The sequence below is a fragment of the Silurus aristotelis genome (assembly GCF_946808225.1).
Source record: "Silurus aristotelis genome assembly, chromosome: 13".
Lineage (NCBI taxonomy): Eukaryota > Metazoa > Chordata > Actinopteri > Siluriformes > Siluridae > Silurus > Silurus aristotelis.
The window spans coordinates 26,238,092-26,310,180 of NC_139586.1; the positions used below are offsets into that span (position 1 = coordinate 26,238,092).

Below are 72,089 nucleotides of genomic sequence, written 5' to 3' on the forward strand. Positions count from 1 at the left end.
AAAAAAAAAGAATATTTTTGTGAATAACTGAAATGCACATATGGCGGAATGGTATAAACTCTATTACAGTGCATGTGAAATTCTGATTTGATCTACACTCCTTTTTTCTTCATCCATATTCCAAACTCACTGTGCTATGATGACTCGTGCTCTCTGTTTCTGTGCCTGGTATCCGAATTGATTCCTCCTCCTCTTTTGTACTCATCCATCTGGACTTTTTTTTTTTACCCCCTCATGAAGCCCCCCTATCTCCCCCCTCCAAACACCCAACTGCTCCATCTCCTCATCACTGCCATCAAACACGTTTTCTTAGCTGATCGTTTATTTGTCTGATGGCAGAGAATGGCGCATTACCTTCATGAACTTTTCACCTTGTCACATCTGATCCGTAGAGGAGGTGTTCCTCCAAATAGACACAGTCTGAGGCACAGTGTCTGTCAGTTCTAGTGAAGGATGCATGGCCTTTTTGTTTGTCAGTCCCAGTGAAAAATGTGCAGATTCGGAGTTTTAGTCCGAGTCAAGGAGGCATGGCCTATGTGTCTGTCGGTCCCAGTGATGGTTGCGTGTCCTTTCTGTAAGTCCCAGTGAAGGAGGTGTAGCTTCTGGGTTTCTGTCGGAATGCCTCTGTCAGTCCTCTGTCTTTCAGTAAAAGAGGTGTTGCGTTTGAGTTTTAGTCCCAGTGAAGGAGGTACGGTCTCTGTGTCTGTCAGTTTCAGTGAAGGAGGTGTGGCCACTGAGTCTGTCAGTCCTAGTGATGGAGGCATGTCCTTTCATGTCCAGTCAAAAAGGCATGGCTTCTGTCCATCAGTCTCAGAGAAAGAGGTGTGTGCTCTTTGTCAGGCCCAGTGAAGGACATGTAGCTTCTGGGTTTCTGTCTGAGTGCAGGAGGTGTGGCCTCTGTGTCTGTCAGTCTCAGTGAAAAGGTATGGCCTCGGCCTATTAATCTCAGTGAAGGTGTAGCTTCTGGGTTTTAGTCCCAGTGAAGGAGGCATGGCCTCTGTGTCAGTCACAGTGAAAAGCATGGTCTCAGTGAAGGAGAAATAGTTTTTTCCACAACAGAATGAGAAGAGAAGAGAAAAGAGAAGAGAAGAGAAGAGAAGAGAAGAGAAGAGAAGAGAAGAGAAGAGAAGAGAAGAGAAGAGAAAATATAACTAGCTTTGTAAGTAAAGAATGTTTAGAAAATCAAAACTTTTATTTTCTTAGCTACCACAAAAGCGAAAGAAAAATAGAGACAGATAGAGGAGTGGAGGTCAGAAGGGAGAAATGAAAAGAATAAAAGACAGACAAGAGAAAAAAAAGGCATAGATTAGGATGTTGCCTTATAGTTTGTGGAGTGTCATGTCCTAAATAACCTGTATCTTGAATCTTTCTAAGAATAGGGTGTGTATATGTGTATGTGTGTGTGTGTGTGTGTGTATGTGTGTGTGTGTGTGTGTGTGTGTGTGTGTGTGTGTGTGTGTGTGTGTGTGTGTGTGTGTGTGTGTGTGTATTCCTACCTGCAGACATCCTTTTTTAAGCCTCACCACTATTATTTTATATTATATTATATTATATTATATTATATTATATTATATTATATTATATTATATTATATTATATTATATTATATTATATAAAATCAGATACTCTGAAGCAGATGTAACAGAGAAAAGTAATATTTGACTTTGGCTTTATTAGTCACTTATTCATCGTTGGATAAACGCATTCTTTGTTCATCAAGCACTCAAAAAGAAACACACCTGCATATATCCAGTGAAGCTGATTTAAATGCGAGCTGTGTTGCTGTGCTTTTGTTCATATTGGAGTTGTGGCTTGAGGCTAATAAATATTTGCAATGATTGAAGAGTCGGCCCGAAGTTGTAAATATTTTGTGCTGTAGTCATTTTGTTTCGCCGGGGCAACATCACCGGCTCGCTCGACGTGCTCGAAGTAAATCTGCATATAAATAAGATCGAATAAAAGTGCCGTTTGGTCTGCTCGGTCCATAGCCATGCAATTCACACTGTCATGCTACAGGAGAAAGACAAAATGAACATCGAATAAAGAAGAGAAAAGGAGAAAAAGAGAAAAAAAGAGTGATGTGTACTAGAGGAAGCTGTGGGGTGGTGTGTAATAGTGATGGTCCACTGAGATAATTAATCTCTAAAAACAGGGCACGCTGAGAGGCATTAAAGAATTTGTGTGTGTGTGTGTGTGTGTGTGTGTGTGTGTGTGTGTGTGTGTGTGTGTGTGTGTGTGTGTGTGTGTGTGTGTGTGTGTGTGTGTGTGTGTGTGTGTGTGGCTGATGAATATTCGCTAAATTCAGTGAAATGGAAGAGTTGAATGAATAATATCAAATTACCCAGATGTCAAGATATTAGTACAGCTTTAAATTACATGCTGGTTTTTGCCTAATTACTTTCCTACTTGTAATAGATCCAGCAACTGGCTATATCATGGTGAATGTGCTACTAACAGATATATGGACAAAAGTTTAGAGACACCCGAACATAAGATCCAGATGTGATTTTTTAACATCCTATTAACAATTCAGTCCTATTTGTGGTTCCTTCACTTTTCTGGAAAGATGTTCCACTAGATTATTGAGTGTGCTTGTGGAGATTTGTGGAGATTCATCCCTCTGTTGCCCCGTTCCCTTCGGGGTCAGAGCTCACTCCACTCCTCTGGAGTTTCCCTCCAAGACATTTGCAAGGCTGTGGGCTGGTTCACCTTGCTGACCTTTGTCAGGTTCTACACCCTTGACCTCAGTGCCACTCCTGGTCCCTCTGTCCTTCGCCCTCATTCCCAAAGCGTTCCGACGCAGCTCGAGTTCCTGAATGGGAACGTCTCCAGTTTACGTGACCACGGTTCCCCCCGAGGGAATGAGACACGATGCCACACTGCCTGCGTCTCTGCAGCGCTTGCGCTTTTAAGCTTCCTGGTCGTGACATATAGTGATATATCATTGGTGGCAATTTTTATTTTTTTTTATTAAACTTTTTACCATTATGAAATCTGAAATGTGTGACGATGTGTGCTTCTCTAGGTTTTTTTTTCTTTACTTAACTATGTTACATAATTTAAATGCTGTTTGTATACGTAATTTTATACGCTTAATGTGTATTTATTTATACAAATATTGGTACAATGATTAAGCAGTGGGTAAAAAAAAACAGTTATGTCAGCATGTGTTCCTGTTCAAACACATCAAATATTTATTTATTACATGCACATCCATACACACGTCGCCTCGCTTCCACTACAGTCTACAAGGCTGTAGGCAAACCAGTCTGTATGGAGTGTAGCTTTGCCAGTTATTAATGAGCTTGCTTCGGTCATGGTAGCCTCCAGCTTCTTTGAGTGTGGGTAAAGATTGCTGTTTTCTCAGCACGCGCACACACACACACACACACACACACACACACACACACACACACACACACACACACACACAAACTGACAGCCAGAGGCCACGGCATCTCCATAAGCAACTGCCAAATTATGAAGTGATTTATAGTGCTACAAGGTCCGTGACCGTTCTCCAGAGTTTTAACCCACCTACTGCGGGGATTATTCTACAAACTACTACATCACTCCGACATTACACCCTCACGCTGTTCTGCTGATTCTACTCCACTAATCTAATCCCGGAAAGTACTGACATTTCAAACTACAGACATGTCACGCTCTATTTTCAGTAGCCTTGATGAGTATCTCGTTGAGGTTAAGCAGATGTGACAGAGGGAAGTAGACATTATTATGTGCAAGGTTAAGGTACATTATTCACTATTCACTATCAGTAGCTGGGCTGAAAAGTAATGTCATTATTTACACAGGGAAAGTTGGTGGTATTCAGAGTTGAGTTCTGCATCCTTTGGGCATTTCACACATTTCGTTTTCTTCAGCAGAATTCAAACTAATTTTATTTCTATAGAGCTTTAATCAATGGACGTTATCAACAAAACAGATTCACTGAAATAAGTAGATTGAGAGTTGAACATTTAAATGTTAAATAGGAACAAACTGTAAGAAAAACCAGAACTCAATGCAGAACCCATCTAGGAAGCACTGGACATTCATTCACTAGAGTTTTATAACATTATGTCATGGCAGGCTGTACATTTTACACCTTGTCCTTTGTCCTGAATCAGTCCACCTCCTAATACCATCATTATGACACCACAGCTATCAAAACAATATAATCATTAGTACAGAGAAACGCAGAATAACAGAGCGCTGCAGCACAGACAGGAATCTCATACAGTAAAAACGAATGCATTACTAAAGCAAGGAACCCGATGAACACAATTCATCATGTCTCTGGCACTACCAGCCTACATCATCTCTAGTGATATTATGCACATGAAATGACCCCGGGTTTTCTGTGCATTGTATTGGTTCTTTACAGTTTTTCTGTGGAATTAAAAAAAAAATTATACAGGAAAGAAAATGCAAAAGTAGTAATGGTTCAGGAAAAGCTAACAACCTTTTTGAACTGTTTTGGGTCGATCTTTCCTCATGATGTCCAGCTTTTTTTGAAAAATCCATCTTGTAAATGTCTTTTTAAGTGTATGTGTGACCAAATCAGTTTCTTCTCCTCTGTCAGCCGTCGCAGAATAAAAAACATGAAATGAGCTTGTGCTACAGATGCGGTTTGCGAGCTCTGACTAGTGCGCTCTCTGACCATCCAATCGAAAGACGTAAAAATGCTGACATGATTGAACATCTGATTGGTTAATGCAACAGCTTCAGGCAACATGGAGTTTATGGCATGTCACTGGTATTACAGTTGCAACCCTGTCTGTTATTGTAGTTGAAAAAAACATTACTCAATGTGATATTTTACAAAACATATTTTCTTTATTTTATGGTAATTTTGTGTAACTAAATAACTAATCAAATTCACATTGTTTGGGGGAGTGGGAGCTCCAGTGGTTAAGGCGTTGGATTACTGATCGGAAGGTCAGTGGTTCAAGCCACGGTTTCGCCAAGCTGCCACTCTTGGGCCCTTGAGCAAGGCCCTTAACCCTCTGTGCTCCAGGGGCGCCGTATCATGGCGCTTTGACCCCAGTTTCCAAGCAAGCTGGGATATGCGAAGAACAAAAATTTCACTGTGCTGTAATGTATATGTGACAAATAAAGGCTTTTCTATTCTATGCACAAATCCCAGACAAGGCATACAGATGTGTGCAATTTTTTAGTATCTCTACAATATGTATGCTTAACTTTAAATATTTCCAAAAGTCAAGTATATAAAGGAGTAATTTGTAATCTGTCATAACGTTGGATAGTTTGTTATTGGGATTGTTTCATCTCAGCTTTGACTATACATCTTGGATCAATACCCCCTAAAAAAGGCTGGAATTTAGTTTATTTGCTTCTCTAGATGCACACACATAAAAAGCAAACAGATATTTTCTCTGGCTTAGAAGGAAGGTTGAGAAGGGGGGAAAAGGAACGAAGGAGACGGGAGCATGGAGGAGTACAACTGACAGATGGAGCAGATGGATGGAGTTTGTGATGCATCTGGTGCAGTGGGCAGACGCTCTGGCACTGGGAATTTGGCGATGGACTTGAACCTTCCGCCAAATATTTCTTCATCTTCTTCAGTCAGGCTCTATAATGATATTATCAATGAGTAAAATTAAATAGTCATTTGTGACAGCCTTCATGAGATGCCCAACTCCACACTCCATCACAAGCAAGGTGTAATATGACGGCACGTGCTTTCACTTCCAAAGCGAAGGGTTATACGAAGACAGGTTACATGCACAGAACTGAAGTGAGTGAAAAATGTATGATACTGTACTTAATGTCAACAGTGTGCTACACTGACTCAGGACTACAGTTTGCATTTGATCACCATTACTGCACCCCTCAATAACGTTTAGCTGTATGGATGTTCGTTGCCACCCAGATGAGGATGGGTTCCCTCTCGAGTCTGGTTCCTCTCTAGGTTTCTTCCTTATGCCATCTCAGGGAGTTTTTCCTTGACATGGTTGCCAACGGTTGCTCGCATTAGAAACAAACTTACACACATAAAGAACAATCTTATTCATTTTTTATTACCACATTATCTGTCTAAAGCTGCTTTGAGACAATTTCCATTTTTAAAAGTGCGATACAAATAAAAATTAATTGAATTTATTCAAAATGAGATAATTTGGTAATGAGGATTTTATCCTGATAAAAACTAAATCTGGACGAGACAAAAATCCAACCACCATCTACATGTAAAACTGATCAAATGAAACTACACACACCCATATATTATCTAAATAATTAAACCACAAATTACCGTCCACCCTTTCATTTTAATCCATTAGGTGAATTCAGAGATGACGATATCATTTGGAAAGAATCTTTTTGAAGCTGTAATGACTGCAGTAGATCAATAAACGGTTTGTTTCTTCAAATGCAAATGTGCTGATTGACTTCAAAGTTTGGTCAAATTGGCCAAAATAATGCAGTCATGCACTTCATAGCAGCATAGGACAGAACAGATTTATTATTATTTATTGATTTATTATTATCTGTCTGAATCAAGGCTTATTTCACCATTCAAATGAAGAAACAATGCAAATTTGTGCAAAATGTGGGTTTGCTAGTTTAAGTGAAAAGAAAATTTGACATTACCAAATCCAAAGACATCTTGTACAATTGTATGCCTGCAACTTTGTGGTAACATTTTGGTAAGAAACCACAAATGTTTAATGTGATTTATTACTTTTTGTTTAATGAGATTGTTTTGCTTTCTAAACATATTACACCAAATTTGCTTCAAGTTTATGATGGATTTTCTAAAAAAAGGTTGTGCTTTGGTCTAACTTCTATCACTTCATAAGAAAATGCTAAATAAGTTGGTTTCAGGTTAACTTTCAGGCAGTTTCGTCCATTGTCTGGATGCAAAGTATTTCATTGGGATTTAAGCGAATATCTAGTAGCTACACTATGTAATGTACTGAAAATGGACAGGAAGTTGGTTAATCAGGCTACATATTTAATCCAGACCTAACAAATGTTCTGCTTGTAATTGTTTGTGCATTATAAATAAATAAACACTTACTCATTAAACATATATTAATGTTTACTAGCTATCCAGTAGTAGGTAGGGCGTCAGGATGAATGATGCAAGAGAGAGAGAGAGAGAGAGAGAGAGAGAGAGAGAGAGAGAGAGAGAGAGAGAGAGAGAGAGAGAAAGAGTGATGCATCTCACAAGGCAGGAGATGTGAACATCCTAAGCGTCCCTACGTATCAGACAAAAATATAAATGACACAAAAATTTAAATATTTTTTGAATAATTGATAAATGTTTTTATATCTCTATTGTCATCATCCACGACCCTGTTGCTGGTTCACCACTGTTCCTTCCTTGGAGCACTTTTGATAGATACTGACCACTGCAGACCGGGAACATCCCATAAGAGCTGCAGTTTTGGAGACGCTCAGACCCAGACGTCTAGACTTCACAATTTGTCAAACTCGCTTAAATCCTTACGTTCGCCCATTTTAACTGCTTTTAACATCAACTTTTAAGACAAAATGTTCACTTGCTGTGTCATAAATATATCCACCCACTAACAGGTATATATATATATATATATATATATATATATATATATATATATATATATATATATATATATATATAAATATATATATATATGTGTGTGTGTGTGTGTGTGTGTGTGTGTGTGTGTGTGTGTGTGTATGTATGTAAAGCTGCTGTTGCCACTGATCAGTTCATTGTTAGTTGTTAACTGGATCTCTGTAACAACTGTACCTTTCCACATTGAAAAACCCTGATCTCTTTCATGCTGGTGTCTCGATCTAATCCGCAAACACCCCACAGAGAAGAAGACATCAAGCACAGCACCTCATTTCTTCGGTCAGTAATGACCCTGAGGAGCATTTAGCCACCTACCCCCCACTCACCGCCCCCCTTCACGTTTCTTCATTTGCCTCTCTCTAGTGTATTACTTTTGCCCGTTTTCTGTCATCCTTTAGCTTGTCAGCATGGTGCAGGTGTTCTCAATGTGCTCTGGGACGGAAATCTGATTATCAAGAATTCAAATCCACAGTGTATCGCGTTTGTTTGTTCACTCCGTCTCGCTCTCGTTTTCTTGCTCTCCGTCTACATGCCATCCCAGCGGGCACCTTTATGGAATCATGCCATGTTTGCTTTTTTTTTTTGACGGAAAGCAATTCCCCCAGCAGGTTTTTCTCTCTCTCTCTCTCTCTCTCTCTCTCTCTCTCTCTCTCTCTCTCTCTCTCTCCCTATCTCTCTCTCTCTCTCTCTCTCTCTCTCTCTCTCTCTCTCCCTATCTGCACAAGTTAGCTTTGAAACCTAGTCAGTTTTCTCTTTCCTACAGTCCAGATGGCATAAAGATTGCTTTTTTTCATACAGAGGGAATACAGAGAGGTGAGCAGCAGGTGAGTGATTTACAAACATTAGACCAAAGTATTACAGAGAAATGGAGAGAGACATGAAAAGATAAAGCAAAGAGCCTGAAAAGAGTGACACACAAAACAACTACACTATAGAGACTAAAGTTTGTGGACCATAAGATTGGTAAGTGCTTTTTGAACATCCCATTCCATGTTTAGTCCCCATTTGCTCTTAGAATAACTTCCACTCTTCTGGGAAGATGTTCTTCTAGCTTTTGGAGTGTGCATGTAAAGGGTTTGCACATTCAGCCATGAGTGTGTGAGTACTGAAGTACTGACAGGAGTACTGAGTACTGAGGTGAGGTGAGGAGGCCTGGGGTTTAGTCAGCATTCAATTTCATCAAAATAGGGTTAAGGGCTGTTTTCTATAGCAGGTGATCTTCCACTCCAACAAATGTGAAGCATATCTTTATAGAGGTGGCTTTGTGTACAGAGGCATTGTCATGCTGGAACAGGTTGTTACTTCAAACGAATGAAAAGTTTCATTTAACATCATATACAATTGTGTCTCCAACTTTGTGCTACAGTTTGTTAAAGAAGCAAATATGGCTGGAAAAGTCTGCCTTCCCAATACTTTTGCGCACGTAATGTAAACCAAATGCTGCATAAAAGAAAGAATGGACCGTGGACACGTCAACGATTCTGTATAAAAACTCTACACTTTGTGACGGCATGAAATAAGGTTAGCGGGTGTATTAATGGCTGGTTCCCAATCCTAATCCCTCTTTTTTATTCCCTCCCCCCCTGTGATTAGTCATAATTGGACTCCAGTAGCACACGCTCACATTTTCCTCACTCGAAATAATTCCCTGTGAAAGAAGACAATTTATTTCATTTGAGCTAAGTGGAAGTATTAAAAAGATTCTACTGAGTTTAATAACAGTGGAGAAAACCATGTTAAAGTTTAAGTACCGGGAGAAAGCGAGTTTTCTGGATCACATCCTTTTAAAAATATATATTTTTTTTATGTATTTTGCACAAGAATAAAATATATACAGAAATAAAACAAATAAACTAAAGTACAATCCATATGTTGTGCAGAGACGGACGAGGCAGAAAACACAAAAAGGCTTATTTAAAGCCTCTATCTAAACAGTAAAGAAAACAAAAACTAATGAAATTAAGAACAAATTGTAATTAAATATATTAAAAAACTAGAAATAAAGTGTTCAAAAAACATACATAATGAACATAAAAAACAATTACAAAGCAGCACTACGATAAACCTTTATATAACTTTTAAAACGTGTTAAAGAATTTTAATGCTAGAAAGGATGACCCATTCCATCATTTAATACCCCTAAATCTTATCCATCCCTCCAAGTGAGAATTTTTAGGAAGCTAAAAATAAAAAAATAAAAATAAAAATGAAGCTTTAAGTATCTGTGAAGTTGTGAATTTGCTTCAAAATACATACAAAAAATTATCCTCACTTGAACATATCTTATACATGAAAACACAATGTTCGAATAATATTAATATATGATAAATAGTAAGAACCTGAAGTTTGTAAAATAAAGAAGCAGATGACATGTATGCATTTGATCAGGTTGCAATCCTAAAAAAGAAGAAAAAAACGCTTCTTAAGCATAGAAATTAAAAAATATATATACCGTATTTTTTTAACTATAAGCCGCTACTTTTTTCCCACTTTCTGAACCCGCGGCTTAAACAATGAAGCGGCTTATTTATGAATTTTTCCTGGGTTTTTCCTGGTTTCACAAACTTCAAGCCAAAAAACTGAACCCCATAACTAGACCAATTACATTTCCGAACGGAAAACGAAAAACGCACCTCACCTTTGTTCTGAGCTGCACGGCATTGGGAGAAAATTTTATTTTTTTTTAAACGCACGACGATGCCAAAAGATAAACTCCCGAGAGAAATAGTTGTGAAAGGAAGGAGGAAGACAGTGAACAATGACTTTCTTGGTTGGCTACTGTTTAGATACAAGCCGTTGTAACGCGTTGAGTCTGGGTGAAGGGAGAGCTCACTAACTCCAGTTGCAACAGAAATCATATAAGCACAGACAGGTTTCCAAAACTCGTGCTTTTTTATTTTTCTTGGCAACAGCGTTACGGGTTAGTCAAAGAAACTTAGAAATGAGCATCAGAAAATAATAAGGACATATTCCTCGGTCTTGCACACATGCAGTAATACCGGAAAAAATGTGGCGGCAGGCTATTCCCAAAATGCAGCTATGCTCTTAAAGGAGCCACAACATATTTCACCTGTTACACCATGTAACAGACACTGTCTTTCGTTAAAGCCTGTGTAAAGTACATTAGTTTCAGTGTAGACAGTGTAGGCTTATAGACAGGTGCGGCTTATTTATGTTCAAAATAAAAATTCAGTGGATAGAGAATAAACAATAAAGAATATTTACTTTAATGGTATGGGTTTTTCACTACATCGGCTGTCTTGTTTTGTTTTCTTGCTTTTCATTTTGTTTGATTCGTGCTCACACTTTATTAAAAAAATATCTGTATCTGCATCCGCTTTCTCTTTTTTTGCACTTTAGCTGTCGGAGCATGTTATTGTAGCGTAATAAAATCATATACCTTGTATTCTCATAAGAATATGTCAAGTGGAATATAATATATAATATATGATATACTCTATATTGCCAAACGTTTGAGGACACCCGATCATAAGTATGGTTTTTGCTCTTATGATTCATTCCACTCCTCTGGTGAGATGTTCCACTAGATTTTAGTGTGCTTGAGGACATTTGTGTTCCTCAGCCACAAGGGTGTTAGTAAAGTCAGGTACTGATGTAGGGGAGGGGAGGAGGCCTGTGGTGCGTTCAGCGTTCACATTCAGTTTAAAGGTGTTTAGTAGGGTTGAGATCAGAGCTCTATAGCAGGCCACTCACGATGTTCCTTTTCATGTAAACCATATTTTTATAGAACTCTTTCTGCACAGGGGCACTGCAATGCTGGAACGGGTTTGGGTTGTGAACGCAAAAGATTTATTATACTGACATCCTATACAATTGTGTGGAAAGTTCTGGAAAGTTCTGGTGTCCCAATACTTTTGTTCATGTAGTCTAAACTGTGATGATGTTGTATTGACCCCAGTCTAGAGATGACATTATTAGGGAAAAACAGCCTTACACTGTAAATTTTTTCACACATTAAGCAGCACCAGAGACATTCTTAGTCTCATTACACCAAATAAACCTTATTTAGGAAAATTTAATTGTGCACATTATTATATAGTGCAAGCCAATAAGAGAATCTACAACAGCGTGCCAGAAAAAAGAATGTAAAGCTCTTTGTGTATATAGCCAAAATTATTTTCTTTTTTTTCTGCCACCCAAGCAAGAGAGTTCAATGCTAACTACACTGATTAGCATTTAAAAGAGAGCCATTTTTCATCCTTTCCTGGCTTTGGCCATTCTGACTCCAATTGAACCTGAAGCCCCGACGTTGTTCAATTATGGCTATAAATACCACGGTCTCAAAAAAAAAAGGCCAGGAGAAAAACGGCTGTCTAAAGGAGAAAAAAAAATTCTGGGTAAACCAGAAAGCCTGTATTATATCACTGAATGCTCAGCAGGAAGGCTATTAGCTAATACGCTAATACGGCCGTTGTTTGTGGAATGCGCTTGATAAGAAATGAGTAATAAAACAATAATGGTCAATAATTTGTCCGGTATTAGCCTGAGTGATGAGCTGTTGTGTAGGCTAATCGTTAACGGTGCTGCTTAGCATGACTTTGCGAAATGAAATTTTGCGGCAAAGCTAAAAACACAACGTGTCAGAGGTATGAAAGGGGAAAACTGGCAGAGATTAATTACACTCTCGGAGTTTGGAAAAGGTCATGCTTTGTATCAGGCGGAAGAAAAAGCTCTGATGATATCATGAAAACTTGTCTGGAACATTTTGCGACAAGAGCAAAGAGCTGGAGATGTCTGTAGCAGCCATTGTGAGGGAAAAGAGAGAGAGAAAGAGTGAGAGAGAGAGAGATTCAGGCCTTCTTTTTGGCACAATCTTGTTAACACCTGAGATTGATTTCTCTCTCTCTCTCTCTCTCTCTCTCTCTCTCTCTCTCTCTCTCTCTCTCTCTCTCTCTTTCTAACTCTCTGATTATTCTCTCTTGTACTGATGCATTGTCTTCTTTCCCTTTCAGCGAGGGAAGAAGGCTGCTCTGAATCCATTCAGTAATCACCATTCCTTCTTTCTCTCTGTTCTAAGTGCTCAATTTTTCCGCTTTATTCTACATGGACGTTCTGGGAAAAAGTCTGGGATGAAATCCGGCATCTTTTCAAAATTGAAACCGTTTCATCAGGATCTTGAATATATATATATATATATATATATATATATATATATATATATATATATATATATATATAATCAGGAATTTTGGATTCAGGTAACTGCTAAGCACCAAAGTCTTATTTCAGGTGAAGAACCTCATTTCATATGTTCTTCCTGAAATACAGTATTTGTGATTAGAGATTCTGGTGATAATTTCTTGGTTGGTGCACTAAGGTCTTTGTTGTTTGAATTTGCACTTTGACAGTATCTCCATATGGAGCCTGGAAGGATTTACTGACCGTGTAGTTTTCCTCAGGGTTCTCTGGTTTCCTCCGAGCTTCACAAAACAGCCTAGTTGGTGGATTGCTTCCTCTAAATAGCCTTTGGATATCAATGCGTGTGCATGAACTAGCATATTAGACCCTGCACGGAACAGTTTTTCTTAATCCTGCTCCCGCTCACTTCCACAAACATTCTGTCACAGCTTATAAAGATTGTGTAAAAAATGGACAGAAATCAATAAGCTGGTCATTAAAACTAAGCAATGCTAAAGTAAACCACCACACATGACAAATACCTTGTGATTCTTCTTTTTTTTTTAGCAACTCTTATTAACAACTCTATTAGTTAAGATCTTAAACTTCAAAACAGGAAGTCCAAATCGCAGCACCAGCTAAATACCACTGATGGGTCCTTAACAAGACCATTCACCCTCAACTGCTCAAAAAAATACATATCATTGTAAATGTAAATGGCATCCATTCCCGCGTCACGTCTGCCGTTCCTAGAAAAGAGGCATCACAGCCCTGACGGAGGTGAAGTACTTCCTGAAGATCGAGGAATAAACAAACAAATTTAGCTTCAATTAAATTTAAATTGTCATCTGTGTAAGGCAGAAACCAATCTAAGCCTGGAGTTGTTAAAGCAGTGTTTCAATCAGAAACAGGTCTAAGTATGGAGAACAGAGAGACGGCTACACACATAACGTGTCAGTGCTCAAGAGTGTTACACTAATTACACTCATTACACAGCAATCAATCAGCCTCTGTGATAATACAATGCCACAAAAAAGGAACTGTAATTACAAGTCGACTGTAAGCAGGTGGGATGCATTAATTCTGTTTTTTTTCTCCTTAATTTTTAACATGGTTTTAGGTTGAAATAAGGTTTATTTTTTAGGATATGCCCCAATACACCACAGGACTGATCTTGAAACAAACAGCATACTTAATATTAAGCAATTAGGGCCATCATGGGTTTTAGCAGAAAGTGAAGCGAGTGTGTTTAGTTGCTCAGGGCTTGCTGAATTCAAGGGAGTGAGCCAGTCTCACATCATGTCAGGAAATACATTTTGTGAGTGTGTGTGCAAAGATTATCTATCTATATATCTTGACTATATGACCAAAAGTATGTGGACACCCGAACATAAGATTCAGATGTGGTTCATCCCAAAGGTGTTCAATAGGGATGAGGTCATAGCTTTATAAGTGGACCATTCAAGATCTTCCACTTCAATCCATGTAAACAATATCTTCATGTATTTTTCTTTGTGCACTATCATGCTGGAGCATGTTTGGGTTTTCTAGTTCAAGTAAAGTGAATTGTGTATCTATCAATCAATCATAGCAATATATCTGGATTTTTTTTTTTTTTTTTACAAAATACACTTTGCAGTCAGTTTAAAGACAGAAGGCGGAGCTGGAGGTAGCAGAGCTGAAGATGTTGAGGTTTTTGTTGGGAGTGACGAGGATGGACAAGATTAGAAATGAGTTTAATAGAGCGACAGCTCATGTAGGACGTTTTGGAGACAAGGTGAGGGAGGCGAGATTGAGATGGTTTGGAATTGTGCAGAGGAGGGACATGAGTTATATTGGTAGGAGAATGCTGAGGATGGAGCCGCCAGGAAGGAAGAAAAGAGGAAGGCCAAGGAGGAAGTTCATGGATGTCGTGAGGGTAGTTGGTGTGAAAGAGGCAGATGTAGAGGACAGGGTGGGTATGGAGACAGATGATCTGCTGTGATTCGGCGACCCCTAATGGGAGAAGCCGATAGAAGAAAAAGAGGACACTTTGCAGTCAGTTTGGCTGTAATTGCCATTATTAATCCAGTTTCTACTTCTTTTTTTGTGACTGTTAATTTCTATAACATACACAAGTTACTAAGAATCAGGTGACATTGAATGCTCATGTCTAAGATATACAAACTATAAGCAACTCTCAATCCCAGCATTGATAATGATGCATCCTGAACAAAGAAAAACCTGCGATATTACTTCTTGTGTGAAAATATTAGCATGGTCAGAGTATACAACTAGCCAGACATACAGTATGCACACTAGAGAGAACTCCTGGATGGGTTTAGCTTTAGAAATATGCCTATTCATGAGAGAAAATTATTCTACTAATATGTATTTAACTGTTTGAGGATTAAAGTGTGTGCTTAAAACAGAGTGAACAATTTAAACCTTGAAATGTACTTGTCCGTATGTACAGGTGCTGGAGATAAGTACATAACAAGTTACTGATCACTATTTAGGAGCTCATACATGGGAAACATTATTTGTCTTAAAATACAGAAAGATATGTATGGAATTTGGAAAACAGCTTCGAGAGGTGTACAGTAAAACTACATTTTAGAGCGGAGTTTGGTATCTGGATTCGAAACCTCCAAGACTTCTGCGCAGTTCTGATCCGATCGAAAAAAAAATAACTTCAGATATTTGTAGAAGGTAATGAGGGAATCTGGCGAGGAAAACAAAGCAATCGACGTCTAGTTTTCGACCTTGTTGAACACTGTAGCTGATTTCACCAGGCTGAAAAGCAGTTTGTAAAAGTCAGACTTTCGAATACGAAATCGATATGTCATTAACCTCACGTCCGGCTTTCAATCCCGCTCACGTGAAACTGAGCTGCTGTACTGTGTTACGCACGGGTGAAAATTGTCTCATTTGGAGAGGATCATTAAGGCGAGGACAGAACGGACGGAAGCGCCACGAGAGGAGGCGTGTCCACTTTCGTAATCCGTGACTCGATGAAAAAAAATCTGTTACACTCCATACCTTTATACAAAAACAAACAATATTGACTGTTCACCTAAATGCATGCATTTTATGAAAAACACAAACATTTTGATTTATCAACATGCTCAATTTGCCTAAACACACATCACCCGACCTACAGCAAAGCGACAACTTGCATAAACTGCACCGCTGCACGTATCAATCTCTAGAAATGTGCTGTATCAGTGCTGCTGTTGTGCTTTTTGGAAAAACCAATTATATAGAACAATAGGCATTCGGGAGGTATTAGCCTTAAGGTTGCAATGTATCTTCGTCCAGAGAACTGAACTTGTTAAATTTTTACAAATGAATGCACGTGCAGAAAGAATGCACATTTAAGGGTTTTCGCCATGTTTTAATTTTTCAAGTTTTATGATTTATTTACAGATGTTAGTGACAGTTTGTACAATGAAATTCATAAGTAAGGCTACAGGCAAACAACAGCAATATTAATAATTTATTGAATTAATTATTATAATTGATATCATTAATCACAAGTGGGTACAGAATTGTTTTTATATATATATATAATAAATGAATTATATGAATATTTACATATATGACATTAGCACGTGGTATTTTATGTTAAAATTTTGAAGACAAGAGGATAACAAGTAGAATGTATCTATTAAAGTAGGTGTGCAAAAATACACAAAGACACTTAGCGTGCAAGTGAGGTGTGATAGTACTGAGTGCGATGGTATTTCTAGAGAATTACCGTATTATTTGGACTATAAGTCGCTACTTTTCAAGCCAAAAAACTTCAAGCCAAAAAACTGAACCCCATAACATTAGACTAATTAAATTTCCGAACGGAAACGAAAAAACGCACCTCACCTGTGTTCTTAGCTGCACGGCATCGGGAGAAAAAACTTCCATCGGGTCATTTTTAAACGCACGATGATGCCAAAAGATAAACTCCCGAGAGAAATAGTTGTGAAAGGAAGGAGGAAGACATTGAACAATGACTTTCTTGGTCGGCTACTGTGTAGATACACGCCATTGTAACGCGTTGAGTCTGGGTGAAGGAAGAGCTCGCTAACTCCAGTTGCAACAGAAATCATATAAGCACAGACAGGTTTCCAAAACTCGTGCTTTTTTATTATTCTTGGCAACAGCGTTACGGGTCAGTCAAAGAAACTTAGAAATGAGCATCAGAAAATAATAAGCACATAATCCTCAGTCTTACACACGCGCAGTAATACCGGAAGAATACAGTGGCAGGCTATTCCCAAAATACCGCTATGCTCCTAAAGGAAGCGCAACATATTTTACCCGTTACACCGTGTGTAACGTGTCTTTCATTAAAGCCTGTGTAAAGTTCATTAGTGTAAACACCTACGGCTTATAGACAGGTGTGGCTTATTTATGTTAAAAATAAAAATATTTGTAAAATTCAGTGGGTGCGGCTTATCTATGGGTGCGCTTTATAGTCCGGAAATTACGGTAGTAGTTCTGAGATTTAAGAATTGTACAGTTAAACATGCAAATATGTATAAAATGTATAACAGAGTCAGTTGGCAGTTGTGGTCTGCTTCAAGACTGTAATACAGTTTGTTGATGATTCTGATAGCCTGAGGTTAAAAACTATTCTTCAGCCTATTGGTTCTGGAGTGAATACTCCAGCACGGTCTGCCTAAAAGCAGTTTGTTGAACAGGCTGTGTGCTGGGTGACTGGGATCATCTGTGATTTTGTAAACCTTCCTCAGACTTCGTGTTGGTAGATGACCTTCAAGGCTGGGAGTTTATTTCCAATAATGGATTGTGCTGCTCTGTAGGGCAATCTAGTACCATGCAGCTGCCATACCAAATGGTCAGGTATCCAATTGGGATACATCTTTAGAAGTTGGTGAGGATTTTGGGGGAGGGGGCCAAACTCTTTGAGTCTGCACAGAAAGTAGAGTCGCTGATGAATTGATTTAACAACTAACATGGTGTGCACGGACCAGGACAAGTAGTCAGAGAGGTGGGCACCAGAGACTTAATGTTCTTGACTCTTTCTACTATGGTTCCATTGATGCGTAAAAGGTTATAGTTAATCTTCTGTACCCTCCTGAAGTCCACTATCATCTCTTTGGTTTTGCTGATGTTAAGGCAGAAGTTGCTTTCAGTGCACCATCGTGATAACACCCTCACCTCATCTCTGTAGGCTGTCTCATCTCCATCAGTTATGAGGACAAAGATGGATTTGTCGTCCACAAACTTAAAGACTTGAATGTTGCATAATTTCACAAGCAAAAGTGAAATTCTTATTTTTTTTTTATCAGGACTATTCCATCCATGGCCAATATCAAAAAAATAAATATGACACTATTAAATAATCAGAAGCAGAAGCATCCATTTAAAGAATTTTCCTTCCATATTCTCAAAGACTTAAAGAATATTTTATTCAAATGTAACAATTCAATATACAAAATATTGATTAAAAAGTATTTTTCACACCTGATCATACGATTTCTATGTGATTTCTGAATATTCCATTCCACACTTAGTCCCTGTTTGCTCTTATAAAAACCTACAATATTCTGGGTATTCTGGGAAGATGTTCCACTAGATTTTGTTATAGAAATTTATTCAGCCACAAGAGTGTTAATAAAATCAGGAACTGATGTTGGTGAGGTGAGGAGGCCTGGGGTGCAGTCAGCGTTCCAATTAATCCTGTTCAAGAGTTCTGAGGTCAGAGCTCTTTAGCAGGTGATCTTCAACTCCAACCCATGTAAAACATATCTTCATGATATTTGGGTTTGGCTGATTCAGGGTTTGGCTGAATCAGCACAAATATTCACAGACACACTCTAAAATCTAGTAGAACTTCTTCCTAGAAGTGTGAAGGTTATTATTACAGTAAATAGGGACTAAATGTCAAATTGGATGTTCAAAAAGCACCAGTCTTATGGTCAGTTGTCCACATACTTTTTGTACTTAAACTGTATATAAGATGAAGGTACATCTAAATAAATTCTAAAGTTGCCTGTTTGGAAATCTAGAATAAAATTTTTTCTTCTTTTTCTTTTTTTTCTAATTGTTGTATGTATATAAATAAATTTCATAACGAGAAGTATTCGACTTTCTGCGCTAACAGGAAGTGCTTATGATAAAACATTTGATCAAGAGAACATGTGATGCCTGAATACAGTATATACTGTACCAGTTTCTATTTCATCATTCATGTTTCCACAGAAACAACTACAAAAGGGGAAGCATTACTTTGAAAGTTGACACAATATCCAGCTGATGATGGATGATGTGCAGTATAGCTCACATGACTTTACACAGTGAGATGGTGCTGTTAAGGGGACAGAGGTTATTCAAAGGACTGGCTAAATAAAAACCTATTCTCTTGCATAATAGCAGTTTATTACTAGCACTAGCATAGCCCTGCATATGTGGGTTTGTGTGTGGGTGTGTGTGTGTGTGTGTGTGTGTGTGTGTGTGTGTGTGTGTGTGTGTGTGTGTGTGTGTGTGTCTGTGTGTGTTGGTATTCAGGCGCAAAGAGCCATTCATGATGATTCATTATGATGATACATGGCAGCCACAGATGAGGACATGACAGTCTTCTCTGCCACACTGCCTCTCTTCCCCATTTAATCATATTGTCAAGCCTTTTTGTCCTTTGTGCGCATAAACAAATTTTATTTACCCCCCCCCCCCCCCCCCCCCAGACCCCAAACAGCCCCCAATCCAGGAACATAATTGAAGCTCCACAAGTGTTTCGAAACCCCCATTACACTCAAAACACAGCCAAAGCTAACAGGGCAGAGCTTCTTCCAGGACAGCTGTCACATCATATGGTGTTTTTTTTTCTGTTCTGTTTCTCCTTCCATGGCTCATTGGAAGTCAACCTAAGCGACTGGTCTTGGCTCATGTTTCCTCTGGTTTGGTGTCTTACCGAGGGCAAAGAGAAGGCAATGTGATGTACAGATAAACAAATAAGCTCTGGTCTATCTGTTAAAATCGAATCAAGAAGATGTGGATGGAGGCCATCGAGGACCTTGCTCAGGGGCCCAAGAGTAGCAGCTTGGCGATGCAGGAGTTTGGACCCCCAACTTTTTGATCACTAACCCAGATTTATGTCACGTATTAAACTAGTTCTTTATTTATTGGTAACATCACTGCATTGCAGAAAACAAATGATCATTTATTTGCTTGGTTTATTTGCTTGGTCCAGTCTGAAGTCAACAGTCAGAAATGGGCAAACTTTTGTCTCTATGTGGTGGCTGAAACCTTCCCAACTGGGAGGCCAGAATCCACATAGCACTAAGAGACTATTATAAGTTCTCAGATGGAGATAAGCCTCAGGCCTTTTATTACTGTCGGAATAGGTAATAAAGTTCTCTAGAAACTATTCAGTGACAAAAATGGGAAGTGGATACATTTCGGCAAAAAACATCAGTCTGTCAAAAAATCTAGTTTGACCTAGTTTTGACTTGTGCAACTTTGCAGTGAATTGGTTTATTAATTGAGGTTACTCTCAGCCATAGACAAGGAGGACTGCAGTGCATGTGAAGCTTTGTCGCTTATAAAACACATTTTTAGTGAACGTCTCCAGGTAGGAGGCCTAGTTCCGAAATTTTTCATCAAGCGCGAATGCTGCTGAGGAAATCTCTTCCATCAAGGTGACGTTTGCCCGCATGTGAGTGGCGCAAAGGTAGCGAGGCCCAGAGGAACCGTCGATGCTTTTTAATCTCTCTGCACTGTGCTGTAAAAACCCGCCACCATATGGGACATGTCTCTCTTGTTGGAAAAATGTTTTGCCTAACAAACTCTCTTCATTCCTCTTAGCCGCTCTCTTTCTCTTTCGCTGTCTCCATGTCATTGAGATGAGCTGGCAAAGAGGCACAAACAATAATGAGTCGCATCATTTTGAGTTGAGAGCTTTTCATTTGGCTGCAGGCTCTGTGCCGCTTGGCTGCACATTGAAGGACTACAAGCTTTCTAATTTCAAATAACACATACCTAAGCAAACATTAGACTTTGGGCCTGTAATAAATCTGAAATGTATAATAGATTTTGTTGAATATATATGGCAAGGATATGAAGATACATAGTCATGGTTATGACTCTGGACTAAAGTTCCAATCAACCTCGAATCAAATGATTTCTGCACCTAAATCTCTTTTGTTTGTGTTCATGTAACAATATGTGTTTTTTTCCCACAACAAAGCAGTTGAAGGCATACAACTGTACAGGACGTCTTTGGATGCTGTAGCATGAAATTTCCCTTCACTTGAACTAGGAGACCCAAACCTGTTCCAACATGACAATGAAGATATGATTTACATGTGTTAGAGTGGAAGATCTCCTGGGGTTCCCTGGTAGGGTTCCCTGGTTAGGATTCGGTGCTCTCACCACCACGGCCCAGGTTCGATTCCCGGTCAGGGGACCAAACCCAGCCATTAGGATTGCACAACCCAGTGCACTCTTAGTGCTGGTCCCAAGCCCGGATAAATGGGGAGGGTTGCGCTAGGAAGGGCATCCAGCGTAAAACATGTGCCAAATCAAACATGCGGATCACGAATACGGATCATCCGCTGTGGCGACCCCTAATGGGAGAAGCCGAAAGTGGAGTGGAAGAGATCTTCAACCCTATTGAACCCAATGCCTCCTCACACTATCTGATTTTACTAATGCCTTTGTGATTGAACATACTCTGAACAAGCTTCATTACATGCTCCAAAATCTATTGGAACATCTTCCCGCAAGAGTGGAGGATACACTAAGAGCATATGGGCACTAAATGTGGAATGGAATGTTTAAAAAGCACATATCAATCTTATGGTCAGGTAGGTTGGGTATAACATTATGACATTATAACATGTAAAACAACACTGATTATCTCTTCATCATGGCACCTGTTATTGGGTGGATATATTTATTAGGCAGAAAAAAAAATTTTGTCCTCAAAATGTATGTGTTAGAAGCAGGAAAAAATGGTCGAGCGGTGCACAAACTATGGAGTCTAGACCAGCGGTCCCCAACCTTGTTTGCACCACGGACCGGTTTAATGTCAGGCAATATTTTCACGGACCGGCCTTTAAAGTGTAGCGAATAAATGGTACAAAATAAAATGATACGACCGGCATATAAACTTGTATTTTCTAAATATAATAATAAACGTGAATCCACAGTGTTGTTTTTTGTTCATTTTGCTCGCTTGGGGGTTTCAATTTAGCGGTAATGTATTGTGTGTTAGCGGCCCGGAGCAGCCCCTTTAAGAAGGTAGCGGATGGAGGTAAGACATGTGACCGAGGCATCATGACATGCATCAAGAGTGAGTCATAGACAGATGTTTTGGAGAGAATCCGGTAATTTTCCAAAATAAAACATTGTTCACATTCAGATAATAAATAAAATGAAAATAATGTAAGTTATGTATTCTTTTTGTGCGTCCCAGTACCAATTGGCCCATGGACCGGTGCCGGTCCGCAGCCAGGGGGTTGGGAACCACTGCTCTAGACGATTGGGTGAGAGCATCTCCAAAACTGCAGCTCTTGTGGGATGTTGACATCGGGAGCTAAGGCTGGTCCGTGTGGTCCGATCCAACAGACGAGCTGCAGTTGCTTAAACTGCTGAAGAAGTTAATGCTCAATGGGTCACGACTGTTTTGGCAGCAAAAGGGGGACCAAAACAATCTGGGTCTATAAATTTATGGGTGGTCGGTGTATAATGTACAATATTGTATATCATCTTTCAGCTGTCCCACATACAGTATAAACCTGGATAGACATTGATGGAATCTATGATGCATTATATTCTGGAGGCGGCTGCTTTCATAACCCTATAACTTAAATATGGCAAGTTGAGGAAACCCTTTATTGCCTTAATACTTCATAACTTGTTAACAGTTTAACTTATAGCAAACTTCCGATAACAAGACAAGTGTGTTCTTAACCAACTGATGGAATTTTTTATGGAGGAATAGTTTCGTGAGCTGTGTAGAATCGATACCACTCGATGTCCTGGTGTGTGTTGCTGGCCCAACACCAGCACATATGATTAAAAAAGAGGCGATTATATAATCCGTTCTTAAAGTCAGTAATTGAAAAGCAGTTCTGTAATGACTAATTCAAGCACAAACAAGATAGTAAAAAATGCAAATGATTTGCATTGTGCATCTCATTACCGAAAAGAAAGCGACAGCTCCTATTCTAACCCCAAAACCAAAAGAATAGCAGCAGCGGAAAGCAATTTGCATGCTGGATTCTCATATTTAAATGCCTGCAGTGGTTTTAAATCGTGCATGGCATTAACAAATCTTTTAATTACCAAATGCCAACAACTGTGTTTGGAATAATGTCTGCAGCTAAATGTGAATTATTATTATTATTATAATTTTTTTCTATCTGGTTTCATCTACAAATGGCTCAAACAGTCATTAATCATAGGAGGAAGTTTTTTTTCTTTTTTACAGATGCGATAAAAAAAGAGAAAGGTTGTGAGATACAGTCCATAATGTATGAGAAACCTAAGAATCCAGCCCACCTCTGGTTTCTCGAGATCAGTCTGCATGTGCAAAAGCAGTCGATCTTCAGCATGCCAGGTATGTCAATCAGTCCTGAAGGACAAAAACAACGTTAGATTTTTTTTTTTTATGTTGTAATACACCTTGTTGAGGTCAGGAATGGATTGTATTCCTGAATGTTAGTTAGATTCCAATGAATTTGAGCAGTGGCAGGCCTTCAGTAGAAGCCTTCTCTAATGATCTAAACTCTCCAAATCAGTGAATTACATTTTTAAACATTTGTAATCTATCAAAATTTACACTGGAGTTTCAATCCATTCAGATTCTAGCAGCCAATGTTTGCTCAAAGCTAATGCTTTAACCAATTAAATTGCAATTTGGTCACTCCGAGGCCCCCTAGCTGGCATTTAATCACGTCTGCATTTTTACATCCCTTGATTGGATGGTCAGAGAGCGCACCAGTCAGAGCTCTCAACCTGTATCTGTAGCAAACTGCACAAGCTCAAATATTTTCATGTATATTTAAAAGCTGTTTTTTTTATTCCACAAATGCTGACAGAGGAGAAAAAATACTTTGAAACGCAGATATACTTACAAGGACATTTACAAGATGGATTTTGTAAGAAAAGTTGGACAGCATATGGAAAGGTCGGCCAAAACTGTTGTTAATCTTTTTCATGAGCCATTTCTACTTTTGAGTTTTCTTTCTTGTACAATTTGCCCCCAAAACACACAATTCGCCGATATTTAAAATCCTCTGGAATGGTGTGATGCACAGAAAAATGGACAAAAATACGCAGAAAACCTGGGGTCATTTTATTAGGTTAATATTGATGCTTCTGCTAGAGATGATGTATGCGGGTAAAGACTTGAAATGTGTTCATTGGGTTTCTTGCTTTAGTAATGCCATTTATTCTTGCTGTATGAGATTCCTGTCTGTGATGCAACGCTCTGTTATTCTGCGTTTCTCAATAAATATTGATGGTTTTTATGGCTGTGGTGTCATAATGACCGTATTAAGAGGTGGATTGATTCAAGTAGGACACCACTGAATTCCAAGGTTTGAAATGTACAGCCTGCCACTGGGTTGGAGTCCTTCTTTTTCCCTCTTCTTACTACTGTAATGTAATTACTTGGGTATTAAAGTCTTACTATTACCTGGGCACTATTATTTATACCACATAATTCATTGTGATTGGACAGAAGGTGTTGGTTCATACTTCACTTGTGCTAATAGACATTGCACAGGTAAAACTAAGAGCAGTAAGTCGAAGGCACGTCTGAGAAGCGTCATTAGTTCAGAATAAAATGATAACATTTATCATCCCAAATTCGCTGCTACAAAACAAGTAATGAATGTGTTTTTCTTTTTCTCAAATATGCACAGAAAGGGTTCTGCCGAATGTACTGATTTTCAGTCAGGTTGCACACATCGCTACAGACAGCAAAGCTTCATTTTCTATCTATAGGCATCTATAACTGAGACCAAGTGGAGACATAGCTGCCCTCTACGGGCCACACAACATCCATGATCCTCATATTTATAAGCCAACGAAGTGCCCCAGACCTCACATGCTTGAGATCCTTTAGTAAGGCATGAGTGAGTCTGTACAAGGTTTGGTAGGCCAAATGCATCCATCAGGGGCATAACCTGGCTGTAGCGCAGAGGGTTTTCTTTAGTGCTGAATAATTCTCCACTTGAAGCAGTTTGTCACTATCTAAAAGAACAATAGTAAAAGAAGAGAGCAGTGGAGCATTTTATCTACAGTGAACTGAAGAGACCAAACTCACCTGGTAATATCTGGAAAACAAAATATCTGGAAAATATATAGTTTACCAGGCCAGTGCTAGCTCACACAGACAATGAGAGGGTATATATATATATATATATATACAGACGCTCCCAACCTTACGAAGAGTTACGTTCCGAACGACCGTTCGTACCATAAGTTTGTTCGTAAGTTGTTACTGTGTTCATTATTGACTACGCATATCTCCTAATGTCAAGTGAAGTTGAGTCAAGTCAAGTTTATTTATTAAGCGCTTTTCACAACAGACATTGTTTCAAAGCAGCTTTACAGAAATCAACAGTCAAGGTGAATGGTGTGCATTTATCCCTGATGAGCAGCCATGGTGACTGTGGCAAGGAAAAACTCCCTTAGATGTAATATGGAAGAAACCATAAGAGGAACCAGACTCAAAAGGGGAACCCATCCTCATTTGGGTGACATTAAGAGTTTGATCATAAATCTTTCAACAATACAGAATACTGGAGAGAGAGAACTAACATAAGTACTGGAGTATAAGATTATAAGTAAATGTTCTTTCTACAGTCCTTGGCATCATGTAGGTTTACGTAGCTACGGCCGACGACTAGTTAGCGGCGAATTTTTACGATTCCACGCAAATTTCACTTCGAGGACAGGTTTGTTCGTATCTGCGAAAATTCGTTAAGTAAATGTTTGTAAAGTGGGAAGGGTCTGTATACATATACATATATATATATATATATATATATATATATATATATATATATATACTGCTATTTACTGTGTGTAAAAACAGAGCATAAATACAGCTAATGTACTTTGTTTTCCATTTTAGCCAGCTAGACCCATATGAACCTAGCTTAGCTGTGCCTCATCTTGTCATACATTAACACATTGATCTCTATTTACCACAGCTTATATTAAAACACTTTAGACTAGTAGTTAGGGTAGTAGTGCTAACATGCCTAATTCTTTCTATCTACTGACACAGCCATATGTGAAATTCCCATTGCATTATAGGTTTTCTGTCATGGCAGTAGGTAACTGATAGAATGCTGGTCTGGTCCAGTGGTTCAATCAATCATGCAACAGAGGGTCCACCCATAAAAACAGTTTTTTTATCTATAACATTTATACAATTGACGCATTTGGGTTCCACTTTCATCCAAAGTAAATTAAAACTGAGCCGGGTAGTTTCAGGATTGCTCAAAGGCCCAATGATGGCACCTTGATAGTATACTGTCTTTGAAAAGCATGAGAACAATATTACTTAATATTCCCTCATTGTACCTGCTGTTTGTTTAGTCAGTTTGGGGTCTAAGGCATTGAACTAGGCTGCTCCTAAACTTTGGAATTCTCTTCCACAATCTATTCTAAAATGTGACTGTATGAGCACTTTTAAAGCATGTCTTCAAACTCTTTCGTTTCGATTTGCCTTTTTTGATCAATTTTAACAGTTAAATAGATGTTGCTTGTTGTATGTCTTGATTTTTACACTCATTTGTATAGTGTCCTTGAGCAAAAGGCACCTTTTAAATACATTTTATTATTATTATTATTATTATTATTATTATTATTATTATTATTATTATTACCTTCACAACAATGGGATTTGAATTCATTGTCTTTTGAGCAGTAGGCCAAAGCCCAGAGCAAGTATGATGTACAAGCCAAGAAAACGTTGAGGAACTTCTTCTTTCCAAGACTGTAAGCTGCCATATATTACTGAAGATGGAGTATAATTTTACCATCCAACACAGATAGTAAATGGGTGCTTTTATCTGGCCCACATGTATCCCTGGAAAGACAGCTATACGCTTGAAGAGAGTCATTTGGGTTCCATCATGGAGGCAGCTGCCTTCATAGCGTCATCCTTTGAAGAATCCCAGCATAATGTTCAAAAACGCTTGAATGTTCTCCTTATTTTTGCCTTGAGCAGGCATTATATTGAGAAACCCTTTGGATACCTGACTTTTCCAGCCATATGTAGTTCTTCCTTGCACTGTTACCACAAAGATCGAGAAACAATTGTATAGGATGAGTGGAAGATCTTGAGTTATCTTTTGGGATAAATTGGAACATTGACTGCACCCCTGGCCTCCTCACCTCACCTACATCAGAACCTTGCTTTCACGGCTGAATGACCAAACATTTTCACAAACACACTCCAACATCTAGTAGAACATCTACCCAGAAGAGTGGAGGTTATTATAACAGAAAATGGAGACTAAATGTGGAAAGGGACATTTGAAAAGCATGAATCTTATACTCAGCTGTCCACAAACATTAGTTCACATTGGGTATTTGTTCCATTGTTGTAGTCTATCTTGTTGTAGGGGAGGTGGTAGCTTAGTATTTGAGGCATTGGACTTTGCTATAGAAGGTCATGAGTTCAAATCCCAGCCACAACAAGCTGCCACTCCTAGGTCCCTGAGCAAGGCCCTTAACTCCATAGCTGCTAAAATTGTAAGAATACAATTAGATGTAAGTCGCTCTGGACAATGGTGTCTGCAAAATGCTATAAATGTTACTGTTACCTCCTAAAGACATTCATTTTATATTTATGGCATTTTGCAGACACCCTTTTCCACAGTGACTTACAACCGTGCAGTGGAGGGTTAAGGGTTTTGCTCGAAGGGCCCAGCAGTGGCAGCTTGGTGGTGCTGGGATTTAAACTTGTGACCTTCCGATTCAGAGTCCAATGCTGTAAAAAGTGAGATACTACCTCCCATTTCCAAATGTGCTTCCATTTTATTATTTAAAGACCTCATAATATTCACTACTTACACTGCCAAACTGCCTCTGTTGGGCCTCAGAGCAAGGCCCTTAACCCTCTCTGCTAAAGGGGTGCTGTACCATGGCTGATCCCGCAGTCTGACCCACAGGTTCCTAACATTGTTGGAATATGCAAAGAAAGAATTTCACTGTTCTCTAATGTACAGATGACAAATAAATGCATCTATTCTACTTATACTTCACAATCCATTTGCAGTTACATTCAATAATGTAGAAGCTCCATCAAATATGTTTGTTCCTGTTATTACAGTTCACCTGGTAGATCCCCAACCTTCTCTATTATCTCCGTCTCAGAGTTAATCAGACAAAAAATAACCGTGGAACATCTAAGCAAAAAGTTGGTTGTCCTGAAGACTTTCCCCGCGGCGGTAAACTTAAAGGAGCGGTTTCAGCTCAAAGCACAGAAACTGACTGAAGCCTTCTTTAATAAATGTTGAATAAACGTTTAAATGCAGAAAGCCGGAACATTTGCTCAAATCTTTTCGCAGTTAAACTCAAATACTTCTGTCTAAATCGGTTCATTATCAGGTTTAGGGGATGCACTGCCTTTCCCATATATGCCTATGAGAATACGCATGACTTGTTACTAGGGAAAAGATTTTCTTGTATTATTATTATTATTATTATTAAACATGCTAATTATGTCTTCCATAATTAATAATATATAAAATATAAGGAATGTATCTGTCTTTAAAAAATGTAAAGAAAACCTGCCATGAAAAACCGACTATAGAAGATTAGAGATATTAAAAGAAAAAAGTAAAAAAGAAAAAAAAAAAGAAAAGAGGGGAGTTTGTAGTCATTTTGAAGCGTTTGAAACCAGAAGTGCTGCTCTTCTAAGCGGTAGCGTTATGGCCTGGTTGACAGGGTGCCTCTGGGGAAAGAAAAAAGAAAAGAGAAAGAGAGAGAGAGAGAGAGAGAGAGAGAGAGAGAGAGAGAGAGAGAGAGAGAGAGAGAGAGAGAGAGAGAGCAATATGTCCTTCAGTTCATTTCTACTTCAAACTCTATTAAACATTTATATTCCACCAGTGCAGCCTGTAGTTTTCTAAAATCGGTGCGTTCTTTTTTATATATTTATTTTATTTTATTTATTATTATATTATTTTTTGTTTGCCATCTTCGGCCTAATGCACTAAAACAAATCCCCCTATTTCGCAGGCAGAACAGAAATAAATAGAAGTGTATAAATACCATCAGCCTTTTTGTAGTGCATTTACAGCAGTTGTAGGACTGAAGATCAATTTCGCTTCTGTACGAGATAAGGGCGCATGAAGACTGCCCTGAATAAATCCTTAATCATCCTCGCAGCGAATCTGCATTCAGCTTGTCAGAGAGCTCTTTCACCATACACACACATATACAAACACACACACACACAGACACACACTGCTTTAGTACTTTAGCAGTGCACAAACATTAATGGGAGGACACATACCAAAGCTGGCTTTACACTCTCCATTTTTATTTTGGCTTTTCAAAATTCATAGTTGCAAAAGTATTTGGTCACAAGTTGCGATCAGGGCTTTTAGAACCCACCATGTGATGCTTACTAGTTTACTGACATTATTTTGGTTGTACATTTTGACATAACTTTCTTTCGGCTTCTCCTGTTAGGGGTCGCCACAGCGGACCATCCGCATGTTTGATTTGGCACGTTTTTACGCTGGATGCCCTTCCTAACGCAACCCTCCCCATTTATCCGGGCTTGGGATAAGGCTTGTGCAACCCTAATGGTTGGAGTTGGTTCCCTGACTGGCGATCGAACCCGGGCCGCAGCGGTGAGAGCGCCGCATCCTAACCCTAGACCACCAGGGAACCCCTGTTGTACATTTTGACATATTTCTTTAAAATCTCACCATGGTAATGGCCACCATTACCATTACATGGCAAAAAGCCACCATTATGAGGGCAGATCATGTGTAATTGCAACAGCTCACCAAATCATGCTACTGTGTAAACACATTATTTCAAGCCATGTCATCCAGCCCCAATTTATGCATCCTTTTTTTTTTAAGATCAGAATCAGAATCAGGTTTATTGGCCAAGTGTCACTTGAATTTGGTTCCAGCTGTTGGTGACTCTCAAAAGTATAGACATATAAGCTAAATATATAGTGTTTTTACTATAGGAGACAAAAACATACAATAGAAGACAATATAGACAATATGAGTATTAAATAGAACAAAATATGCAGAGTATATTGTGATGTAAGGAATTTTTTGCAGGTGTTTGAGTTTTTGTACAGTACATTTATTCAGTTGCAGTCGAATAACTGGCGCTCTTTAAACCATTGAGCAAAGATCATGATAGAAAAATGACATTGTTGGTTATTAGCAGGTCAGGAAGTGAAAGAGAGGCTGTAACTTCTCAGTGAGGCTGCGGTGAATTTTTTAATATCATATTTTAAGCACAGTGGACTCTCTAATTAAGGCAAAAAATCAGTGGTGGATGAAGTACACAAACCATGTAGTTACAATAGATAGGAGTACAAGTGCTCACTTTAAACTTTCACTTGAGAAAAAGTATAAAAGTATTTGCCTTCAAAAGTGTTATGATTTATTATGGCTATAATGTTCCTATTATCAGTTTTGTCAGAAGATTTTTTGCCTAATCAACTCTGTTTATGTGAAAAGACTAATGTTACTCTTAACACACTGATCTATTAATAAAATTATATTAATGAGTCAAACACTGATTAATTTCTATTACAATTATCATGAGCCCAAAACCTTCTTTAAAACTACTTAAAAAAAGCACTTAAATAAGACCACAATTGTTGTGGAATGTTCGAGTCAAGAGTTTCTTCCATTGTTTATTCCTCACAAAATGTTCTGCTCGGTGTTGAACTGTATGTTCGTGCTAAGTGGATACCACCAAGCAGCAATCAAAACAAGTTCAAGACAGAGCGCCAGAGATGTTAAAAATACACACAACCTTTATTTAATATACTTTTGAAAAGACATTCTAACTGAAATTAAAGTCAAGAAGTTTGGGCTCTAAAAAAAGTAGAAAAGTAAAAAGTAGTACAGTATAATTATATAGATAATTTTGTTACCTAATAAATGTATCCAGGCTGAACATCCACCATATAGAACACAAGCAGAGAAGAGATCATGGTGATTAGGAATGTCTCTTTTCTCAGTCATGTTTACATCACTGACTCCCTCTGTCTCATCCACATTACCCCCAGACTTCTTGTTGCCTTCTACCTGCTTGTTGTTAGCTTCGTAAACTAGCCTATGGTGTGTGAGAGCCAGCAAATGATACGCCAGTGGTAGATTGAAAAAGCAGCACAATGACAATAATTAGGTTGATGGGCTGAAACCGGTGCACAATGAAAAGAAAAATATTGTTCATGTCACCAAATAGATTAAAACTTAACGAGTCTGTTTTGAAAATGTTAGGAGTAGAAAGAACAGATTTTTGTGTAAAAATTTTAATGAGAGAAAGTAAATAGTTGTCCAAAAAAATAAACAGTGAAGTAATGTACTGATACCAGAAAAAAGTATTTGTACTTGGTTACTTTTTATAATTGCTGAGTTTGCGCTTTATCCCGATTGGTGGCTCTCGGCGTGTTTTACAAGTTCCCCTTCAGGAACTCGAGCTGCGTCTAAACGCTATGGGAACGCCCCTGCGTGACCGCGCTCTGAACCACGTGTGTAATCTGACCAATAGGCGTTTGGAACATGATGTCATCAGCGGGCGACGTCGCGTAAACAGGAAGCTACAAATGGCTGCGAGATGGACCAGACGCTAGCTTCTGCTCGTTCAGGTAAGTGCTGTTTCGCTGTGTTTTGTCCAATCGAGTGATGGCTGGCAGACAGGAATACCGTAAGTGTGTTCATCCGTGTCCGCATTTTATTACCGGTAAGGATTTGCATGATTGGTGTGTTGTTTGCCTGGGAGTGGAGCATGCACAGTCGGCTCTCAAGGGAGTCGCAGTGTAGCCGCATGGCTATGCGGATGCTTCGCTCCCGGAGAGCGCTCTTTGAGAAGAGCTCTCTCCCTCGCGGCTCTGGTCCCACTTTTGCTGAGGCGAAGCGGCGCCGGCGCTCTTGGGGCTCGCAGGCCGATTTAGCGGCGGGGTTGGAGTCGGATGAGTCCGCTTCAGCTTTGTCTGCTGAGTCGAGCTTCTGCTCTCTCGGAGAAGCAGGCCCGATGGCTGCTTCTTCTCCCGGTGCGAGCAGCATTACATGCCTCTCCTTCCGAGGAAGGTGAGCTGATGGATGCTAGCAAGCCCGTGGATTCCTCTCCTCGAGGTCGTGGCGCGAGCCGTTGCTAAGCTGGATCTAGCTTGGCGGGTGGAGCAGCAGAAGCAGCGCGCACCCAGTAAGCTGGATGAGCGTTTTCTGCATCCTGTGTCACTTCCTCAGTGCCGGGGTCCTGCCGTTTTTTCCCGATCTGCACGCCGAAGTGTCCAGATCCTGGGAATCCCCGTACTCAGCGCGTACTTCATCTCACCACTTCTCGCTCTACGCGAACGTGGTTGCGGCTAAGGCGTGCGGCTACAGGGCAATGCCGCGTGTTGAAGAGACCCGAGCCAGCTATCTCTCTCCCAGCGTAGCATTGTCACTGAAGGCTCCGGTGTTCCCTACTAAGCCGCTACGTGCTACATCGGCTTTAGTGGGGAAGCCTTACGAGGCAGCAGGTCAGGCTGCGGGTTGTCTCCACACCATGGGTGTGTTACAGGCATCTGTGGCTCACCTTGTCTGACCTCCCAGACAAGGATCGAGCTTTGCTCTTGAACGCACCGATGGCTCTTCCTGGCCTGTTTGGTGATGCTGTGACAGCGGCCGTGAACAGGTTTCAGGAGTCTAAAAAGATCTCGTGGGGCTGGTCGCCCCATCCTGGTCCTTCCGGGCACCGCGAAGCCCAGAAACAGAGCGTCGCCACCCGATCTCCGCGGGCGGGGCCTAAGGGTCCGAGGCATCGCTCTAGGCCCAAAAAGGAGCAGATTGACCTGAGGGTCACCCTCGCCTCCAGCAAACGGGCTGTGGTGCGTAGATCCTGACGATCTATGGTTGAGGGGGCAGTGTACACCTCACACTATGGTGCCCGTCCCTCCCCCGCACCACCAGGAGGCCGGGCCGTTGGCTCTGCCACAGGATGTGCTTTAGAGCATGGCCTTCCTCCAGCGGGCGTCTCCCTCCACTTCTGCCCAAAGTCTCGGTACGGATGGGGGAGACCCGCCTCCTCTCACGAGGTGTCATCAGCTGCAGGGCCCCGCCCCAGCTGCTCTGAGTGGGTCAGAGGCCAGCCCCGAGTGGCTGGTTTCCCTGAGGAACTTTCTGGCGGCTTGGGAGGGGCTGCCAGAGGTCTCCCGGTGGGTCCTGCGGACGATAGAGGGCGGTAACGCGATTCAGTTCACATCCTCTCCTCCCCGTTTCAACGGGATGTTTCCCACCCTGGTGGGACCCGAGCAGGCACTGGTCCTGGAACAGGAAGTGCGCACACTCCTGGGTAACGGGGCCATCGAGGTGGTTCCCCCTCGGTTTAAGAGTCAGGCTTCTACAGCCCATACTTCGTCTTTCCGAAGGATGGTGGGTTGCGTCCTATTCTAGATCTTCGCTCCTTGAACTGCTCTCTCAGGAGGCTCTGGTTCAGGATGCTCACCCTCAAGGGGGTCGTGACTCAGATCAGGTTCCGGGGACTGGTTCGTCACTATAGATCTAAAGGACGCGTACTTTAACATCTTCTTCCTTCCTGCACACAGGAGGTTCCTGAGGTTTGCTTTCAGGGGCGTAGCACACCAATATTGGGCCCTCCCGTTCGGCCTGGCACTCTCACCCCGCACCTTCACAAAATGCACTGGCCCCGCTGCGGCTCCAGGGCACCCGCATTTTGAATTACATCGACGATTGGTTGATCCTGGCTCATTCGGAGCACCAGGCGATTCGGCATCAGATGTCGTCCTCGCCTGCATGAAGGTGCTTGGGTTTCGGCTGAACGCCAGAAAAAGCGTGCTTTCTCCAGCACAGAGAACCACCTTTTTGGGAGTAGTGTGGGACGCGGCCAGGTTGCAGGTACAGTTGTTGCCTGCTCGGGTCAAGGTCATCCTCACTGCCGTTGGGAGAGTGCGGGAAGGCCAGCCACTCACTGTGAGGCAGTTCCAGAGGCTGCTGGGTCTCATGGGCGGCGTCCAGCATAATTCCATAATTCCACTCGGGCTTCTGCACATGAGGCCCCTCCAGTGGTGGCTCCGTGGCATCCGGGCATCCATACTATCAAGGTCTCGTGGCGTGCCCTGGAAAGACTGGACATTTCTGTCCCATGGCCCAGTGTTGGGGACTCCGTGTCGTCGCGTGACGCTAACGATGGCCGCTTCCCTCACGGGGTGGAAAGCGGTCAAGAGTGGCCACTCCGCCCAGGGTCTGTGGAGCGGCCCACGTCTCTCGTGGCACATAAATTGCCTGGAGATGATGGCAGTGTTTTTGGGGTTAAAACACTTCCTCCCGGACCTGAGAGATCGCCATGTGTTGGTCCGCACTGACAATACGGCAGTGGTCTCTTACACCAACCACCAGGGGGGTCTCCGATCTCGCCTCTTGTACAAGCTAGCGCGAGCGGTCCTCTTGTGGTCTCGGAACAAGCTCCTGTGCTTGAGGGCCATTTACATCTCGGGTCGGTTGAATGTCAGCGCAGACGCCTTGTCGAGGCAGGGGCCGAGGCCTGGGGAGTGGCGTCTCCACCCCGAGCCCCGTTAGGGCTGGATGCCATGGTGCAGTCGTGGCTAAGGCAGCGCCTGTACGCCTTTCCCCCGATCACACTGCTCCCTGGAGTTTTGGAGAGGGTTCGCTGGGATGGAGTCCATCTCCTCCTGGTAGCACCTCGATGGCCAGGCAAACCATGGTTTGCGGATCTGGTGTCCCTACTCGATGGCCCTCCATGGGAAATTACTCCCAGGTGGGATCTCCTCTCACAGGCGAGCGAACACCCCCGCCCAGAGTTGTGGAGGCTGTGGCTGTGGCCCCTGAGGGGGCACAGTTCGTAGCGGCTGTTCTCTCCACCGAGGTGGTGGAGACCCTTCTCCACTACAGAGCTCCCTCCACGAGGAGGTCGTAGGCCACACGATGGCAACTGTTCATGTACTGCTTGTTGCTGGGTAAGCACCCACTGGTGACACGTTTCCTCCGCGGCACCCGGAAGCTGAGGCCCGGGATGCAACCCAGAGTGCCTGTCTGGGATCTGGCAGTTGTGTTGGCGGCTCTATCTGAGCCCCCCCTTAGAGCCATTAGCCGATGTGGCCCTTAGGTTTCTGTCTATTAAGACCACCTTCCTTTTGGCGATTTCCTCCCTGAAGAGGATCGGGGATCTGCAGGCTCTGTCCGTGGCCCTGTCTCGCCTGGAGTTTGGCCCTGGCATGGCCAGAGTGTTTCTCTATCTGAAACCTGGGTATGTGCCTTCGGCTCCCTCACATCCCTCACGTTACATGCATTCTGCCCTCCTCCGTTTACAGCCCCCGACCAGGAGCGACAGTACTGACTGTGTCCGGTGTGAGCACTGGACACTTACCTCCGCAGGACGAGTCCTTGAAGGAAGTCAGAGCAGCTGCTTGTCTGCTATGGCCCTAACAGGAAAGGTTTCCCGGCCAATAAGCAGACTTTGAGCAGATGGGTAGTGGATGCGATCATGTCGGCTCACAAGTCCTCTGGCCTCCCAGCACCGCTCGGGGTTCGAGCTCACTCCACCCGGAGTGTGGCGGCCTCTATGGCCTGGTCCGCTGGAGTGCCTCTCCAGGACATCTGTGAAGCTGCGGGTTGGTCCACCCCGCTGACTTTTGTCAGGTTCTATGACCTTGACCTCCCCGGGCTCCTTTGTCCAACGTGCTGGTGCCGAGGCCCTCACTCTCTAGGCAGGGTCTAGTCAGTGTGGCGTGATTGGACACTCGTTCCCATAGTGTTTCAACGCAGCTCGAGTTCCTGGAGGGGAATGTTTCTAGGTTACGGACGTAACCCTAGCTCCCCGAGGAAACGAGACGCTGCGTCTCCGTGCCACACTTTCTGCATCCCTGCGGCGCTTACCTTATCTCGCAGGAGCTAGCGTCTGGTCTATCTCGCAGCCATTTGTAGCTTCCTGTTTCCGCAACATTGCCCGCTGATGACATCACGTTCCAAACGCCTATTGGTCAGATTGAGTCTAGTCAGTGTGGCGTGATTGGACACTCGTTCCCATAGCGTTTTGACGCAGCATCTCTTTCCCTCGGGGAACTAGGGTTACGTCCGTAACCTACACACGTTATCCGCTCATACATCAAAAGGAATGACTGATTTCACAAAATGTAGTTAAGTAAAAAGTAAGACTTTGAAATGTAGTAAAGTTAAAGTAAAAGTCTCCCCAAATGGAAATACTTCAGTAAAGTACAGATACGAGACAACATAACAAACAAAGTACATTTAGTTTATTACTGTCCACCACTGCAATAAATGGCATCTGTTAGAGAAGTGAAGAAAAGAGTGCAGGCAGGGTGGAGTGGGTGGAAAAGAGTTATAGCAGGAGTGATTTGTGATAGAAGAGTATCTGCAAGAGTAAACGGAAAGTTTAAAGGACTGTGGTGAGACCTGAGATGTTGTATGGTTTAGAGACAGTGGCATTGAGTAAAAGACAGGAGGTGGAGCTGGAGGTAGCAGAGCTGAAGATGTTGAGGTTTTCGTTGGGAGTGACGACAATGGACAGGATTAGAAATTAGTTTATTAGATGGACAGTGCATGTAGGATGTTCTGGGGACAAGGTGAGGGAGGTGTGATTGAGATGGTTTGGATATGTGCAGAGGAGGGACATGGGGTATATCATTAGGAGAATGCTGAGGGTGGATCCACCAGGAAGGAAGCCAAAAGCCAAAAAGGAGGTTCATGAATGTGGTGAGGGAAAACATGCAGGTAGTTGGTTTGAAAAAGGCAGATGTAGAGGACAGGGGGTTATGGAGACAAATGTTCCACTGTGGCGACCCTAATGGGAGCATTTGAAAGAAGAAGTAGAAGACTGCAGAAAGTGGCATCAATAGATAGTGTCAAAGAACAAACAGCTGATTATTTTTAAATCGTTTGCAACTTATGAGTTAAAAGTGAAATTGGTTTTATCTGAATTAAAGGTAACATTGCATTCAAAATGAAGAACCTCAAACCAACAGTAGAACATGGTGGTGGTTATGTGATGATGTGAAGTTACAAAACTTCTTTGAGGCCTTACCAACTTGCCATCATTGACAAAACCATAAATTCTGCTCTTTCCCAAGAAATCTTGAAGGAGAATATTGTTATTTGTTCGTGATGTGAAGATGCACTGGAGTGCAGTTGGGTTAAAGAGCAAGACAGTGATCGGAAGCATTCTCTGAATAGCTCAATAGCAGGAATTCAGTATCAAAGTATATATATATATATATATATATATATATATATATATATATATATATATATATATATATATATATATATATATATATAAAATGTGTCTGCACAAGGTTTCACCAAAACTGTAGCTTCACTGATTGTCTCCTCAGATCATTAGTTTGCCACCAGTCTCTGGTGTAGACGATGATCTATGATTTCACCAAGGTCTAACTGTAACTGAAGTGTTTTCCACATCATTTTTAGACTTCACCTAATTTAATGTTGGTTTCCTCTTCATATATCATGAATTTAAAGGTCTTATCTTCCCCTTGTTTTCTGGTTTAATGATGCTGTGTTCTCTCCCCTCTTCTGGCGTTGATCAAGTAATGTTCCCTCCGCCTTCTGGTTTTAATGAAACCATGTTTATTCCCCCTTCTGTCTTTAATGTTGCCATGTTCCCCCCCCCTTCTGGCTTTGATGTTTGCATGTTCCCACCCTCTTCAGGTTTGAATGTACCATGTTTCCACCCTCTTCTGATTTTAATATACCATGTCCCCTTCCCCTTCTGGGTTCGATTGAGCCATGTTCCCTCATCTGTCTAGCTTTGACGAAGCCATGTTCACTCCCCCTTCTAAATGTGTCATTTTTGTCCACCTCTTGACTTTTATAATGTAATGTTCCCTTGACCACATGGCTCTACTCTTCATCTCCATGTTTTGACCACAGTTGTCTATCTATGCCTTTGGTTCTCAACCAGCTGATCTATGACTATAGACTCCACTGGTCTTATTATAGTGCCTTTGACAGGTAACTTAGTCACCTTTGTAGTCTTTTAGAATAATATGAGGACCTTCACTGTCCATCATACAAGGGAGCAGATTTTAATCCTTCATTTATCCATTCACTTAAATAAGCTCTTCAGCCTGGTTATGGTTGAAGTGGATTTGGAGTCTCTTCTGGGAATACTGGGGACAAGAAGGCAATAAATCACACAGTGTCTCAAGTTTTCTCCTGTCCTGACTGTTTTTATTTTGGCATTTACAGTATGGTTAACGGAAAAAGAATCAAACCAGACGTAGCTCCTGGAACCCACGATGATCAAGTCAGCCGTGGAAAAGCTGTCGAGTCGTCTCTTACACCGGCCAGGCGAGGAAAGAAAGTTGGCCGATGATTCACTAATCCAACAGCAGTTCTGACTCAGACCAAAACCAGCCTCAGAACAGGGCCATGTACATTAATAACATTCAACCAGACGTGATGTTTCAGTTAGTAAAAAACCTCCTAGTGAGCTTTTTTAATTAAATATTAGAGATCAAAGATACAAGCAACTTTTAATCTTGACTAAATTTATGGTTGGGAATATGTACATTTAGCACCTCTGGTGAAGATGTTATTAAGTCTCACTACCCACATCTGCTTCCTGAAGGCGATTTTTTTTTATCACTGCTGGCTTCATTTTTAGTCCGAAAAGAGCTCAAATAAACCCCCGAAAAAATCTTTTGTTGAAGTTGAATAAAAATATTGGCTCTCTCTGTGACTGAGCAGTGCATCAAATCACAGCTCAGAATACTGTTTTTATTTATCTAAAACGATTTACTTTTTGTTTTATTTGTCTATTGAATACTAATGTGTCTTTCTATTTTCTGACATGATCCTGTAATTGTATTTGTTAATTGAAGATCCCTTTAGAAATTTGCATTTCTACTTTGTCTTTTTTGACTGATTTGTTTGATCGTTGTTTTATTCTGGTATGTTGATGAGGCTGTTGTATTGATTTTTGGATAATGCTGTTGAGGTGTACAATTTGATTCGCATTTTAGAAAACAAAACCTTACAAATACACAGTTTTTGGCTTTTCAATAAAATGTGTCTTTGTGCCTGCGTTCAATATGAGTCAAATACTCAAATACTGTTTAAATCAGATACTCAGACTTTTATTCGTCATTTTGGAATTTCTGACTTTGAACTTGGAGTAAGTTTTGCAGTAATCTATACTTTTATTCAAGTATGATTTTCAGGTACTCTTTACACCTCTGGTATTGTTAGACATTTTATACTGCCGATTGACATCTACATAAGCAATTTTTTTTAAGCTCATCATATTCACACAGTGCTGTCATTGTCATATTTCTATGTCCAATAAAAAAATCTTACTATCCGTAAAACAGACATGTAGACACACCAGAGAGAGAGAGATGACTGGCACCTTGCTGAGGTGGGATCTTAACAAAAGGTGAACATTTTGAGTCAAATAACTACAGGCATGCATCAAGACAGGATGTGGCATGAGTCAAACATCTTTATAACCTCCGCTTGTTTAATTCAACCAAAAAGGGAGTCTCAGTTCAGCAATGAACTTGGACCGATGCAGATGTCAGAGCAGAACTCCTGACAGCTGGCTGAGGGGAAGCAGAAGATTAGAAATGGCTCCCGTGTGTTGATGCGTCTTCTCGGCCTGCGACGCGTACACATTTCACTATCGTCCATGAGGGCTAGACAGTGACACGGCTGTTCAATCTTGTATGCTTTGGACGTGAGCGGAGACATGATGGCAAAACCGAAAAGTCCTTGCACTTTGTCTATTTTAGGGCTGGGTGGGTGGAGAGTGTTGAAATATCAACGGTAACACATTTTTTGGGAAAGACAAATAAAAAAAGGAAGAATGTGAGAATGAATGCGTGTTTGTGTGTTGGTCCTAAGTGTTTAAATTTAGACATGCTGCTCCCTCTGGGTGGGTTTCGGTCCACGTGTCTGTGCTTATTGTGTAAAATACAGCCAACGGGTAGGTGTTGATATTCGGTGACACCGTTTCTGTCATTCCCAGCCAGTCCACGTATACTATATGGACGAAAATATTGGCACACCTGACCTTTCCCACCATATTTGGTTCTTCTCCAAACTGTTAACACAAAGCACAAAAGCACAATGGGAGTAAATGTCGAATGCAATGCTCAAAAAACGCTTACCGTATTAATGACCAGGTGTCCAAACCATTGGCAATATACTGTATAACAATGAGAAAACAAAAACAAAAGAAGATGCTGAAAGAGATATGGGGGACTGCCCCGTGCCAGCTCATCTTGTACTAATTAGGGAGTGGGTTCGCTTGTTTTTGTTTTTCTCGTCTTGCCCCAGCGGCAGTCCTTCTCCATGAGAACGGAAGACGCAGCAAGAAGAATGAGGCGAATTTAAATACTTCTGCCATTAGATCAGCTGGAACACAGTGCTTCCGACTCGCTCTCAGTTCAAGAGCTAAGACATGCCGAGTCGATGAATCCACAGCAGGGACTTTTTCTGCTTGAGGCCATTTAATGATTTCTGATGTCCCAATGAGTCTATTTGGGAGTCTAAATCACAATGCATGTTCCTGCAGGCTAGACTCTAGTCTCCTGTTTTTTTTTATCATGTTTGAGATACCAGGTTTATATTAGACACATTAGTTAAACCATACTGTTACTGGTTTCTCAATTCTGATAGGTCAAAAAGTATGGATTACATTTTACATAACAGCTGCATGAACAATAGCACTGCATATACTTATCTTTTTCTATAATACAAAGACGCATGTATGGCAGGTGTCTAATATATATATATATATATATATATATATATATATATATATATATATATGATTACTGATATGGTCAAATTTACAGCCATACCAGCCCTTTACTGATAGGATTAATGACCCCTGAACTATACAATAAAGGGTCAAATACCCCCCAAAGCTAGAGATGGATTTTAACAATATCAACCTCATTAACATTATTTAAAAAACCTTCAATGTGCACAACCTTTACCTCATGCCACATTCAGTACAAGTGCACTGAAGGTGTAAAAGAATATCCCTCCATCTGAACATGGATCGTGGGTCTGGCTGTTATGAAGCTCTTGTATTACAAGTCACAATGCTGGTAATGACTCTCATTCATTTTTATTACCACTGTAGTTATTGCCCAGTGTGCAGGTCCCACTCGTCTTCCGTGCTGACAGACACGAGGTGGGAGGACAGCAAAGAGCACATTACAGGATAGGTTGAAATGTATGTTTGTGCTAGGTGTGCCGATTCGATTCGCATCTCAATGCCTTGGCAACAAGACTATACATTACAAGATACATATAAAGCAGCTACCAATGAAATGTGATACGATTTACCCCATTAGGGTGCAGAGCCATCGGATTTACAGTAAATTGAATTCAACACAATGCGATTCAATAGAGAAAAATAGAAAACAGTTATTTACCTGTTATGTTTCCAGGGAGATACAGCTCCACCTCGGCCATATTAATCTATATTCTACGTGATCATCAGGACACACCTTCGTCTCCGTAGTGCTGTGACATGTCATATTCATGTAGCAGCGGTGGTGCTTAGAGAACGCGGTCAAGAAACAATTTAGCGATGAGAAATGAATCTACATATCAAACATTGGTCATAAATTATACTGAACTAAATTATAAATGCAACACTTTTGTTTTTGCCCCCATTTTTCATGTAAACAAAAGGCCTATTTCTCTCAAATATTGTTCACAAATCTGTCTAAATCTGTGTTAGTGAGCACTCCTCCTGGATATAATCAATCCACCTCACAGGTGTGGCATATCAAGATGCTGATTAGACAGCATGATTATTGCACAGGTGTGCCTCAGACTGGCCACAATAAAAGGCTACTCTAAAATGTGCAGTTTTATCCAACAGTTCAATGCCAAAGATGTTGCAAGTGAATTGAATGTTAATTTCTCTACCATAAGCCACCTCAAAAGGCGTTTCAGAGAATTTGGAAATACATCCAACCAGCCGCAACCGCAGACCACGTGTAACCACACCAGCCCAGGACCTCCACATCCAGCATCGTCACCTCTAAGATTGTCTAAGACCAGCCACTCGTACAGCTGCTGCAAAAATTTCTGCTCAAACTGTCAGAAACCATCTCAGTGAAGCTCATCTGCATGCTTGTCATCCTCATCGGCGTATACGACAGAGTGTTCCAGTTCCTGCCAATAATTAGCAACTTCACACAGCCATTAATGAGGAGTGGACCAACATTCCACAAGCCACAATCAACAACCGGATCAACTCTATGCGAAGGAGATGTGTTGCACTGTGTGAGGCAAATGGTGATCACACTAGATACTGGCTGGTTTTTGGACCCCCCGGACCCCCCATTACAGTAAAACTGCACATTTTAGAGTGATATTTTATTGTGGCCAGCCTCAGGCACACCTGTGCAATAATCATGCTGTCTAATCAGCATCTTGATATGCCACACCTGTGAGGTGGATGGATTATAAGTCTTAGATCTTTGGGCCAGTTGTTCAAAAAGTTTAATCTGGATCAAAATGATCCAGATTTGGAAATCCCATTTTTTCCTATTCAGGATCAGGTAATCTGTCTGTCAGGGATCCACCAGCCACACCTTCACCTATCACTCCAAGCAGCTCTCCCACTTACTAATCAGCTACACCTGGCCCTCATCAGTTCCCATGCTACATAACCCCCATTCCTCCACCAGCTCTTTGTCTATTCTACAGCTTAGGCTAAGGAACACTGGCAGACTACCCAAGCTACTCAGTTTGGTTTATCGCTGTTTACGGGACTCTGTGTGTTTTGTTCACATCAGTTTGATCACAGCTTTCACCAGGTTTAGTTAACCTGGAGTTTCATTGCGGTTTGCCGTTTTCTGCTTTGCCCTGTTATTCTTCATTAAAAAAAACTTGTGGATTTCACTTCGGTTTCCGGCACGTTCTTTCGCCTGACACGTCTTACTTTTATGCCGTTTTTTTAATGCAACATTGGACTGGATTACCCTGATCCAGATACACAGTTTTCAAGACCAAATCCGGATTACCTGTGCTCTAAATGGGACAACATATTACAACATCGCTACCAGGCGCAATGTCCCTCTCTGTGATGATGTTTATAATGCACCTGAGCCTGTTGAAGAACCAGACCAACCTCTGGCATTCTGTCAGAATGAGGGACTGACTGGACATATAGTAAGGGATGCAATTGTTGGACATTATTTTTGACAGGCTCATCTCTGATGATTGTTTCTTTGAAATTAATATACGGTGATGAATGAAAATGGAAAAATGGAATATATTATTTTTGTTTGTTATTGAAATCTGTTTGGGGGATTATTTCATATTTTTACTTTACTATACTGAATAGCTTAATTGGTAGCTTATGTCTACTATATCTACTTTATCACGGTTACAACAGTTTCCTCCTGGAATTTACCTTGAAATCCTACTCCCTGTTGGGATCAGGATAATCCTGTTTTTTTTGGATCAATGTTATCCAAATCCTACTGACAAGTTTGGAACAACACAAACTGAAGGTTTGATCCAGAATAAAACTAGGATTGGATTCCGTGATCTAATCTGATTTTAGATTCCTTCTTTCCCTTTTGAACAACCCATTTTCAAGATTTGATCCAATCCGATAACCAAAATCCGATCATTTTACCTTTAAACAACTGGCCCTTTGAGTTCAGCTCATAAAAAATGGGGGCAACAACAAAAGTGTTGCATTTATAATTTTGTTCAGTGTATTGGTCACATTGTAAATAATTAAAGTTTTGTGCATCAACTTAAAATCATATATAAATACATAATTTTTTACCAATGCAAATATATAAATGATGCATTGCGATATAAATGTCAACTTGTATCCAATGCACACTTTTTGAATCAGTGTTTTACTGAATTTTACCATCCCTAATTTATAGTCAGCTAATACTCATACGCTTTAGCCACGTCTTTATAAATATTTGATATAAAACGTTATACTAGCTGTATTTTTGGAGGGCACTGTATGTGCTGATTGATTCTGCCCCTTCCTCATGGCCATTCTTCACCAAATGGTGATGATGGGGTCGAAATGTCAGGGGATGTATTTCCTCAGCAAGTGAAGATAAAAGAGATCGTGTAATGATGGATGGCCTCAAGTTCTGTTGAAAGGAGCCATACCGTTGAGACCGATGACTTCCTTTCACACTGGCTAACTGCCTTACCTCAGTGCCAAATAAGATCCTTTTCTTTTTAACGCTCATCATTTTTCGATGTGTAAATCCAATTCAAAAAGACTGTTGAATCAGCAGGCTCTCATAAATTTGATACCAGACGCAAGGGATGGGTCATTTCTCCCAGCTGATGGGATACCTGGGCATCTTTAAAATGCTAAAAAAAAATATTTGATTTTCTGGGGTCAATTGCACCAACAGGTTATTTCAAAGGGGATAGTGTTTTATCCTGGTTAGAATCCCAGTAGATCCAATCCAAGGAACACTGAGAGTTAAGCAGGAATACACCCTGGATTCAACACCAATTCATTAGAGTACTACAATCAAAATCACACACTCTCTTTTTCCCTCATTCACACACATAGAGGCAATTTAGTGTAGCGAGTTCACGTTCTGGCATGTTTTAGGATGTGAAAAAAAAAACGTGAGAGCATGAAAGAAACAGTACAGAGACAGTGAGTAAATCTACCCATTAATACCCTCATATGACACCACGGCTATAGAAGCCATCAATGTTATAGAGAAACGCATTATAACGGAGTGAATCTCATACAAGGGGGGGAGTGGTGGCTCCAGCGGTTAAGGCGCTGGGTTGCCGATCGGGAGGTCTGGGGTTCAAGCCCCGGTATCGCCAAGCTGCCACTCTTGAGCCCTTGAGCAAGGCCCTCAACCCTCTATGCTCCGGGGGTCCCTTACGAGGGAAATATCAAGGTCTGTGACGTCGGAGTGACGTGGGGCCGCCTTCCCGTGGGCTCACCACCTGCAGGAGGGACCGTAAGGGACGGTGCTGTGAGGATTGGGCAGCAGTCGAAGGCGGGGGCCTGCTTAGACTGCTGCCCCCGCGACCCGAATTACGGATAAGCGGGAGAAAATGAATGAATGAATGAATGAATGAATGAATCTCATACAGCAAGAATGAATGCATTACTAAAGCGAGAAACCCAATGAACACAGCTCCTTTCACTGCAGCCACAACTGCCCCTCCCGCATACATCATTTGTAGCAGAAGCTTAGATATTAACCTGTGTTTTCCTTGCATTTTTGTGCACTTTTTTCCATGCATTACAGTTTTCATTTGAAATGAAGGCAAATTTTGTTTTTGTTTAAATTCTATGGAAAAAAAAACACAAAAGTATAAATGTTTCATGAAAAATCTTAACACGTGTTTTGAACTGTTTTGGCCGACCTTTCCTCCAGCTTTTCTTGAAAAGTCAGTTTTGTAAATGTCCTTTTTAAGTTTATCTGTGAACAAATCAATTTCTTCTCCTGTCGCCTAATGAAATAAAAATCAGCCATTCAAATCAAAATCAAATCAAATCAAATCAAATTTTATTCATCACATACACATACATACAGGGTACGACATGTAGTGAAATGTTTTGTACGATGGTCCGGCATGAGGGAATAGGATGGGGGAAAGAAAAGGAGGCAGATAAATAACTATAAGGTATGAGAAAAACTATTAAAATAAAATAAAATAAATAAATAAAATAAAGTAAAAGAATATAGGTATAAAGATATATAGATATTTAGATATATATATATAAAAGGATAATGTATGAGCAGATATACATATAAACAGTAACAATGTGTAGTGAAAAATGTAAACAAAATAAAAATAAAAATGTAAACAATATGTAAACAATAGGCAATCTATGTCCATAAAGTGTCCGTGTGCGGTATGGTGTGGTGTAAAGGTCCGTAAAGTGTCCATGTGCAATATGGTGCAATATGGTCCATGTGGTATGAATAAAATAAAAAGTGCACTGTGCTGTGCAAGTCCAGAGTTTAAAGTGTCGTGGTGCGAACGGTGAGATATGTTTTTAAAGTGACGTGGTGCGAAGGTGAATATATGTACAGAGAAGTGTGATGATGATGGTGGAGAGAGTGGGCCAGTCTAAATCCTGGGTGTTTCCTGGTTTAAACACCGGATGGCCTGCGGGAAGAAGCTCCTCCTCATTCTCTCTGTGTTCGCTTTCAGGGAGCGGAAGCGTTTTCCTGAACGCAACAGAGAAAAGAGTCCATTGTTGGGATGGCTGAGGTCCTTCATAATCTTCCTGGCTCTGGTCCTGCACCGCGTGCTATAGATGTCCTGCAGGTTAGGGAGCTCAGTGTGGATGGTACGTTCAGCTGAACGCACCACCCTCTGGAGGGCTCGTCTGTCCTGCATGGTGCTGTTCCCGAACCAGGAAGTGATGCTGCCCGTCAGGACGCTCTCAATGGTGCAAGTGAAGAAAGTCTTAAGCACCTGAGAGGGTAGTTTAAAGTCCCTTAAGCGTCTCAGATGGTACAGACGCTGCCGGGCCTTCTTCACCAGGGTGTTGGTGTGACAGGACCAAGACAGATCCTGTGTGATGTTAACACCAAGGTACCGGAAACTGTCCACTCTCTCCACTGGGGTCCCGCTGATGTTTATAGGTTGGTATGCCCGCTCCCGCTTTGTGCTGAAGTCCACGATTAACTCCTTAGTCTTGCTGACGTTCAGGAGAAGGTTGTTCTCCTGGCACCATCTCTCCAGGTTTTTAACCTCCTGTAGGTAGGCCGTCTCGTCGTTGTTGGAGATCAGACCCACCACAACAGTGTCGTCAGCAAACTTGATGATGGTGGTGGAGTTGGATGTGGCCACACAGTCATGTGTGTACATTGAGTAAAGCAGGGGGCTCAGAACACAACCCTGGGGGGCGCCAGTGCTGAGGGTGAGGGTGGATGAGGTGTGTTTTCCCACCCGTACGGCTTGTGGTCTGTCTGTCAGGAAGTTAGAGATCTATTGACACAGGGGCTGGCTGAGTCCCAGGACCTCCAACTTAGAGGTGAGTGTGGAGGGAATTATGGTGTTAAACGCTGAACTGTAGTCCACAAACAACATTTTTGCATAGTTCCCATTTCTTTGGTCCAGGTGGCTCATCGTGGTGTGGAGAAGATGAGCAATGGCACTGACAACGACCGAACTGAATTCCCGATCACCATCAGACACACTCCACCTCCTCTTGACTTCCACCGACTCTAGTGTTCTGTCCATGCGGTAAACCGAGAAGAACTCGGCCGGCTGGATGGCGTGGTCCGGTACCGCTGGGTTCAGCCATGTCTCGGTGAAGCAGAGAAGGTTGCAGTCCCGAATGTCTCTCTGGAACTTGACCCTTGCCCTGAGGTCATTGAGCTTGTTCTCCAGTGACTGGACGTTGGCTAACAGGATACTAGGTAAGGGAGCGCGGTGTGCGCGTGCCCTCAGCCTGTTCCTGACGCCGGCTTGTTTCCCTCGCGGACGCCGGTACGGGTCGCGTCCTTTGTTCACCCTCAGGATCTCGCTCGGCCAGCATGGGTCCGGGTTTAAAAACGTGTAACTACTTAAATAAAAGTATAAAATAAACAAAAAAAGAGAAAACGTAGCCGGAGCAGTCGTGACGGCAGCCGACCTCACCGGCGCCATCTTGTACAGAGGCCATCTTGTACAAACATTCAAATGTTTTGGTGTCACCAAGTCACAATCTGATTGGTTAAAGCAACAGCATTCAAGCAACATGGATTTGAAACAACAGGATTTCTGCAGTGTTCATAGCGCAATTGTACTTCGCCTGCAATGTTCACAGTGATGGCTCAAGGCAGACAGACGCCTTTGTCTCCTGCAAAACAGGATGTGATGGCTGAAATCTGATTGGATAGAAAATGAAACTTGCATACAAAGCAAATCTAAAAGAAACACAAAACGTGATTCTGATTCTGGCTAGCAGAGAAGGAGTTGCTTTCCTTGATGGCCAGCCACTGGTATATATTTTTTCCTTCTCATTTTCTAATTAATTGAACATTAACCGATTAATGCGTTTACATAAGATCAAGATTGTGAAAGTAATAGGCCCTGCTTCAGCGATTAACTCGACCAGTGTGCTATTGTAAACCAGTGTATTTCCTTTTATCACCAAGTATTAAATCAAAACGAGATACCACCCGGAGTAATCCTTTGTCCTCTGCATCTTCATAACCTTATGTTAACCCAATCAATAAACGTGCTAAATTCCAAGGATCATGCACTCAACTTCAGGTCTTAACCCGTTTGTGGTTCCAGGGGGAAATAAAGTGAGAGACACCATTACATGTTGTACCAGGGCCTGGTCCAATAAACAAAGATTTATCACACAACCGGTCTCGTCCCCCTCTTTGTCCTGAAGTTAGGCGCAAATACATCTTTCTCTGAAGCCTTCCAGACAAAATCAATAGGTAGAGACAGCTAAGAGGAGAAAAGCAGGCCTCTCCTCATCCACTTGGCTACTCTTATACCTAAGCCTGGAACATAAAAGACATCACACTGTGCAGCCAGTGGCACAGCAAAGCTCTCGCCATATATCTGCCTGATGAAGTCTTTATCTTACTGTCATTTTTTTTAAAGGATTTGTGTCTTATTCATGTATGTAAATTTTACAACACTTTGGTAATTTAAAGAATCATTATTCCTTACTGCATGGAGCAATGAACTGTTCAGTATAGGGTTTTTTAGTGCACTTGGAACTCAAGTATTGTGTGAGCTGTGACAAGTGTGTGAAGCTAAAAAATAACAAGCGTTCGATTGGTCAATCGATCATCCAAGACTCATCAAGACTTCACTAAACTTCTCTGCAAAAACAAAAACAAAATCTCATGAAACAGGCTAGTGCAGGCTACCAGATTGTCTCACTCTTCTTAAAAGTCTTGTATTTTTTTTACATTTTCAATCAATTTTTTCACTCGACATGTGATATAACATGAAGAATCGGAACAGTGCACTCATAAATAGTAAAAAAAAAAAAAAAAAAAAAAAAAAAAACACACACATTTGAGATTTACCCCCCAAAAATGTATGTCTGCTGGGAGCAATGGGTCTTTCGTTTCAGGTTGTTTAAATTGATTGGTTTTGCATTATGCTACTAATTAGGCAATGGGCAAGTGGCACACATACACACACACTCAGCCAGGGTTCTCCGTTTTTGCTGAGTCATGGTAAGCGACATTGTTCAGTGAAGATGTGCCAAAAATCGCACATGGTGCAGATTTCACTGAAATCTTAACAGTAAGAGTAAGATATTTGCTACTTTAAGGTAAATGGCAGATTCATAGAATTTAATAGAATGGGTCTATAAATTTTAGCATAAATGAGTTCCTATACACCCCTATGAGAGAGTGAGTGGTGACAGGGGTGAGGGACGTTTTTTTACTTTATAGCCACTGATCAGACATAACATTATGACCACCTGCCTAAAATTGTGCTTGTCCCCCTTTTGCTGTCAAAACACTCCTGACCTGTCGAGCAGTAACAGCATTAACTTTTCAGCATTTTGAGCTACAGGAACTCGTCTGTTCTATCGGACCACAAGCGCCTGCCAGCCGCCCATGACTCTGTTGCCGGTTTACCACTGTTCCTTCCTTGGACCACTTTTGATAGATACTGACCACTGCAGACCGGAAATACATCCCACAAGAGCTGCAATTTTGGAAATGCTCTGACCCAGTTGTCTAGTCATCACAATTTGTCAAACTTGCTCTAATCCTTATGCTTGAGAATTTTTTCTGCTTTTAACACATCAAATTTGAGGACAAAATGTTCACTTGTTGCCTAATATATCCCACCCACTAACAGGTGCCAAGATGAAGAGATAATCAGTGTAATTTACTGCACTGGTCATAATGTTATGACTGGTCAGTGTCTATTTATTAATTATAATTCATTTAATTTCAATTTAATTAATTTTGATTTGTATTGAGCTGTTACTAATGGATAGTCTCAAAACAGCTTTAAAGAGTTAAAGAGGTTATAAAGTTGTATATAAAAGACTGTATAAGTTTAAAGACAAGGAAGCCTGTGATAATGCTTCAAACACTGCTAAGGAGTCAGGGAGTCTGCAGAGGGGCCATGTTGGAGATTTCTCTCTGGAACATCGTCCATATTGCTGTTCCTGCCTGCAAAGAGAGAAAGAAACCCAACTCACATTAGTTTAGAAACAAAACAAAGCTGCTGTCACTGCATACTACTGTCTCCTCTTATCAGAGCTGGTAAGGAGCTGCTGCAATCATCATCAGCCACCATCCATGTTCCATCTCTCCGCCTCGCCCCTTTCCCATGTGCTTGCTGACTTTCCACAACAGGAGTGCTGAACTGGCGCTGTCCATTCAGCACCATGCTGGCAGGTATGCTGGAACTGTTTTCCTCCTGTTGGATGTGGGCTGGAGGCCTATCATCACATCAGTTATATTACAAGTTCATATCTTAAAGGGTTTTTTTAACTACTATGATAGAACTGTACAAGCTTTCACTAAAGAACTAAAACTAGAGCTCACCTTGTTGCTAGAAACAATGGAGAGTTTGTGTTTGCCTACTACAGGTTATGTGTGTATGTAAAATAAGTTTGACCTGAGTGATGTGAGACATGAAATAGATATTATACCTAAAATAATTTAATTTAACAAATACAAATAAATATGAAAGTGTAGCTGATATTTTTTAATGTACTCAACCATCAAGTACCATATGGGACCCCAGAAAAGCATATGACATCTTGTAGTTTAGTTACAGTACTGCAAATCATAACCTGTCACTCAACACAAGGACAGATGGATGCAAATGCATGTAAACAGACTTTATTAATCCAAAGACAGCAACCAAAAACAGGTAGAAGAACTCTTGCTAAAGAAGGAGAAATAGTTCGATCTACAACAGACCAAACTCTATGGGATAGGCAAGTAACCTGAACAGTAATACGAAAAAACAAAAACAGGTAAATATGCTCTTTTCCTGTCACATGTACATTACTTGCATATCCCAGCGATTTTAGGAAGCTTGTGTCAGAGCACAGGGTTAGCCATGATACAGCACTCCTGAAACACAGAGGGTTAAGGGCCTTGTTTAAGGGCCCATGAGTGGCAGCTTGGTGATACTGAGACTTAAACTCCTGACCTTCAGATCAGTAACCCAGAGCCTTAAGCATTGAGCTACCACAAATATCAAAAGGCAGTGAAACAACAAGGCTTGGTAATACAAATATTAGTAATACAAAAGTTGTACTTTGCAGTTAGTGTGTAAACGCAAGTCTCTTTATTGGCTGTAAGTGTGAATTGAGCAAGCTGGGTGAATGGAAGTGCAGCAAAGTGTGGAGAATTTGGTACATGTAGCTGATTTTACTGGTTACCTGATTGAATAAGTTGTATTGAAACCTCAGTAACAATAACTAAAAAGTTCTATGGGTCTTTTTTTTTTTTTTCTTAAAAATATTATAGCATTGAAATTCTGTTAAATATTCTAATAAAAAAAAGCGTTTTTTTTCTTTTGCTTTTACTTACATAATTTAATTAATCAGTTCATTACCACTCCAGGCATGTGTGCTTAGAGTGGTGAAAACTGAAAAAAGTATAAAAGAATGGGATCCCTGGGACTTGGAGAGAATACCTAACAACCTTTATGAAACAATTTTTGGAGTTCGGAAAAGAAATGACATAAGACCCATTCAGATTTTGTGGTGAGTGGTGATACATGGCAAGAAGTTTATTTGAAAAGAATTCAGAGCTTTTTACATGCCATTCAGCTATTCGGTTATTAAAAAAAACTCTATCACAACTTGTAATGGCACCACGGCACAACTTTTGAGAGACGGATTTAATCATTCTTTTGGCGGCTGAGCACCCCGCAGGTAAATACAGTTGAGAACAGAGCAAGACTGGAACTTATTGAGCGAGCTATTGAGCATCAGATGTTTGGTTCAGCAGTTTAAGCGAAAGCTGCAGTCAGACATATATTTTCTCAAAGCTTTTGTGCTTTAACAATGAACCAAAACTGCAGGACTGATAGAGGTGTGTTGTTAAAATGGTATTATTTTACTACGGTTGACTTAAAAAAAAAAAAAAAAAAAAAAAAAAACACTAAACCAGAAGTACCGACTTGCTTAGGCTTGCAGAATGACTTTGGCTCTGACACACCCCTGAACTTTGAAAGTCTCTAAGCACTTCACTGTCAGTCTAAAAAAATTATTGCTGCCTTTTTTGTTAGTTTCAAGGAAGATATTAGCATTTAATAATTATTACATTCACAGGAGATTTATTGTTACAGTTTGTGTTTTATACACTTTGCCTGTAACCCTATGCAGTAAAATCAGGTGGATTTGCTCTAATTTGCCTTAAGATATAAACAAATGACTGCATTGTCCTGTCTGTTCTGTTCAGATAGATCAAACTCGACCACTTCTCTGCCCGGTGGGCCCATGTCAAATCCAGAAATAAAGAGTTTCAGAGGAATGGGAGGTTTTAGAGGGCATTCTATTCTATCTATTATAGATAGGCTTTGTGTCAGTAGCAGTCACCTGTTCATGACTACCAGGACAAAACAAGCTCAGCATAAGTGGAAAAATACTGACCGTATGAGCAGTGCTGAGAAGAAAACACACATTTACAAATTCGCTTTGTATAGAAGTTAATTGTAGTTAGTCTCTGACAATAATTCTTGAATGCATACAAGCCAGAAGTGGACATATTATAGATTTATTAGCAAGACAATTGGGCAAGTGAAAAATTACATTGTCCTTGTTTTCCCTGGTTAAATGAAAGCCTAACTGACATCCACTGGTGTCCCACATGGCTTAGTACTGGGTTCTTCCCTGATCTTCCTTTAAATGCAATTTCTTATTTCTTCTCATGTTTTTTTTCATACTACTACAACCATCAACTCATCCAGCATAGATCTTTGGCAGATATCTTGCCATGAATGGCAGTTTATCAGCTAAAACTAATCCTAGCATGACTTATCAGTCATGCTATTTATCTATGGCGATGGATCGGAAGATCAGAATCCCTGGATCTCCCTAGACAACTCTCGGATAACGCCATCTGACGATGCATGCAATCCTGGGATAGTTCTGTAAAACCAACCATCCATCTCTTTCTCCTCTCATTGCTAACCTGAGTCAGTCATACTGGTTTCTCTTTTCTCCAATATTATTTGAAGGACCAAAAGTTTTTTGTTCTACAATTGCTGTTTTATCTAGACTGTCCCCCTGTAGTTGCCTTCATCAGATAAAAAACTTTGATGTTTGCCTACAAGGGGGGGGAGTAATACAACACACACTGCCCCCCTTTAAACCTAGCATTGCTCAACTGGACTCAAGTTAAAGGCATTAGGATTCTTCTCTGTCCAGCTACACAAGGTGAGACTCAAATATCAGCAAATAATCAGCAAATTAGCAAAGTTGTACTAATCAAATCCCCTGATTTGTCACGAGGATTAACTCAATGGTTAATGCATTAAGCCTTCAGCAAGATCCTTCACCCTTATGTGCCTGGTGGAGTCTTGTCTCAGTTGAATGTCAATTGGATTGGAAAGAATGGTAGCTTGACTGTATTCAACCTACTAAACAAGCACACACACACAGAAAATCCCACAAAGGGGACAACTCAGCTTTTTTCTTTAAAAATAATATACTATATGGTACATGCTTTTTTGAACATCTAATTCCACCATTAGTCCTTATTTGCTAATGTTACACCAGATTTTGCAGTGTGCTTGCGGAGATTTGTGTTCATTCAGGGACAATGTCGTTAGTAAAGTCAGGTACTGATGTAGTGGAGGTGTGGAGGCCTGAGGTGAAGTCAGCGTTCTGATTTATTCCAAAGGTGTTTAGTAGGATCAGACAGAGCGCTAGAGTAGGAAATCATCCACTCCAACCCATGTAGAGCGTATCTTTTTGTCATAGAGGAGCATTGTCATGCTGGAACAAGTTTGAGTCTCCTAGTTCAAGTGTAGGGAAAAGATTATGCTACTATTTGGTGTAAAACTACATGTAGCTGGAAATGTCAGATGTCACATGTATTTTTTGTGCTTATAGTGTATTCCCCTAGTTGCTCTGCTGACACAGGGTTTTGAGTATTGTCTCTCATGGATCCTTGTGCAGAGCAGTAACAAAGAGTGATTGAAAACACAAAAATACACACATGAAAAGTCCAAACAAGACAAACCCGCATACATCTTCATAACTGAGGTCGATGCGATTCACATCTCGATGCATAGCTAACGATAAGATATATTAAAGATACATATGAAGCAGCAACTGATACGACACGATACGATACGATACGATTCACCCGTATTACCAGCAGTGGGATCCGATTTCGATTCGATTAAACACAATGTGATTGATTGCAATACCTTACAGTGGAAAAAAATATGATGCGCTGCAATTCATTATGGTACAGATTTTATTTCAGACAGCAAATCATCAATTTACTAAAGCGCCTTCTGAATTCTAACGCATGGCCCTTTAACAAACAGAAAAATAATAAAACCAGATGTTGTTTTCCTCTACAGTCTCCAGGAGGATGCAGCTCTACCTCTGCCATGTTAACCTGTATTCTCTGACTCTCAGGACGCGCCTCGGTCACCTTAGTGTTGTAAAACGTAATATTCATGTAGCAGCAGTGGTGCTGAGAGAAACAGTTTAGTGAGGTAAAATAAATCTACATACAAATATTGATCACAAATTATTGATAATTTTCTAAATAAAAAAAGAATAGTGCATCTACTAATAATTACCGTATTTTTCGGACTATAAGCCGCTACTTTTTTCCTACGTTTTGAACCCCGTGGCTTAAACAACAAAGCTGCTAATTTATGGAATTTTCCTGGGTTTTTCCTGGTTTCTCAAACTTCAAGCCAAAAAACTGAGCGACATAACATTAGACCAATGAAATTTCCGAACGGAAATGAAAAAACGCACCTCACCTGTGTTCTGAGCTGCACGGCTTCAGGAGAAAAAACGATGCCAAAAGATAAACTCTCGAGAGAAATAGTTGTGAAAGGAAGGAGGAAGACAGCGAACAATGACTTTCTTGCTAGGCTACTGTTTAGGTACAAGCCGTTGTAGCGCGTTGAGTCCACCGTGTGTAACGTGTCTTTCTTTAAAGCCTGTGTAAAGTACATTAGTGTAGACAGGCTTATAGACAGGTGCGGCTTATTTATGTTAAAAATAAAAATATTTGTAAAATTCAGTGGGTGCGGCTTATATTTGGTTGCGCTTAATAGTCCGGTAATTACTGTATATATAAATAAATATATAATTTTACCATCCCTAATACAGCGCTTATCTAATGTGGACAGGTCAAGTCAGACAGGTCCAATCTTCCAGCCAGATGATAGATGTGGCCGTCACTGTCAGGGACACACATACTGTGTTTTGGTATGAAACGTGCGACTGACTGCTCACACCAGCTGGAGAAAGTTCACCGTGGCAGGAGTGGCAGGAATTTGCCGAGACGCAGGAAGGTGTGAAGTCAGTAGGTGACAAGAGTAAGTAATGGAGTAGGGTGGATGAAATGAAGCGATGCGACATGTGGTGCTCTTTCCCTCAGTACGAACACGTATTTATAACCTCGCTGCTTGAGTCTACAGTAACGGTGTCTGTGTGTGTGACAGGAGCTGCTGAGTGCCACATATTCCCACAGCCACATGACATGAAAGTGCTTCTGTACCGAGTTTTGGGCCTAGATGGCTTACAGCTGTGAAACATCATGTCCACAATTTTCTCTTTAGCCCCATATCAGGTCTTTGGATTTGCTCTGAATATGGTTAGACATTTGCAGGTAATAACGGGTGTCTTTCGCACCCAAAAAAGTATTGTAATATTCACTTTATGCACAATAAACACATTAGGACACTTGTTTTTTCCAGCCATATATAGTTCTTCTGTAAATTGTTTCCATAAAACTGGAGCACACAACTGTATAGAATGTTTTTGGAAGTGCTAAAATGAATTTTTTTCATTTATTTAATCGAAGAAACCCAAACATGTTCTAATGCCCTTGTGCACATATTCCAGCTCCATGAAGATATGCCTTACATGGGTTAAAGTAAAAGATCTCCTGCTATAGAGCGCTAACCTCAAACCCACAAAACAGGTTAAATGTAAAAGCTGACTGCACCAAAGGCCTTTACTAACACCATTGTGGTTGAATGAAATCTCACAAATACTGTATCTCCACAAGTACATTCAAAAATCTAATGGAAGATCTTCCAATAAAAGTGGAGATTATTATAACAGGGGATGGGAACAAAATGTGGAATGGGATGTTCAAAAAGCACATTCCAATCTTATTGTCAGGTGTCCACAAACATTTGTTCATATAGTGTACATAGCAATTTCTGTATAAATCTGACAAACTATTTGTACTATAGTAATGAGCTGCTTAACATATTAGATCACGTTTTATTCTTGGAAGCATTTACCTTGCAATCAAATTTCATTTTTTATACATAAAACCTTTTTTTTCCCTAGTTGAACTGATATCTTGAAATTGTGCATGTACATTCCTATCCCTTTTTTCATAGTCTGTCAGGATTATTTTTCTCATACCAAATGCTACAGAGCAATTCTGGGTTTTATGTTGTGTTGCTGTGTGTTTTGGTGTAGTTCATGTCCTGGTACCATTGGTTTCCTCTTACAGTTTGTCCTTACAGTCTGCACCAGTTTACCCTTAAATAGCTTGTGTATTTGTAATATGGGGCAGAGAGGTTTGAGCCAGGGGGGGGTATTATTTCCAAATATTTTGTGTGGCATAACATTGTAAGAAAAAGTGTGTTGGACTCCAATTTATTTTCACTCTCAGACCAAATTGAAGCTCAAATTGAAATAAATCAGTATATTATTCATATATGCATATATGCAACATATAAGCTACAATTTCACTGTCATTTCTTAACCGTATTCAGAGTTAAGTGTGTAGTGACGAGTTAACAATGGTAGAAAATGACAGTTGTACGACCTTGTTCTTGGAGTACAGTTTTTAGAATTTTATTCTTTTGACATACCAAAAGAAAAATATACTTTAACCAAACTGGACTGCTTGAACAGTTATTTTTACTCAGAGGTGGAAAGAGTTATAAAATTCTACTCAAGTAAAAGTAAAAAAAAAGTTAAATGCACATTTAAAATGTTTTCTGAGGTAAGTTTTTTTTTAACAGCAGGGTCTAGTGTAGTTTAAAATGGACACGGAGATTAAAATCTCAAACTAGCTGTTTTTAATTAACGGAACACCTTCACAAATGAACAGGATTTATAAACATTTAGCTTCTGTTATAATGTCATTTATGAAAATGAGAGAAATCACAAATGCAGATTCAGAATTCAGACAGTGAGCACACGCATTAAATAACTCGTTTTCCACAGTGACAATCGAAACATTTGATTGGACACTGCATTCTCAACAAAAGTGTGTGATTGGTTATATGGCAATGCTCAAATCTAATGCAACATCAGCAGATCTACTCTAAAATCGAACACTTTTTAATTGATTTCATATGACACTTAAATCATGACACTGGTAAAACAGCTAGATTTATTGTGCATTGACAATTTTGCCTCCATGATTTTCTGCCTATCATTCAATCAGTGCAGTTTCTGATGTGCAGAGTTTTTCCCCTTTGCATTATTTATGTTTTTTATTCAGTACTGAATACGAATACTAATGTAGAACAACACTTTACAGAAAAAAAAAGTAAGTGAAAATAGTATTACAGGTTTTAAAAATGTAAAAAAAAAAAAAAAAAAATCAATCAATTACAGTAATGCGAGTAAATGTAATTTGTTAATTTTTATCTCTGTTTTTAGTTTGTATTAATACAAGTCGTCATATCAACATATCACACGTTTTATATATTCGCTCAAAAACAAAACCCATTTTTACCAGCAATGTTTTTCACTGTTTTTCTTGCTTCTTATTTAAACTTGTGAAATGTATTTGTGAATAATGAACTTTAGATGGTTTACTTGTTATATATTTTCACCCTGTATTTTTAGTTTATTTCTTTAGTAGGTTTTTGAGCTGGTATGGTGGTCCTGGTGAGCTATTTAATTCTGTGCACAGTCCCAGCTTTACCGAACATGAAGGTAAATAATGCATCGTTATATCAGCACAACATACTGGTTAATTCCTTTTATCAAGCCAACAGCAGGAATTGTGATTTAAAGCTGACAGAACATTTGTCAGGAAGATAGTGACCCCCAACCGGGCGACACAAAGGATAGGAATAATGACCATCCATATCTTCAGCTCCAGAAGGTTTTGTCCCAGCCATGAGCAGATAAATAAGAAGAGAGGGAACGTTTAGCGGATGGGTTCGGTTGTTTGATCAGTGGAGAATTGATAAAGTTCACACCAGTACAGGAATGCAATTGTAGAATCTGCGATTCTCACTCAAGCAGACTTGCGTATGGCTTGAAACGGTTTCATGGGAAAAAGATCTTAGATTGATATGGTCAAAAACCATTAATAAGACACCTGTATTGATATTTTCTTAAAGTTCACGGCAAGACAATCACTCTGTTTCCCAACATACTCTGCGGCATTCAAATATGGCCGCTATGGACTACCCTCACACTTCACACTCCTGACACACTTTCGGCACATTCAGTTTCCAAGGTACTGAAAACGCCTTCTGTATGTTTAATTCCTTCCAAACTAAAATTAAGAAGAAACAATATGTAGAAACTGACACAATTTTTAAGAGTCTTATTCCACTCATTCTTGTTCAATCTCTCCAAAACAGTTCTGGGAATATCAGTCACACAGACATCATGATATTTATGGAAGATATCCAAAGTTTAATGACGAATATAAGAACATTGCATTGCATATTTGTATGTGACGAACAAAAACATGGTTGAGAGTCATACTGTTCTTAGTACAAACGTAAGCATAAATCATAAAGATATGACCCTCGCAAAATGACAATAGGTAAGCAAAGATAATAATAAGTCGTCACACAAAATAGGTAAATTACTCCTAGTAGAATAACTGAATAAGTGAGTTTGAATATTACCTAAAAAATTCCAACAGTGAACAATACTGTTACATAATGAAGATGTATGAGGCTGCTGTGGATGGTTTCACTTAGGAACCATAAAAATGGTTTTGTACTGTAATGAATGTGAACAGTTCGGCTCTAATGGCTTGCCACAAACAATTTTGCACGCAACTTACCCTGTGTCACCCAGATAAAATGGACATTTGGTGCAACCCAGATGAGGATGGGTTCCCTCTTGAGTCTGGTTCCTCTCAAGGTTTCTTCCTTATGCCATCTCGAGGAGTTTTTCCTTGCCACAGTCGCCACCGGCTCACTCATCAGGGACAAACTTACTTATAAACATACTTTAATATACTTTACACATTTTCTGTGTAAAGCTGATTTGAGTCAATGTTCATTGTTAAAAGCGCTATACAAATAAATATGAATTGAATTGAAATGAATGAAGCTTTGTTCCCTTGTGCTTCCACTCAAAATGTCTTCCTAAACTCAGGATATTTTTCCCCCACTGTCACCACTGGCTTGACACTTGGCTCTTTTGTGTTTTCAGATTCTTGCTAAACCTACTGTTCACTTCTTTGTAGCTATGCTTTGGATTCTACAATAGTCCATATTAACAAATGGAAACTATTGCAAAGTTATGTTATTAAGTTATTAAATATCCATTCAATTTATCACATTTAATTTGTATTGCGCTTTTTACAATGGATATTGTCTGAAAGCAGCTTTACACATTTAAAGCGGTAATAAGGTTATATAAAAATAAATTTGTTCCTTATAAATGTTTATCCCTGATGAATGAGCCAATGGCGACTGTGGCAAGGAAAAACGTCCTGAAATTGTATGAGGAAGAAACCTTGAAAGGAACCAGACTCAAAAGCGAACCGCCTCCTCATCTGAGTGGCACCGATTCATTCTATTCTATACTCAGATCTATTGTTAAGGTGTGTAGAAATATGTTTATGCAACATGTGGTCCAGAGCCATTGTATTATATTGTTGATATTCATTACAATCTGGATCAATTTTCAAAGTTTAAAAATAACAGATTAAGAAAACATGCTTGTGTATGCACACTGTGGGTATGTGTGGGCAGGGCAAGCCAATGCCATCCTACCAACATCATATGAGCCCCATGTGGGTTAGCTCACACCCTGCCCAAATAGGTTCGTACACTTGTCGTTGCAGGTCCAAAAGGGAGTTCCATTGTCTTTTTTTTTTCCTTTTTCTTTTTTGGTGGATGTCCTTATCCAAAGCAACTATGGGCCTGAATTGGCAGCTTAGGGTTGACAGGAATTAAACTCAACAACTAACTACTGATCTATACCTTTCCAAAGTTTGGGCTGGACCATTGGATCTTTGTTTCAGATCCACCAAGCAGTTGAACTTATTGGAGCTTACTGTGCCTTGGGAAGAGTGTATGGACGAGGCCAATGAGAAGATGGGTGGTAAGTACCAAGAGGTAGTTGAAGAGTGCAAGAGGAAGGGCAGGTAAACTTGTTGTAACCTTCTGAAGTATTTTGGCAGGTGTTCATTTAGCAAAGTATTTACTCTAGTTGGTATTGATGAGATTAAGAGGCAGAACTGTGGCTAATCGCTGCTGGGGCAAAGGCCAGTGTCTGATCAACCCCCAGTTACGTCAGCTAGGCAAGGATGTCTGATTTTGAAAGACCTGAAACAACCAATAAACCCCCCAAGATTCATTACTGATGACGTTTCCCAGCTTTCCCAACAACTTTCATAAAGATGAGAAAAAGAATGTGATTCGAGAAAAGCACACAAAAGATTAAATAAATTTTATTGCTGATTTGATGGTGCCAAAGTCTAAGACTGATGCAGAAGTGTCATTAGTGAAAAAAAAATACTGAGCCCACATTTCAGTTATTTTGACATCTGTTCAAACTGTACTAATGAACCCACAGCCAATTTATCAGAATGTTCACTGATGCTCATATTTTTCTATTTTTGAACACAAGACCCAAATCCCCACCTCTGTGTTTCATTTTTCATTTAATTGTGCAAAAATAATACGCTGAAATGAGCACCGGTGTGATCCGAATCAATTATTTTCCAACACAATGTCATTATTTAACAGTCAAAACAAATCTGGCGGAAACCACTCTAACGAATAAAGCTTTGCTTTGAATGTAGCATGCCACGGTGACGGCTGAAAACAACAGGGAGAACGAGAGAGGGGAAAAAAGAATCGTGGGAAGAATGAAAGCGAGGAGCGCCGAGAGACGAACGCAGATGACTGAGTCGGCTCGGATCGCGCGGCAATAAAATCAGAGAGTTATGACACCAAACTGTCGATGTGAGATGAAGAGGTAAAAAAAAATCCTGAATGAGAAAAGAGGGAGTTCATCTTTCTTTTTTTTTATCTGTCATCTATCGTTCCATTTCGTCTTGAGCGTCTGAAGGAGGAGCACTTTGTAATCACAACCTCGTTTTTCTGATGACTATAAAATCAAGAGACTTCGCAATCACATGAATATGTGTGAAAGAGAGATAGAGAGATAGCTTGAGAGAGAGAGAGAGAGAGAGAGAGAGAGAGAGAGAGAGAGAGAGAGAGAGAGAGAGAGAGACAGTGTACACCAGCTTAGAGGCAGGCGATCGAAACGTTTATTCAAAATGCTGAGAAAGTTCAAGAGGAACGTCGCCGTGGGACGAGCGTAAGGACAAGTGCGTCAACATCCACTAATGAAGTTGAATGGCGCTATCACACAAGGCCAGTTGTGATCTGAAAGGCCACTCCAGCATTGATTATCCTGACATCTTATTACTACAATATATAAAATATCGCAAAAAGAAGGGAGAGAAAATAGGAGCCACTGATTGGACGAAATTCCTTCCTCTTAGTCATCACTTCTGACCCTTGTGATTGCTTGACCATTAGCAGAAATTAACCTGAGTGGGTTTTTAGGATGAAACATCACTGAACTGAAAGTTTTTTCTCTTGCTTTTCTGAAAATGAATCGATATTTGTCTTCAAAAATTCAGCAAGGCCCACACACACTGGAGTGAGATGAACTACACAGGAAAGAATTCGACCTACAAATGCACACACACGCATACCTTTTTATTCCATTTCCTGGGATCTCATGCTCACCCACAGTAGCAGCAACCAAGCCAGACATATTCGAAGAAAGAACTTACGTAAAATATCTCTCACTGTACACACTGCAGGCTACAAACACTTTTCTCACACACTTTCTGACACACTTATTCAATTTGCCGGAACTGTTGCTATAACTACAGGCGGCCTACACGAAACCGTTCTGGTCTATTTCTTCTAGGCAAAAAAAACCCCAATAACTAACGATTGCTGTGTAAAATATAATGTTTAACGAATAAATGTCACGCAACGTTCCTACAACGTTCTTAAAATTGAGAGTGTACTGACAATCAAATCCAGTCAAGGGGCTTTTATTGTCATTTTCGGCTGCACACAGTGAAATAAAACGATGTTCCTCTAGGGCTATGGTGCACCAACAATAACTGTATGAATAACAGTCTCTGAAATCCCTTAGTATAATCATATGGTTTGTGGACACCTAAGGATAACACCCATGAACATATGCTTTACGTGGTTTGGAGGAAGATTTTCTGCTATAGAGCTCTGTCCTCAACCCTACTGAAAATCATTGGAAGTAATTGGAAAAGCACCCCTCAGATGCCCTACCTCTGGATGGAAATCTCTTCGATTGTAGACCACTCACTTAGTGCAGCTGGGGATGGTTTTACATGAACCGCCTAAAGATACATGAAGCTACAAAAACTCAAGATCTTTGAGGATGAATTTGGACTGTAATTAATATCAACGGCTTAAGATTGCAGGTTGCATGAACAGTTTTGCATTTAAGCACTCAACTTTCTTTTCGGCTTCTCCCGTTAGGGGTCAACACAGCGGATCCTCCGCACGTTTGATTTGGCACATGTTTTACGCTGGATGCCCTTCCTAATGCAACCCTCCCCAATTTATCCGGGCTTGGGACCGGCACTGAGAGTGGCTGGGGATGGTTCCCTGACCGGGAATCGAACCCGGGTCGCAGCGGTGGGAGCGCTGAACAGTACACTTTAATGATGAAACTGTAATGAATAGACATTCGGTCATGAGGATGAGTTCCCTTTTTGTCTGGTTCCTCTAAAAGTTTCTTCTTAATGCCATCTCAGGGAGTTTTTTTCTTGCCATAGTTGCCACTGGCTTGCTCATTAGAGACAAATATAATTATAATTATAAAACTGCAGCCATCTTCGAGAAGCGTGCTAATTTTGCGAAATTAGCACGCTTTTCGAAGATGGCTGCAGTTTTACGTTCTCAGCATTTCATCCTTTTTTTTTCTTCTCTATATTATAAGAGAATAAAAATTGTTATGCGGAGTATTAATGCGAGATCGTTCAGCTCACTTTCAACAAACACACATACACACACAAACATACACGACACACACACACATTCCTCCTGTCTTACGTCTTTTTCATTCAGATATGATGTCCGCGAAGCAACAATAACACTTAGTCCGTGTGGGTGGAATAAAGCGCAGCCGTGAGGAAGAAGTTAATAGATCGCTATGGCAACAGCTGTCAACCATCCATTCTCATCTATTAATATCAATAAGCGCTGCGTTCTGCTGGTCAGCAGGTTACATTATACTCGATGGGTTAATTGACCGTGAGCAGATGTTAATGAGGTTCGCTGGCCCCTGCGAGGACGGGAGAGCCGTAAGGTGTGACGAGAAAAATGGAAGAGGGGGAGAGACAGACAGAGAGAGAGAGAGAGAGAGAGAGAGAGAGAGAGAGAGAGAGAGAGAGAGAAAGAGGGTGAAAGATAGGTCACTAAAATATAGTTTCACATTCCACACAGCATATGACATGGATCCCTATAATATAATAATAATCATAATAATATACACATAATATATACACACACACACACACACATATATATATATATATATATATATATATATATATATATATATATATATATATATATATATATATATATAAAAAAAATCTTGTTTGTTGACACCTGACCATACGATTGGTATGTGCTTAATGAACGCCTTATTCCTCATTTAGTCCCTATTTGCTGATATAATAACCTCCACTCTTCTGGGAAGATGCATTAGATTTTGGAGTGTGCTTTTGTGAGTCCTTCAGCCAGAAGGGTGTTAGTAAAGTCAGATACTGATAAAGGTGAAGTGGGAGGCTTGTGGTGCAGTCAATTCATCCTAAATGTGTTCAATAGCATTGAGACAGATCTCTATGGCAGGCCACTCCAATCATGTAGACTATATCTTAATGGTTTACATCTTCAACCCATACTTACTTAATGCACAAGGGACATTGTCATGCTGGAACAGGTTTGGGTCTCCTCGTTCGAGTGAAGAGAAAATTGTCTGCAACTGCATCCTGTACAATTGTGTGTCTCAAACTTTGTGCTAACAGTTTGTTAAAAAGCCACATGTGGCTTAAAGTCAGGTATGCTTATATATACTTTTGCTTATATAGCCTACTTTTTATTGGTTATATTAAGGTTTGACAAGGACAACCATTCCCAAAACAGCCAGGCAAAAGGTCAAAACCAGAAATATCCCCCAAATCACCTTGACTAAATCTGGATAAACAAGGAACCGTGGCTCAGACTTGCTGCAAGACTTCACAGGAGTTACAACAGGACAGGATCGAGGTGAAGGTGCTGATATGATCAGGGGGTGTGAACACAAGCTGTGAGAAAAAAAAACAGGAAAGCACATTTATGAAAAAAATATATAGAATAATATCAAGATGATAAAAAAATCATCTTGTTTTTGTGTCAAATGTCAAGTGTCTTAAATCTACCTCAGTAAACAAAGGGTAAATATCTAATGGGCAATTATCAGACATGCTTTTCAAAACATGGCTGGATAGATGAATGGATGGATAGATGCATGGATACCAGAACCATGCCTATAAACATGGTTCTGGACTACAAAAGGGCCAATTTGACAAATGTTGCAAATTATTTTCCATAATTCTCACTTACATCATCTACATAAATAAACATTTCCAAGGACTAAAATATATTTTAATTTCAAATTACTCAAATAGAATTGTGTCTAGTTAAACATAACACTAATGGCATTTGGCAGATGCCCTTATATAAGCAACTTACATTTATTTCATTCATTCAAATAAGTACCTATATAATGGGTTATATATAAGGGCCTTGCAGTAGAATACAACTGAGTGGCAGTTACAAATCACATACACTATACAGACAACAGCATTTGGAAACCTGAATTTTCCAGCCATATACTATGAGGTTCTTCAACAAGTTGTTAGCACAATGCTGGAGGCAGGTATCTGTATAGGATGTGGTACCATAACTTTAAATGTTACCTTCATTTGAACTAGGAGACATTCCAATACATCCCCAAAGGTGTTCTATTAGGTTAAATTCAAGGTTCAGAGCTCTATAGCAGGCCATTCAAGATCTTTTACTTCAAACAATGTAAACCATATCTTCATGGAGCTGTGTTTGTGCACAGAGGCATTGGCATGCTGGAACAGGTTTGGGTCTCCTAGTTCAAGTGAAGTGAAAAAAAAATAAAAAATTATATATATATATATATATATATATATATATATATATATATATATATATATATATATATATATATATATACATGAATTAAACAGAAGGAATGGAAGGATATGTATGACAGATATTGACAGACCTACAGATTTAAGTGATCCAGTGTGATTGTAATTGTCATTAAAGTGGGTACACATTCTGTACTAATTGTGTGCCTCCAACTTTGTGGCAACAGTTTGGAAAGTAACCAGATATGGCTGGAAAAATATAATGTAGGTGTACTAATGAAGCCACAATCGGTGGTGCTGTGCCAGGCGCAGTGCTCATTGGAATAGATGTTGATTTATTTCTGGGCTATGAGTCATAAAAACATTTGAAGGGCACTCATTTTGGGGGCTGAAAACAACCAGGAGCCAACAATGGCAAGTGAGAGATTACTGTGTGTATTGGTACAATTCATAGAGGCTGCAAATAAAAAAAAAAATTGAATCCATTAGTTTTAATGAGCTTAAAACTTAAATATAATACACATTGTCAATTAGCTATAAAGGTTTATTAGAATTGATTGTTCCACTGGTGATTGATTTCGTTAATAATAATTAATTATTACCTCATAAGGCTACATTTTCGATTTATTTATTTTTTCCGTTAATGTGCTTCTGATTTGGTTAATTATTTTTTTTATAAGAAAATTGTATCACAAAAATGCCAAATCAAGTAAATACTCAGTGCCTGTTATAAACAGTTTCGCTCTTATGGAGACACATTAATGTTCGTTTTGTTTCTATACAACAAACTCGCCAAAAGGCAAAAATACACAAGAAATGGACAGTGAATGACTGGAAGAAAATTCTGTAGATGGATGACTTAATAATTTTTGGCTCAAACAGAAAAATGTATGTAAGAAGAAGAACAGAAGAGAAGATGTTAGCAGACTGCATCACTTTCACATTCGAACATGGAGGTAGAAGTTTAATAGTTTGGGGTTGTTTTGGAGCAGCAAAGGTTGGAGACTCACTCCATGTGAAAGGAATCCTGAACCAACATGGCTCCCATTCCATACTTCAACATTATGCAATTCCATCTGGACGGCGGCTCATCTAGACTTCATCCTTCAACCTGTCATCCTTGCTCTTGAATTATTTATCTGCTTTGGAGATAGAGGCTGTACAATTTCAACAGGAATAAACATTAGAACAGCTAGTCAGCGCTGTGTGTGCGTACACTTCTCAGCAAAACAAGTCGTATAATTTTAGTGAAACGCTATAAAATGTAAATAGAATGTCATGATCTCATAAACCTAAATAAACCGTTAGGTGATTATTGTGACATAAAAATAAACCATCACCCCAATTTCAGAAAACACAACATCTGGATCTATTTTTTTTTAAATAGAGGTGGTCTTTATTCTAGCAAACTATAATTTTCTGAAAGATTCAACATAGACATTAAGGTTGCGCAAGCCAGTGCACTCTTAGTGCCCGTCCCAAGCACGGATAAATGGGGAGGGTTGTTTTAGGAAGGGCATCCAGCATAAAACGTGCCAAATCAAATATGCAGATCACGAATCAGATATTCATACAGGATCGGTCGAGGCCCGGGTTAACAACAACCGCCACAGGTATCGTAAACCGACAGGGTACCGGTGAAAATTGGGCTTCTGTTGGCCGAAGGAGAAGAAGGAGAGGAGGAAGACGTCTACAGAGACAGCAGGGAAAGGAGACGTGTACGAGGTTAGAGTGGGTACTTTAAATGTTGGTACTATGACTGGTAAATGGAGAGAGGTATCTGATATGATGGAGAGGAGAAAAGTAGATATGTTTTGTGTTCAGGAGACCAAGTGGAAAAGGAGTAAGGCCAGGAACATTGAAGGTGGGTTGAAACTGTTCTATCATGGTGTAGATGGAAAGAGAAATGGTGTAGGGGTGATTCTGAAGGAAGAGTACAGTAAGAGTGTAGTGGTGATGAAGAGAGTTTCTGATAGAGTGATGAACGTGAAGCTGGAAGTTGAAGGGGTGATGATAAATATCATCAGTGCTTATGTTTCACAAGTGGGTTTTGAGATGGAGGAGAAAGAAAGATTCTGGAGTGAATTAGATGAAGTGGTAGATGGATGAACCTAGGAATGAACGATTGGTGATTGGGACAGAGTTCAATGGCCATGCTGGTAAAGGGAACAGAGGTAATGAGGAGGTGATGGTAGGTATGGCTTTAAAGAGAGGAATGTGGAAGGGCAAATGGTGGTAGATTTTGCTAAAAAGATGGAAATGGCAGTGGTAAATACTTATTTTTAAGAAGGGGGATCATAGGGTGACATATAAAAATGGAGGAAGATGCACACAGGTGGACTATGTTCTATGTAGGAGATGCAACCTGAAGGCGATTGGAGACTGTAAGGTGTTGGCAGGGGACAGTGTAGCTAGACAGCATCAGATGGTGGTCTGTAGGATGGTTTTGGATGTGAAGAAGAGAAGTAGAGTGAGGACTGAAAGAAGAATAAGATGGTGGAAACTGAAGGAGGAAAACTGTAGTGTGAGATTCAGGGAAGAGGTCATACAGGTGTTTGGTGGTGCTGAAGAGGTGCTGGATGATTGTGCAACTACTGCAAAAGTGAAAAGGGAAACAGCTGGAAAGCTATTTGTTGTGACATCTAGAAATAGAAAGGAAGACAAAGAGACATAGTGGTGAAATGAGGAATAGCAGGAGAGCATAAGGAGAAAGAGGTTGGCGAAACAGAATTGTGATCAACAGAGTGATATGAAAAGTAGGCAGGGGTACAAGGAGATGCGGCAGCAGGTAAAGAAGGATGTAGGGAAAGCCAGGGAAAAGGCATATGAGAAGTTAGACACTAAGGAAGGAGCGAAGGATTTGTAGCAATTGACCAGGCAGAGGGAGTGAGCTTAGAAGGATGTACTGCAAGTTAGAGCAATAAAGGATGAAGATGAAAATGTGTTGACTAGTGAGGAGAGTGTGTTGAGAAATGGAGGGAGTATTTTGAGCAGCTGATGAATGAGGAAAATAAGAGAGAAAGAAGGTTGGATGGTGTAGATGGTGAAGCAGGAAGTTAATAGGATTAGTAAGGAGGAATTAAGAGCAGCAAAATTCGGTAGGACCAGATGACATACTGGTAGAAGCATTAAGATGTTTTGGAGAGATGGCAGAGTTTTTAACAAGATTGTTAGATTGCTTTGAGACAATGTCTGTTGTGAAAAGCGCTATACAAATAAACTTGACTTGACTTGACTTGTTAAACAGGATTTTGGAAGGTGAGAGGATGCCTGAAGAATGGAGAAGGAGTGTGCTGGTACCGATCTTTAAGAATAAGGGAGATGTGCAGACCTGCGGTAACTACTAGTTATGGGAATGAGTAGTGGAAGCCAGGCTGAGAGAACAGGTGACCATCTGTGAGCAACAGTATGGTTTTATGCTAAGGAAGGCCACCACAGATGCATTATTTGCTTTGAAAATGTTGATGGAGAAGTACAGAGAAGGTCAGAAGGAGTTGAACTGTGTTTGTAGATTTGGAGAAAGGGTGGAGAGAGGAGTTGTGGTATTGTATGGGGAAGAAAGGTGTATTAGAGAAGTATGTGAGGGTGGTGCAGGACATGTATTAGGACAGCGTGACAGCGGTGAAGTGTGCAGTAGGAACGGCAGACTGGTTCAAGGTGAAGGTTGGATTGCATCAAGGATCAGTTTTGAGCCCTTTTCTGTTTGCAGTGGTGATAACCAGGTTGACGGACGAGGTCAGACAGGAGTCTCCGTGGACTATGTTTGCAAATGATATTGTGGTGAAAATAGGGAGCAGGTTGAAAAGAGCCTGGAGAGGTGGGGGTCAGTAGGAGTAAAACAGAGTACGTGTGTGAATGAGAGGGAGGACAGTGGAGTGGTGCGGTTGCAGGGAGAAGAGGTGGAGAAGGTTGAGGAGTTCAGGTACCTGGGGTCAACAATGCAAAGTAATGGTGAGTGTGTTAGAGAAGTGAGAAAAAGAGTGCAGGCAAGGTGGAGTGGGTGGAGAAGAGTGATAGCAGGAGTGATTTGTGATAGAAGAGTATCTGTGAGATTGAAAAGAAAAGTTTATAGGACTGTGGTGAGACCTGAGATGTTGTATGGTTTAGAGACAGTGGCATTGAGTAAAAGACAGGAGGTGGAGCTGGAGATAGCAGAGCTGAAGATGTTGAGGATTTTGTTAGGAGTGATGAGGATGGACAGGATTAGAAAGGAGTTTATTAGAGGGACAGCGTATGTAGGACGTTTTGGAGACAAGGTGAGAGAAGACTGATTGAGATGTTTGGACATGTGCAGAGGAGGGACATAGGTTTATAGATGTCGTAAAGGAAGATATCAAAGAAAGATTCAAAAACACAGCAGAGATTTAAGAGAGAAATGTGTATGAATCCTTTATTATAAATCATCAACCCCGAACACATTTAAATACATTGTATAAAATAATTCCACAGTTATACATATTGATGGAAAAGTCAGGTGTCCCAATACTTTTGTCTGATGCTTCCAATCGCCATCTTATCATCCAGCGCAGGCGGGCAATTTAGCCTAAAACACTCTGTCTGCTAAACTAATTAGCCTCTTCTGTCCCAGGTGAGGAGATTTATGTGTCTTTGTGGTGCTGCTATCACATCTCTGCTCCAAGGAACACGTGCTGCTGGCGAGGAAATAGAACCCTAAAGGAGAAAAATGTCTACGATTGTCCGCTCTGTCCTGACACCCTTTGAAGATATAATCACAGGCATCTGTAGGTCTCTGCTCCAGCAGGACTGACAAAAAGGATTAAGAGCAGCCCTCTACTCGATCCATTTCTCAGATTTTCATCTCGTCCTCTCTGGGTTTACATCCGACAGGTTTTCTACCTGACAGATTTGTTGCTGCAGTCTCATTATGCAACTACCCTGTCCGAAAGCGAGAGCAAGAGCGAGAGAGAGAGTGAGAGAGAAATTGAGCATTCGAGAACTATAGAATCCTTTACAGTCAATTTGCATACATTATCTGGACAAAAGTATTGAGACACCTGCTTTTTCCAGCCATATGTGGTTCTTTCTTTCATTTACGGGATTTAAACTTTCGATCCACAGTCCAATGTCTTATCCCACCTGTTGCAAGTATGGCATATGACACTTGTGGTGCTTTATCCAGAGCAACCTACAAATGTGCAGTTGAGGGTTAAGGCCCTTGCTTAAGGGTCCACCAGTGGAATTTGAACTTGTGACCTTCCCGATCCATGCCTTAACCACTGAGCTACCACCTTTCCTGGACATTTCAATTCATTCCAAAGTTGTTCAACAGGGTTGAGGTCAAAACGCTATAGCAGCAGATCTTCCACATCTTCCAAGCCATGTAAAGCATGACTTCATGGAGCTGGATTTGTGAACAAGGGCATTTTCTTGCTGGAACAGGTTTGAGTGTCCTAGTTCAAGTAAATGGAAAATTTCATGCCAAAGAAATCCTATACAATTCTGTGGTTCCAAGTTTGTGGTAACAGTGTGGGCAAAAAAAACATATGGCAGGAAAAGTCAGAAGTACCATTACTTTTGTCCATAAACTGCAATTTTACAATGAAATCTGTCTATCAACTGCACTCCTAAGGGTTAACTTTAATCCTTTGTCCAGCTGCATGAGCTGCGTGATTAATTCCTCCTCCTTAGTGCGTCACGATCCTTGATTGCCGGAACGTAATCCGATACAATGACACTACACACGATTCCGCTAAATCTGAGGACTCCCATCCAAGCCATTCAAACGAGTGCGTCCTCATGACCCGTCCTTACCAGCGCCTTGCTGTCTGCCTGCTTTTACGGAAGCAAAGGGCAAACCGAGTTAAGTCATGTCGCCTGGCGAAGAGCATCGAAGAGCAATAGCACCGCAGCTACATCAGTGCGCTTTCTTTACTTTATTTCTCTGTTGGAAACATCCACAATCAGATCATCCAGAAATGACTCCACTTCCAGCTCTCTGACTTCATCTCACTCAATATAAGTCACGCATGAGGCACACAAGAGGGTCCACTGGTGCCATGTGCTGGCCTCCGACCACTATTACAGAAGTCACATCGCAATATATGTGCTCCATTTCCTTTAGGTGCATTATGATGAGTGCATGGAAACATTTGGAGTGCACGCTGTGCAATACTACACTGTTGTTGTTGGTTTTTTTCAGAGTCCTTTCAGAGGAAGCTTTACTTTTATCTAGTGAATTTGGATCTGAAATTCTTAAGTTTAAATCCCAACCACACCAAGCTGCCACTCCTGGGCCCCTGAGCAAGGCCTCTAACCCTATTGCTGCTCACTTATGTATAAATGAGATCAATGTAAGTCGAGCTGGGCTACGGGCGTCTGCCAGATGCTATAAATGTAAATCACATGAACACTGATATTCTCGGCGATGCTATACAATTAGGAACAATGAAGATAAACTGAACATCGTTGCCCTGAAGTGTCCACCAGTGCACAGTTGATCACCTTAAGAATGATGACACTAAAATTATTGAATATCCAGTGTTACCCTGATGGTGACTGGGTCCCCTTTGAGCCTGGTTTCTCTCAGGGTTGCACCATCTTTTACATTTATGC

At 40.5% G+C, this 72,089-nt stretch overlaps 1 long non-coding RNA gene across 1 annotated transcript; it reads right to left on the reverse strand.

Annotated features, from left to right (window-relative positions):
* Positions 1-10,461: 10,461 nt before the first annotated feature.
* On the reverse strand, positions 10,462-55,162 carry LOC310736135. The gene is made up of 2 exons (XR_014536473.1): positions 55,019-55,162; positions 10,462-10,680 (listed from the first exon to the last, which is right to left on the reverse strand). It is a non-coding gene; the product is annotated as an uncharacterized lncRNA (long non-coding RNA).
* Between the last annotated feature and the right edge of the window lie 16,927 nt (positions 55,163-72,089).